This window comes from Aulostomus chinensis, chromosome 15 (assembly GCF_037954235.1).
Source record: "Aulostomus chinensis isolate RoL2024-O1b breed Wild chromosome 15, RoL_Achi_v1.0, whole genome shotgun sequence".
Lineage (NCBI taxonomy): Eukaryota > Metazoa > Chordata > Actinopteri > Syngnathiformes > Aulostomidae > Aulostomus > Aulostomus chinensis.
In genome coordinates this window covers 20,330,081-20,402,169 of record NC_141334.1, presented here as the reverse complement: position 1 = coordinate 20,402,169, position 72,089 = coordinate 20,330,081, and the positions used below count along the sequence as shown (strand labels likewise).

The 72,089-nt window shown below is 41.3% G+C and overlaps 4 protein-coding genes across 9 annotated transcripts in view; 1 reads left to right on the top strand and 3 right to left on the bottom strand.

Moving 5' to 3' along the window:
* Positions 1–7,179, bottom strand: part of slc8a2a (solute carrier family 8 member 2a) — a 27,395-nt gene extending 20,216 nt beyond the window's left edge. Inside the window, exon 1 of the mRNA XM_086179476.1 lies at positions 7,048–7,179. The gene's annotated coding sequence lies outside the window, so the exon portion shown is untranslated. The remainder of the gene's footprint in view (positions 1–7,047) is intronic.
* Positions 7,180–7,384: 205 nt separating this feature from the next.
* On the bottom strand, positions 7,385–11,192 carry nccrp1 (P1, F-box associated domain containing). Its single transcript, XM_086226114.1, has 6 exons — positions 10,989–11,192; positions 10,308–10,388; positions 10,116–10,212; positions 9,781–9,876; positions 8,814–8,952; positions 7,385–8,731 (listed from the first exon to the last, which is right to left on the bottom strand). The coding sequence occupies exons 1-6, from the start codon at positions 11,128–11,130 to the stop codon at positions 8,585–8,587; spliced, it is 702 nt and encodes a 233-aa protein (XP_086082240.1). The 5' UTR covers positions 11,131–11,192; the 3' UTR covers positions 7,385–8,584.
* Positions 11,193–26,673: 15,481 nt separating this feature from the next.
* On the top strand, positions 26,674–30,592 carry ckma (creatine kinase, muscle a). Its single transcript, XM_086179190.1, has 8 exons — positions 26,674–26,746; positions 27,701–27,908; positions 28,000–28,154; positions 28,317–28,449; positions 28,636–28,807; positions 29,615–29,738; positions 29,827–30,016; positions 30,128–30,592. The coding sequence occupies exons 2-8, from the start codon at positions 27,716–27,718 to the stop codon at positions 30,304–30,306; spliced, it is 1,146 nt and encodes a 381-aa protein (XP_086035316.1). The 5' UTR covers positions 26,674–26,746; positions 27,701–27,715; the 3' UTR covers positions 30,307–30,592.
* Positions 30,593–31,158: 566 nt separating this feature from the next.
* Positions 31,159–62,688, bottom strand: mark4a (MAP/microtubule affinity-regulating kinase 4a). Of its 6 annotated transcripts, none has more exons than XM_086225937.1 (18): positions 62,028–62,688; positions 59,391–59,588; positions 54,921–54,974; positions 50,345–50,393; positions 50,018–50,083; positions 47,501–47,571; positions 47,341–47,397; positions 46,632–46,868; positions 44,587–44,706; positions 44,403–44,502; positions 44,129–44,238; positions 43,194–43,380; positions 42,685–42,896; positions 41,792–41,895; positions 38,944–39,228; positions 37,075–37,157; positions 35,394–35,445; positions 31,159–35,322 (listed from the first exon to the last, which is right to left on the bottom strand). In XM_086225937.1, the coding sequence occupies exons 1-18, from the start codon at positions 62,079–62,081 to the stop codon at positions 34,971–34,973; spliced, it is 2,391 nt and encodes a 796-aa protein (XP_086082063.1). In that variant the 5' UTR covers positions 62,082–62,688; the 3' UTR covers positions 31,159–34,970. The 6 variants fall into 6 exon arrangements, with proteins under 6 accessions (XP_086082063.1, XP_086082058.1, XP_086082059.1 ...); XM_086225934.1 differs by having other exon boundaries at positions 35,111–35,307; positions 35,401–35,445; positions 42,685–42,911; XM_086225935.1 differs by having other exon boundaries at positions 35,111–35,307; positions 35,401–35,445.
* Between the last annotated feature and the right edge of the window lie 9,401 nt (positions 62,689–72,089).

Genomic DNA, 72,089 nt, shown 5'->3' with positions numbered 1-72,089 from the left:
TCAGCCTCGTCTCCTCTTGCATGTCTTTACCCAGAGAGAACTCATACAGGCACAGAGAGAACATGCAAACTCTACACAGAAAGGCCCAGTGCTTGAGATGGGGCTCCATTCTGAAACCTTCTTGCTGTGAGGTGACAGTGCTAACCACTGCACCACTGTGCCACCCATGGGTGAATTGTATTTACAAACTATATAAGATGATCTCAAGCAATACTGAAACACTGAATAGGTTCCAAATTGTGGATATTTTCATCCCTTCTCAATTGGTTTAAAAATGTTGAATTTTAGTTAACAGTAGACCTCAGTGTTCACCAATAAAAACCACTCACTTGGAAATGTTTGGGCTTTCATTACATCCCTATTGTGTTGTTAATTTAAATAAAAATAACTGCAACATACTTCAGTATCTAAATGCAACATTTCAATGAATGTTTTAAAAGAAAAGGCACATGCAAAGGAAAGCAGGATTTGTTAAAGTGTAATCTAGTTACACTGTTTTCACTACATGATGAAATGTTCCACAGAGTACATTCATTGCAAATGTTTAAACAGGATTCACACCCACTAGTTTAGTTATGTTAGTCAATGGATACATGACTAAATGGAAGAATGCTGGGTCCACCGGCAGGATGTGCACAGCAAGTTATAAATGAATTCCCAGTTAGAGCCTGGCTGCATTTTTGAAACTGAATTCTTTTCTTTGAAATAAATTTTTTATCACACCTGAACATTCAAGTCTTTGAATACTTACACATTCAGTTCTTAAAATGCAATTTCATACAATCTTACAATACTATATATTATTAATATTTATTATCAGTTTCATAATACTGAATTCAGTTTCAAGTTTATTGCAATGCAGTTCCATATTTTATATTCAATTTCAAATTAGGTTACTAAAATCCAGCTTTTTACTGCAATGATTCAAGCTGCCCAGTTCAAACTATCCATCCAGCCATCCATTTTTTATACCGCTTATCTGTTGATGGTTGTGGGGGGGGGCTGGAGCCTATCCCAGCTGACACTGGGCAAGAGGCAGAGTTCACCCTGGATGGGTTGCCAGTCTGTCACAGGGCCATCAGGAGCAATTAGGGACTCAGCATCTTGCTCAAGAATACCTCGACATGGTCACTGGGGGAAGTGAGAATCAAACCAGCGACCCTTCGGTTGCTAAACGGCCACTCTACCTCTGAGCCATGGGGATCGCTTGTTCAAACTAAGATAAATTTATATTGTAAATCATTCAAATTCAGTTTCGATTGGCACATTTTTCAGCCCATACAGATGAATTCAATTTTTTTTTTGGGGGGGGGGGGGGATACAGCTCATGTCTTGGCCAGTCTTTGTGTCCACTGGGTCAAAATTACCATCAATCTGGACAGCAACAGTGGATGCTTGGCTGAGTCCAAGGCTTAGTTTACAGTAGCAGGCATGCCGCCACGCTTTTCAGTTCGTCATGTGTAGTGATCTACTTTCAGCTGCCACAGTTAAACTCTGAGTCTCTGGCGTCCTTATGTTCAATCCAATGGAGAAATTTTAAGTGTAATTTATTTATGGAATTAAAATGTTTTTCTGTATATTCACAATTATTGTTTTCAGTGTCAGGCTGAGTCTGATGAGCTTGCTCGTCTATTTTCTTTTATCATCATCTGTTGAGAAGAGTAGTTGCTACATGATTAATGGGCATTTCAAAATATGTTGGATATACAGAAAATTGTTATTTTTTCAAATCCACATTGCTTTTGTATTGTGTTGATGTATTGCCACTGTGTCAATTTTGGTAACATGGACATGAAGATTCATGGAGATGGATGTTTCCTGATTGGGTGGGGAAGCAGAGCTCTTTATACTAGGCTGATTGATGAGTTATACCGGGCTGATTGAAGAGTCACACTCTGTCTTATCAATTAACATGGGCACTTAAACCTGACCCTTCTCTTTGTCCTCATGGGTAGAATGAGTCAAACGGGTTAAGATCAAGCCCTAAGTGAAAACTTAGCACTAACAATGTTGAATATTGAATGTGTTGAATGTTGAAAGATATTGTTGATGTTGAATAATTGGTTGTGGTCAGTTGTGGTCAGTTGTGGTTAGTTATATTACGGAAAAAAAAACTGGCACTTCTTCTGCCACTAGATCGCAGCACCTGTGGCCATTCAAAGAAGCACTGTTGTACTTAATAAGGCTTTCCCTCCGATATAAATTCTAGCTTGTGTTGTACGTCTCTTTGGACAAAAGCGTCTACCAAATAAGAGTGTAGAATTGTAGTAATAAAGAAAGGAAATCGTAAGAAGTGACAACTTGCTTATTCAGAGAGAACTGACAATGTGAGATAAAGAAGTTCGTGTAATCAAGCAAATGAGTATTGGAAACGGATGTGCAGTATAAGGCAAGGCAAGGCAAGGCAAGGCAATTTTATTTGTATAGCCCGTTTTCACAAACAGTTTGTCTCAAAGGGCTTCACATGGCATCATAACAACATCCTCTGCCCTTAGACCCTCACATCGACTGAGGAAAAACTCCATAGAAAACCCTTTTAACAGGGAAAAAGCTGAGAAACCTCAGGGTGAGCAACAGAGGAGGGATCCCTCACCCAGGACGGACAGACGTGCAGTAGATGTTGTTACAGACAAGAAAACAGTTTACAATGCAGAATGTGAGAAACATGGAAATGTTAATAACAGCTGAAGAAGGAAGCTTCTGGTAGGGGAGGCAGGGAGAGCAAGCCAGCTTGATGGTAGGTAAGGTAGAATATTGTGGGATTGTGGGTATTGCTGTTGGATTCTTGTTCATCCAGCCAACACAAAGATGACTGTAATACATTTTCACTAATAACAATAATCACTAAATAACCTACAGCCTACAGTAAATGACAATCTGATGTTTAAAGATGGACAATTTTTCACTGACTATAATAGCTTTCATGAGGACATCCATCCATCCAATTTCTACTGCTTATCCTGTTAATGGTCACAGGGGGGCTGGAGCCTATCCCAGCTGCCTACGGGCAAGAGGTGGGCCGCCAGTCCATCACAGGGCCAACACATAGAGACAGACAACCATTCACACTCACAGTCACACCTACGGTCAGTTTAGAGTATCAATCAGCCTCGTCCCCTCTTGCATGTCATTGGACTGTGGGAGGAAGCTGGAGTACCAGAGAGAACCCACACAGGAACAGGGAGAACATGCAGCCTCCACACAGAAAGATCTCAAGCCCGAGCTCAAACCCGGAACCTTCTTGTTGTGAGGCGACAGTGCAAACCACATCCATGAGGACGTCCATCCATCCATCCATCCATCCATCCATCCATTCATTTTCTACTGCTTATCCTGTTAGGGGTCGCAGGGTGGCTGGAGCTACAACAGTAAATGAAAAAATGTCCATCTTTAGGCAATAAATGTTGGTGAAAATGTATTCCAGTGGGGTCAGTGACGACAGAATTTGATTTTTTTTTTCAATTTATATTTTTGAGGAAAAAATTTGGTAATTTTCCACACTACTGTACATGTAAAATAAAATGAATATTAAAAATTGATAAAGCATATATTTGCAAAAGCTGTTCACAGTACTATTTGAGTACACTGTGAGCTAAATTTTGGGGGTGAAAAATCACAGCAAAAAAAAGGAAAATCGTTTATGAAGAATCAGCTACACAGTTTTGCAAATTTGGTATCATTTGAGCAAAGCGAGTTTGAAGGAGATATGTTGAATAGGTTTAATAATTTTTAAGACACACAAAATGATTGATGGCAAATTGCTGCCATCTCAAAGCATCGGAACATACCCTCCATTTTGATGGCAAAGTTGTTAAAAGAAAGGCAGATATATTGTAAGATTTCAAGATAATTACTGTTATGAATCACATGATAACTCACCATACCGTAATTACTTTGTCAATCATATCGATAGTACAATGATTCAATAATTTCAAAAACAGGGATTTAAATTATGTATCTGTTTACTACATTGTCATGTCAGATTCACAGAATCTGATAACTGAGATGAAACAATATACAATAAACTTTGGCAATCATGATATATCAGAGTATTTACATATTGTCTCACCTCTTTTTGCTGTTGCTGCTTTTGCAATTTGCTCACAAGAAGAAATTTTACAAAAAAGTTCAATAGTATACAAGAGTCTCTTGTACTGGAGCTCAAAAAATATATTTTTATGTTGGAAATTATATTCAAAATGGAGTGACCTTGTAGAACCCTACTCACAACTGATATAACGTGTTACACAATACACAATAGCAAACAGCCAGGGATCGTTTGATCATTTCAGGTTCGATACTATTAAAGTGCAGTAGACGTTTGAAACCTTAAGTTGGCCTCAGGTTTGGAGTTCAACTTTTCAACATCAGTTTGACTCGAGGTAAACTATCCATCTGATATCTCTAAGACATTCTGGTCTCTTGTTTCTTCAGAGTCATTCTGCCTCTGTTTAAAACATTACACACTTCCTTTCCCTATAAGATGTCACCAAGCGTGTATCTCAGACCGGCTTACTGAGACTTAAGGGACAGCTGGACAGAGAGGGGCAGCATGGGGCTGAAGCTGAGGTGAACAGAGAGGACTGAGTGACAGCCAGCAGACAGTGGCTCCTGAGGTTTCCATTACCTGAGGCACCCTGCTCGGCCACATGCAGCCCTGTCACCCTAGAAGGACCAACATTCTCCACTTCAGCATGAACCCAGACAAGGACACCAGTTATGCAATATTCAGAGTACTCTCTGAAACAGCAAGAACACACATATACACACATGTACTGCTGGAGCTGAGAAGTGACAATGTGATGGTTTCCACAGCACAAATTGTCACTGCTTAACCCCAATAAGGAATGACTAAGCCTTCAGAAGGAAGGAGGTATAAGATTTGTTTCTGATGTGACTCACTGAGTAGAATATCTCTACTTATTACCCAGTTGAAGGTAACATATTTCCTACCTAAAGAACAACACAAATTACAAAAACGGACAGTCAAACACAATAGTTGACTTCAACATTTCAGACGCACTTGTAGAGGTGCCTATTATTACTCACCATGAGTGCCTGAATTCAGGACAACACTCTGGAAAAACAAAAGGCAGCCAGCAGGCCTGAACACACAACAGAGTAGGGAGTCAATGAAAACAAAACAGACTCCCACAGCCACTGACTCTACTCGCCCAATACCTCATATGCACAAACACACACATGAACTTACAGGAAAACTGGTAAATATTGTACATTACACTGCTGTGACCTAAAGCTGCTCAATGACTTAAATTGAGTAAAATAAGATGAATTCTGACTATATGACTTCTCTGATTTAATAGAGGCTTTTGTCATTCAAACGTCATGAAAGTGGTATCATCCATTTATAAAGAAAATTAGGAACAGCAATTTTATTTAAGTTAAGGGACCCACACATGGGTTTTGGCTTCCTGAAATCAAGGAAATTAAAAGGTCTCTGGGGGGGTCGATCAACCCTACAGTTTTACTGATTGATCCAGGAGGTAACGTGAGAGAAATGAAAGGTGTAGTGTGGCCCTTTGTACAATGGCACCTGAAATGGTGCATGTATCATTGCCTGCATACAGTGCTAAAGCATTGGTTTACTTGAGCTGACACACACGTGGGGGAGAGGGGGGTTGCATTTCAGGATAAGTGACATTGAGCTTCAGTGGTGGACTTCTAGGATTTAGACTCTCAAACCCTACACATATTTTCCTTAGGCTTTAAATGTCACTAAAGACAAGGTGATCAGAAGCAAATACGCTAGTGACAGGTGGATTATAGATGTCGTAATTAATTGTTTTTGGAGGGATGTTATACCCACATCCCAGAGCTGCAAGACCGTCACATTATCTTGTTGGGGCGCAAAACTTTCTTGGACAAATTTTTGATCAATGGACCTTCATCACGTCAAAAACTGTTCTGACCTGATAAAGGTTCAGGACCATTTTTTTCTCTCTTTCTTTTAAAATGATTTTTGACAATTAAAAGTAATATGTGGAAATGCTCATTCCAAATTCCTACAGGCATATTCAACATATTTTATTACTTATATATAACAGTTAAAAACCTCATAATTTATGTATGCCAAAATAGAGAAGAGCACTAACAAAAAGAGATAATACATCTAATACACCTGTATCACCCATTGCAAATTATTTTTCAGTTTAACAATTGATTAAATCAATCAGCCATTTCAGAAAAAAAGAAAAGAGAAAGAGAGAGAGAGAGAGAGAGAGAGAGAGAGAATGCACAGTAACATTGAACTCTCCATGATGGTGACCTGTTGATAACATGTGGGGCATGTGTGATTTTAAAAAAGGAGCAAAAGCTTGAGTACGATGATACAATTTTTTTTTCCATACCAATTGAAAAATTATTTAAGCAATGTCATAAGTTATTCTTTAATGTAATGGATTCCCTCTATGGGTCGTTCTGCAGTCAACACCCGCTGTCCCATGCATCACCAACCCTTAACACACTTATCAGGTCCTAGGACTGCCAGTGGGACACTAAATGTGGTGCTGCCCACTTGCTAAATGAATGGGGTTTTTTTCTGTCAGTTGCATGTTACCTCTGGCATTCAGCCCTCATCATCAACTTTGCAGCCACAATGTCTCCTACCATGTCCTATTTTGCATGTTTTCCCAGTGAAGAATTAACGTTGACCCATAACATGTCAAGTGTAACAGGACCACCACATTTCCACTTTATATAGAAGTTTCTACTGTTACATTAGTTGTATTTAGTTTTTTTTTTTGTGCTCATAATCAAGACCCAGTATATCAAATTGAAGTCCCAGACAAGCATAACTTTCACAGATAAATGTTACACTAATTAAGAACCTATCATTTAAGACATCTAAGTCAATACACGTGCATTTATGAACTTGCGGATCCCAGCTGTGCAACTTCACATGGCATTTAACCCCAAATTCAAGTTATCAATCAGAACTAAAGAAGGGTAGCGAGGGCGTCGCCCCCATTTAGTCTATAAACACAAGCACTTGATGATCTGCTACCGTTAACGGAGTTCGCCTCTTACTCTTTTCCCTTATGGCCCAGCTCCACTGACGACTGGCATTCTTTCCCTTAGTCTGGAAACAGACGCCTGGAGTAGCTTTCCTCCTCTCCACACACAGCTGAACTCAAAGAGTGGACTTTCCCGTTAACTCACATCGCCGCTCAGTAGTGATGCTGGGATAGAAGCCCACGCGGCGGATGACGTGCTGCCTTCAAGTCCCCTCTCAAATGCTCCCACTTGTATGGTTGAGGTGGTTTGTGTGCTCCAAAATAAAGGAAATATAGGTCAAGTGATCCTTTTATCTGGATTGAAATATTATTCTGAAATAAATTCAAGCAACATGCTGTACACATTCTTTATATTTATTTTCTTTCACGTAAAAAAACCAAGCTCCCACTGTTTTCGACAGTAAGTGAAGGCAACATACACAAGGCAAACTGCGCAGTAGCAGAACAGGGATATTTCTACAACATAAGTGTCGTAATGAGGCACTTGAAAACCTTGCTTGTAACTGCTACCATTAATTTTCATTTTGTATGTTATTGTCTGATGAAATCAAGTTGAACTTTATGGCCACGATTCCAAAAGGTATATTTGGCACAAACACAACAACACTGCATATCACCAAGAGAACACTAAAGCTACGGTAAAGCATGGTGGTGGCACCATCATGCTTTTGGGACTGTTTTCTTCTGCTGGATCTGGGGCCTTAGTCAAGGTAGAGGGAATTATGAACGGTTCCAAATACCAGTCAGTGTTGTCACAAAACCTTCAGGCTTCTGCTTCAAAAAATGAAGTTTTTCTACATCTTTCTAGCAGAACAATGACCAACAATGACCCAGAGTATACATCCAATCAACAAAAAAATTGCTTCACCATATTAAAGTTTTGGAATGGCCCAACCACAGCACAGACCTGTATCCAATCGAAAATCTGTGGGTTGATCTCAAGAGGGCTGTGCACAGGAGATTTCCGTGCAATCTGACAGATTTGGAGCATTTTTGCAAAGAATAGTGGTCATATATCCAAGTCAAAATGTGGCATGCTGATAGACACCTACCAAAAAGGACTTGAGTGCTGTAATAAAAGCAAAAAAATGCTTCAACAAAGTATTCCTTTAAGGATGTGTATATTTATGCAACCAGGTACTTGTATACTTTTTTTAAATCTTCTCCCTAAAGCATTTGTTTGTTCTTCAATTAAATTGTACAGGTTTTGGGTCACATTAATGGTTGGAAAAAAATCTAAAATTATTTATCTTAGTCTCATTCATTTACATCCCAAAAACCTGCCATTTTAACAGGGGTGCGTAGTCTATTTATAGCCACTGAATATTCATTCAATTTATCAAAAAGACATTATAAAAATTCAAAAGCATTTTGCAAAACCATTTTTAATCAATATCTTTAATCAACATTAAAGGGGAAAAAAGTAAAGCATAATTCATGTTTCAGAAGTGCACTAAAACAGACTTTCAATAACCCCAAATAAAAACATTTATGTTGGAATTAAACTGAGTGTTTTAAAAGACTTTGTTCAAACGAAAGAAGAAGTCAGCCTATGAGTTGGTTCTGGTTGGTCTGACAATCACTGAGCTGCTGGTGAACAATGTGGGAAAGAAGTCCATCATGAACTTGTTCTTCAGCCGGTGAAGGAAGTGAACATATCTCACCCCCTGCCCATATCCAGAGAACACATGTGACACCTACAGGTGAAGAGAAGAGAAGCATAATAAAATCAAGAACTCCAACAGGTGGGTGGATGCGCCAGGGGAATGAGTCACTCACCTCCTTCCATGTGTGTGAGTAGACGCTGAGGTCCTCAGTGGGGCTGACAGAGTGCTCAGAGATCACTGTGGTTTTGTCTGCACCAAGTAACTGCACATGCAGCTGATAGATGGACTCATGTACCTGACTCTCCTCATACCTATGGAATACCATATAAGCTTCTATGAGAGAGAGGTTTTTATGGCAACTGCGTAACATAAATTACATGTGCATTTGTGATGTCAAGCAATCTTAATGGTCAGACAGAGTTACTACTTCCCAAATTTAGAACTGGGTGACACAAGACCTTGTAATACTTTTCCAACAGGTTTCCTGGGACAGACGGTGTAATCTCTTACTAATGTTAAAGGCAGTTTGGAATTGGTGCACTTCTTATGTGTAATGAGTTAATTCTGATAATCATTATCTATAGGGACCCTGCCTGACTAATACTGTTTCAACCACCGAGGACCACCTTTCTCCAGACAATGTGACAGTACAGTGCACACTTAAAGGACGGTGGGCTGGCTGGCAACACAAGTTGGCCATACCGCGCATGAAGTGGGCCGCGGCTGCAGCATGTGCTTGCTCATGGAGAATTTTTGGGTGTAAATTCATCAAGGGATTGAAGTGCTACACCTGCTCTACTTGTATAGTGTCATGGGATAACTTTTGTTGTGATTTGGCACTGTACATATGAAACTGACTTGACTTGAATTTTGTGGAGCAACAGGGTTGATGTATTGTCAAAAGAGATAAAGAAACTTTTTCACCATCAGCACTGTTTACTGAAAATTATCAACACAAACACAAGGGGAAAGGATCACGCGCTCTCATGCTCAATATTTTCTAGCACCATAAAATATTAACCTATTTGACACATGCACAAACATGTACTGTACATTGTGTCGTTATGTAGGTGGCAACCAAGCTGATAAGGCAACAGTGATAAGCGAGGACTGACACACAATTGTGCTCATTAACCCACCAGTCTTGGACGACTATTTCAGGTTGAAAATCATCTAGCAGCTCTTCCCACAATCCCTCTGCCTTCAGGTCCACGAGCTGCTTCATGGAAAACCAGCTGAGAACAGGAGAGTGGACTGAGGTCACATACATGATCATTATTAGTTATATTACACTATGAAACTGACCTAAGACCAGCCAGAAGAATGAAATAAAATTGCTGAAGGGAGCTATACTCATCAGCAGTTCAAATTTCAGTTTTTATAATGTATAGTCCGGCATTACAAGGGCTTCTTCACATAAAACCTACTGTTACTGATCTTCTCTGTTGTAACCAGTCGATCCACAGTCCCCCACCTGTATTGGGCCTGAAAACAGACCATCACCCCTGGTGGGACATCACTGCTTTCAAAAGGGAGGACATCTGTCTTCGTGGTCCAGCCGGTGAAGTCGCCTGCGTAACAGAAGTTCAAATATTTAACAACTATTTATTTTTTTTATATTTGCCTGCATGTCCTGCCAAATGCGCAGATCTCTCCTGGTTCTCACCATCTGGTTTGAAACGTGGAGGTCCATGTGTGGGAATTTCTGAAAGTGCAGGCTCAGGTGGAGGGGTGTCTTTGCTCAACCCTATGAGGAGAATGAGACGTAGCGACATGTATAAAAGGCACCACACCTTCTCATCCCATTGTAAATGTTACAGCTACAACAAATGTTGGTCTGACAATTTCACTGTATGTCTCTGTTTTAAAAATACATTCTCCAAATAATAGTAAGAAGCTCTTAAAGCAACTGCATTTTTGCCTTGACCTCCAGTAAATGTGTGTAAACAAGAAAGCCAGTTTTGCATGAAAAATCCACCAAATTTACTATTCAGTTTCCTCGTTTCATTTTCAGAAATACAGGAATTACACTAAAACATTAATAATAAATAATTAATAATTGATTAATAAATACTTATACTACCTCATTAAAGGACATTTTTTGGATCAAGTTAGGAACAAGATTACTTTTAAGATTAATTTTCAATCAAATCCCTGCAATTAAGGAGATTTAGGAGATATTGTTATAACTTTGAGAATTTTATATTTCCACATTGATTAAAGTGTTCTCTAAACAGATGTATCATTACTCCCAGTCAGTAGAAGCTCCCCTCTGGATCGCTTCCGTCAACACTAGTTCTGGATCTCTAGTGGTCACGATGAGAGGGTTTTAGCTGAAACAAAGTACCCAGAGGAGCGGGGTTCTTCAGGAGGTTTCTCCCGAGCGGCTTGGCTTCATACACAGTCTTCCAGTCCAGGTTGTCGGGCATCGGCACACCCTGCAGATTCCATTCAGCCTCACATTTCTTCTTCCATTCAGATGCGGACATGGTGCAGGCCGGTGAGTGTTTCAAACCAGGAAGAGAGTCCAACAGTCGGCACCACACCCGTGTGTTGCAATAGGAGAACGCTGCTGCCTGCTCTCTTAAAGTCACAGTAGTTTTTTTTAAAGTCACGGTAGTTTTATTTTTTTTTTATCTATTTATTTATTTATGAATGGTAGCATTCACTTTAGTAATTTGTGTTATATATGTTGACGTAACATAGTGTTTACTATCTGAAAACTAAAATCTTTAACTTGACGAGAAATACAACACAAAATACTGAATATAGCCTGAGGTTCATGGTCTGAATAAAAACCAAGGCCCTCATAATTTAAAACACTTAAGTAGGATGAGCATAAATATGTCTGGTTGATGTGTGCATACAGTTTAGAATATTTGCATTGATCCATTTAAGATATAAATATAAAGTAAATCATTACACCTGATATAAAAAGTAGATGCTAAAAGTCTCTGTGCATTTTAAAGTGTGGATGGTGGAAAGTTGAGAATAGCAGAAATGTATGGTTTTAAATTTTTAAATTGTTCAGTTCCTTTTCCAAAGACAGACCTCATGCCCACCACTCCATGTAATACTTTCTAGATGTTTTTTTTTTTCATTTTGAACAATTGAAAGGGTTTCAAACTTTTATTTTTTATTCTTTTGTTTTTTGGGATAAATTCAATCACGGAATTTTTTTTTTTAAGTTATCAATATTTCAGTTGTTGCCTCAGAATCAAAATGCAATTCTAGTTGTAGTCACTGCATGGTTCCCGTGCAGTCTTAAAAAGTCTTAAAAGACTAAAATTCAACAATATGAAATTTAAGGACCTTGAAAAGTCTTAAATTTTGGTAGCAGTTCTTAAAAATGAGGTGCCAAGTCATAAATTGACATTACGTTAGATCTATCGTGTTAAAAAAAATGTTCCCGCAGGACTGTCCAACAATGAAATCAGTTTGACCACATCAACAAAAAATCATTCAAGGTGGAACCAATAAAATGAGAAATCTGAACACTGCGTACCACATTCGTGTGGTCCGATTTCCGTGTTGCACAGAAACTAGATGGCAATGCTACTCAATTGGTAGCCTTTGCCATTGTCAATGGAAGTGCTAAATGGAGCCAATTATCTACCAAAATTAACAAGCAGACAAACAAGATGTGTTTTAACAATGATTCACAAAACGCAAATTAAAAACTGGGGGAACAACACGGCTCCTACATAAAGCATGTGACTAGGACCGCCTTCTTCCATCTGCGAAGTATCGCTAAGATTAGGAATATCCTTTCCCAGAGTGATGCTGAAAAACTGGTGCATGCATTTATCACTTCTCGGCTGGACTACTGCAACTCTCTCCTGTCAGGATGTCCTAAATACTCCCTAAAGAGTCTCCAGCTGGTCCAGAACGCTGCAGCGAGGGTTTCGACGGGAGTTAAGAAGAGAGAACACATCTCTCCCACTTTAGCTTCTCTCCACTGGCTTCCTGTAGGATCTAGAATCGACTTCAAAGTCCTTCTGCTGACTTATAAGGCTCTCAATGATAAAGCTCCATCCTATTTGAAAGAGCCCATTAGTCCCTACTGTCCGACCAGAGCACTCCGCTCCCAGAATGCAGGTCTTTTAGCGATTCCCAGTATCAATAAAAACAGACTGGGAGGTAGAGCTTTAGTTACCGGGCTCCTCTACAGTGGAACCAGCTCTCTCCATGGGTCAGAGAGGCAGACACTTTAACTACGTTTAAGTCCAGGCTTAAGACCTTCCTCTATGACAGAGCCTTCAGTTAGGACTGGTTCAGGTAGCTCTGAACCATTGATAGCTATGCTGCTATAGGCTTAGACTGCTGGGGGACACATCAGGTTACATGGAGCCCTTCACTTCTCTCCTCTCCTCTCTTCTCCTCTCCTCTCCCCCTCTCCTCTCTGCACATTTTTGGAACTGTCACTACCACTACTTGTTGCACTTTGTAGTTTGGCCTTGGTGTCTCGCAGTCTCTCTGTGTTTCCACAGATCCACCAGAGCCCCAACCGCCACCTGCATCGCCCCCCCCCCCCTTATTCCCTACTGTTACACCGGCCTGCGCTCCCCTTCCATGAACCAGTCTGCCATCCAGTCCCCCATCAAGCTGGCTTGCTTTCCCTGCCTCCCCTAACAGAAGCTTCCTTCTTCAGCTGTTATTAACATTTCCGTGTTTCTCACATTCTGCATTGTAAACTGTTTTCTTGTCTGTGACAACATCTACTGCACGTCTGTCCGTCCTGGGTGAGGGATCCCTCCTCTGTTGCTCACCCTGAGGTTTCTCAGATTTTTCCCTGTTAAAAGGGTTTTCTATGGAGTTTTTCCTCAGTCGATGTGAGGGTCTAAGGGCAGAGGATGTTGTTATGATGCCATGTGAAGCCCTTTGAGACAAACTGTTTGTGAAAACGGGCTATACAAATAAAATTGCCTTGCCTTGCCTTGCCTTGCCTAATAATATCAAATACACCTAATATGGGGCAAATCCAAAACTAGGCATACAATAGGCATCTGGCGCCTACACCATGTGTTGGCCCTGCCATGGATTGGCAACCTGTCCAGGGTGAACGTGCAGAAGATCATCCAGACTGCTGATCATCAGCCTATCACATTCACGTTAAGCGTAGTTCTCCACCAATCACGGTCCCGTTCTCCTGACTCATCGATCTAATGGCGTACGTTCGCAGTCACAGGCTAACCGAGTGAGCGAGAAAAAAAATTACAGCGAGAGTCGGAGGAAGAGAGTTGTCGTCGGGATTTAGCGCGTCCAGCTCTTGTTTGGTGTTGCATGTGCGTCCATGAGAATGCGAGTATTTGAGTTCGATCATTATTGAGGCCGTGCGCCGATATTTTCAGTTGTTCAGTTCCCGACGGACTGACTTGCACATGTATATGAGTGATGCCGTCGCCGAAGCTAATAGTTACTCGTGTTGCATAGTCATAATTAAGGGACCGTCTAGCATGTGCTGCGCTTTGTTAGCGAGTATTGTTCTTTAGAAGTGAGAGTGAGTGTTTGGGAAGCATATTATTTCATTTGCACATGGAAAACCTGTCATTGTTATTACAATTGTTCCGGCACAGTTGCTGGGGCGTTTTCATTTGTAATGTATATTGTGTGGTTATGCTATACGTGTATGTTTGGCACGTGCAGTCACATGACTAATTCAGCATCATTTATGTTTCTTGTGTAGAAACCACATTCACATGTACCTTCACTGAACTTATTCGAGGAATAAAAGAGTGGCTTGGACTTGATCGGGGCATCATTATTGGATTATTATCAGACATGTAACCAGTGTTCTAGCCACACACCCTGTGGAGATTGTGGATATAGAATAGTCAGCTTCACCTTCATTCAGAGGTCTACAGTTATCACCTTTTCTACAGTGAACCCTGCCTCTCACCTGAAAGCAGCTGGTTTACGATCCAGCCCCCCCACAACCCTTAACAGGATAAGCCAAAGAAAATGGATGGATGGCCTCTATGTGGAATGATATTTGGACACATTTTGACTCTCACAAATCTCACCTCCTGTTATTTTGATATTATACTTGTTATTTTGGCAAAAATTTTTAATAAATTGCAGATTCAAAGTTTATATGGCACACAAATGTGCACCCTACAAAATCAAGCAGACATAAAAAAAATTCCACGATGACTTTATTAAGGATTTTCTCAAAAATGTCCTTCATAAACCATCTTTAACAGCATGCAGACGAAAGTGAATAGATGCTGTGGATTTGAAGATAATAATTCCTTTAAACTATTACATTAAATCCAGCATCTGTGCCTTGCTGGGGAAGCTCAATAATATCAATCAAATACAGTGTGTGTTGTATTCCAGAGGAACACTGTCAATTGTACACTATTACCTCTCAAAAAGAGTGTAAACAAGCATGATCATCACCACAACAATAATCTGTCACAATATTGTTAGTCTCATAGCATAATTACCTAAGTCATATTTTGGCCAAATTGAACCAGTAAGGCACAGTGACTCAGCAGCTTTAGGAGAGAAGAGTAGCCAGGTATCTCAGTTCGATATGAATATGACTTAGGCAATTATGCTGTGAGGCTAACGAATGCAAATTAAGGCTGTGATAACTGAAGGCACAAAACTCCCCTCACAGATTTGGTGCTGAGTGTCTCTATCTGTGTTCAAGTGTACAGGGGAAGCATGGACTGAGGGGAAGCAGAGGTTATGGTTAGTGATCTGTGAATTGTCAGTGTGTCTTTGAGAACCGGTGGCTTGAAAGAGGGCAGGAGTTGGTGTTTGAGCAATCATAAGTGGGCCATCCATCCATTCTCCATACCACTTATCCGTTAGCCTATCCCAGCTAACACTGGGTGAGAGGTGGGGTACACACTGGACAGGTCACAAGTCTGTCGCAGGCAAGGCAAGGCAATTTTATTTGTATAGCCTGTTTTCACCAACAGCTTGTCTCAAAGGGCTTCACATGGCATCATAACAACATCCTCTGCCCTTAGACCCTCACATCGACTGAGGAAAAACTCCATAGAAAACCCTTTTAACAGGGAAAAATCTGAGAGGGTGAGGGGGTGAGCAACAGAGGAGGGGTACCTCACGCAGGATGGACAGACATGCAGTAGATGTTACAGACAAGAAAACAGTTTACAATACAAAATGTGGGAAACATGGAAATGATAATAACAGCTGAGGAAGGATGCTTCTGGTAGGCAAGGGAGGCAGGGAGAGCAAGCCAGCTTGACGGGGGACTGGATGGCAGACTGGTTCATGGGAGGGGAGCGCAGGCCGGTGTAACAGCAGGGAAAAGGGGGGGGGGGGTAGGGGGGAGATGCAGATGGCAGTTGGTGCAGAGAGATGGAGCTCTGGTGGATTTGTGGAAATACAGAAAGACTGCAAGACACCAAGACCAAACTCCAAAGTGCAACAGGTAATGATAATGACAGTTCCAAAATGTGCATAGAGGAGAGAGAGAGGAGGGGAGGGGAAGAGAGAGGAGAGAGAGAGGAGGGGAGGGGAGGAGAGAGGAGAGAGAGAGGAGGGGAGGGGAGGAGAGAGGAGAGGGCTCCATGTAACCAGATGTGTCCCCCAGCAGTCTAAACCTATAGCAGCATAGCTATCAATGGTTCAGAGCTACCTGAACTAGCTGAAAGCTCAGTCATAGAGGAAAGTCTTATGCCTCGACTTAAATGTAGTTTGTGTGTCTGCCTCTCTGACCCATGGAGAGAGCTGGTTCCATAGTAGAGGAGCCCGGTAACTGAAGGCTCTACCCCTCAGTCTTTTTTCAGAGATACTGGGAATCGCTATCAGACTTGTTTTTGTAGTGGTGAATATTTTTGGTGTTATTAATATCATCCATGGAGTTTATGTGAGGTGAAGAGTAGACTGTGCTGGGCAATATCACCACTTAACTTTGACCGGTTCACCCAAATAGCTGAGATTTAACTGGTGATACATTAAAGGACTACATAAATATTTTAGGACATATGATGAATTGCCATCTTGCCCAAAGCCAAACCAGAGGATAGGTACCGTTCTGTCCTCTGTGCTGCACTGAGGAGCTGAGACCCAGAGAGACCAGCTGACTTCTAGTTAGCTTTGCAAAATGAATGGTGGTGAACAGACTGCATAGCATCAAATCAAATTATACTTTAACATTCATTAAATAAACTGTTCTCCACACTGACTTTGTCTTCATTAATGGAACTAGGCTTATAAAATAACAATTGAAAAATAGGATATGTTGTTATTGGTATCTCATACATAGATGGAGTTATTTGCCAGACTGAGTGCAGTGACTTGATGCAGCACCTCAAAACGTGTCGACAACAAGAAGAGATACCGCTACAATTAATGATGGTTATCTTTGTCAAGAGAAGATGGGGAGGATTACTGCTGGACAAGCCAACATCCAGGTCTGAATGAATTAGAACAGAATACACAGAGGAAGAACTAGAGGTTTTGTAAACCCTTAGAGATAGGTGAGAAACTCAGTCATTTGGGAGGTGCTCAGAGTAAAGTTGCTGCTCCGCCATGTTGAGAGGAATCAGTTGAGGTGGTTCAGGCATCTGGTGAGGATGCCTCCTGGACACCTCCCTCAGGAGGTGATCCAGGCATGCCCAACCGGGAGGAGGCCTCGAGGCCAATCCAGGACATGCTGGAGGGATTATTCTCTCTGCTGGCCTGGGAAAGCCTCAGGATTCCCCCATACGAGCTGGTGGACGTGGCTGGGGAGAGGACAGTCTGGGCTTCCTCGCTGAGGCTGCTGCCCCCTCCGATCCGAACCAACCGGATAAACAGAGGACTACGACGATGATGAGGATGATGGTGATGATGATGAGGATGATGATGAGGATGATTATTATCATTTGTAATGCACTTTATATTACAACAATCTCAAAGTGCTACAGAGTAAATTTAGCATAATTAAAAGCAAAGACTTTAAAAAGACCAAGATCAATAATAGTTAAAAGAAGGGGAACAAAAAACAACTAGAAAAAAATCAACTGTTTCTCTGCCGTAAAACATGACGTAAAATATGTTAATTGCGTCACATATCATTTTGATTGAGCAATAAAATGCATCATTGCCTCCTGTCAAACATGTCATTACTGTTACTGTTGTTCTTATGTTGTCATAACTAAGAACAGTGCATGCAGCAAACACTAAATACTTCATAAATGTCTCCACCTAGTGGATTCTAGCTGTATGTGCAAATAGAAACTCAATGTTGCATCAAAGCTTTTCTTGCTGCAGCTGTAACAAATGCAAAATCATACTTTGTGTTTTCGATATAAATGTTTTAGACACAGTGTATAGTAATAATGCCATACAAATATACAAATAGTTGAGTGAGTTGAACTCTGTCAGCAAAGCCTTGGAGAACATTTTGCCCTATAAAAGTGAATCACCTTACAACCATTCAGTATTATGCTCTATAACAGTCTAGGGCCCCCATTAGTTACAAGCCCTTGAATCAAGGGAGGCATTTAAATTCTGTAACAACAGTGCAAATATCAAAGGGTTTACCCTGAAACAAATCAAGAGGCAGGCAAATTGGAGCCAGAAATTGTAATCTTGAAATCCTTGTCTAAGCTTGTCCAGACTTTGTTTGTTGCAAACCCGCTGTCATCCCTCTCCATATGCGACTCTCTGACCTCTAATTAGATCTGATATTGCCAAGTGAAGTCTGAGGCTAAGTTAACCCTGAAGAAACCTTGAATGTAGAATGGACAGACATCTACTGAGGCCCAGTATGATTATAGGCCTCTGTAGAGGTCCATTCTACAGGAAGCTTTTCAGTTGGTCTGCTGTTAAGCTGTTGTCATGATCAGTGTGATATCCTGCTTAAAAAGCAATTCTAAATAAAAAATCCTCAAAATTTTACAGAGTCATTCCAGTCCCGTGCTCATACCATGCAGGGTAAATACAACTGGATGTCTTGTTTCACTCTCGAATAGTTCAGCTTCTGATGGCATAAGAAGAGTCAGAGTTCAGGAGGTTTATGGTTGGTTGCCTCCCAGTTGCTAGCAGACACTAAATACAAACTGCTTCATAGAACCCCCAATGTAATGTAGTATTGTTTCCAGTGTAGTTCAAATACACTGCCCAGTTTTGATGGTCTGTGTTTCTGACTCTTTGCTCTGAGGATATGAAAGACATAATTCCATCAATCCAGCCATCCATTTTCTACTGCTTATCCTGTTAAGGGTTGTGGGGGGCTGGAGCAGCCTTCTGGCGAGATGCAGGGTTCACCCTGGATGGGTTGCCAGTCCATCACAGGGCCAACACAAATAGACGGACAATAATTCACACTCACAGCCACGCCTACAGTCAGTTTAGTGTATCAATTAGCCTAGTCCCCTCTTGCATGTTTGTCTTTGGACTGTGGAAGGCAGCGGAGTACTTGGAGAGACCTATGCAGGCAAAGGAAGAACATGCAAACTCCACACCAAAAGACTCTGGGCTCGAGCTGGGGCAGGAACCCAGAACCTTCTTTCTGTGTGGCAACAGTGCACCCACTGCACCATCATGCCGCTCCAGACATAATTCATAAAATCTATTTATGTGTCTGTGTTTGTCTTTGCTCAAAGTAATTTTAAGAAGCCTTTAATTCTTTGATGTCATTGACCAGACAAAATAAACTGCTGGATGCAATATTTCCCTTCACTGTCATGAGAGACATGTTGATGCAATTACATCCCCACCACGCTATGTCTATAAGGACTGTGGACACCTGTCACCCAGTCAAACTAATGTGCACTGAGGGTGTTACATGAGTGACCGCTGTGTATTCTGGGTGAGACCTAGCTGCCTGATATTTCATGAGTTAATCCACTCCAGGCAGTTGAACAAACAGTTTTACTCTGTCAGGAAGGATACAAACATTAGCTCTTCTCTCAGTGGATAAAAAAGAATCCCCTGCTAACAATATAACTCCTTCAACACCAGTTATAGGGGCATGCCTCCAGTTTGCACATTAAGGAATAATGTGCAGTGCAGTATTTGTGAAGATTTCATATATATACATATATATATATATATATATATATATATATATATATATATATATATATATATACTAATTAAATATCACTATTAACTATATTAAATAATTTATACTAATCTCACTATACATAGATACATAGAGCTTTCCTTATTGAATTAAGTGTGCCTGTGATTAACTCAGATACAAGACTCCTTCAAATTTATAGTCAACTGTGAACTTTTTTCCATCACCCTGGACAAAAATGAATGTCCTCGTGCAACAGAGAATATTCTAAATGTATTTATTGTGGATCTTTACAACATCTTCACTAAAAGAACCAAAACCAAACTTTGTCCAAACTTTCCATTTTCAGCATGTAGTTTGCCACTAGCCTGCTACGTAGCTCTAAGGTTATTATTGCTTCATGAAACAAGAGGGACTTTGTAAACAGCCGCACACAAAAAACGAAAGGGGTTGAAAATGCTGACTGACATATTCGCCAAATGTCAAGCTCATACATGCATTGTTGTTTTTGTGGGAAACCAGACAGCTCAATTGGTGTTAGAAGTGAAAATTACCTTCCCTGCCCCTGGTTCAGTCTTTTGCATTCTCATGCTAAAAGGAGCCCTCCATCATTCCTGTGCACAACATAAGAAGTCCAACTTAACAAAATTAATATCTCAAAGCAGAGTGGTTTGAACTGGTCATGGATTGCACCTGTGTCTCACTACTCAGCACACTGATAGGGTTAGGATGAGTGTTAAACAGAAGATGCTATAGCTCACAACACATCTGTCACACCAATCTATCTCATCCAGACAAGAGAGGACACTATGGGATTATGGCAGTTCAGTGTTTGACACCATCGTTCCCACCAAGCATGCCACAAATCTCCAGGACGTTGTCTTAAACACTACATGTGCATCTGGTTCCTTGACTCTGTGATGAGTAGGCCCAATGGAGTGGGGGCAGGAGGACACACCTCCTCTACCTTCAGCCTCAACAAAGGGATATCTAAGGGTTGTGTTTTTAAGGTCTTGATTTACTCCTTGTACACACGTACCGGTCTTGATTGCAACATCTTTTTAGGTGACATTTCAATCGGATTAATATGTAAAAGGCCTTCTCAAATGACATATAGGACTCAAGACATCAACATATTCCTGTACATCAATAATACTCAGGAGCAGGGAAGGAATAACTGACACATCAGATAGTCTGTTACACAGAACCATCTTGAAGGTCCTCTGTAGAAACTTTTTGAAAAGGAGGCTTTACAGAAATACTCTGCAGGTGACTGAATGAACAATCTGTCTATCAGGGTTAACCATGCTAAATTCGACCAATCAGATCAACAAAATTCTTCTAAAAAGACAAAGGCAGTGACAGAAGAGTAAAATCATCTTTTTCATGGAGAAAAGTCTTCAGTGGTGTACTTTGCTCTTTCCTGAAGGAAATTTAAAAAAAGCCCAGTTGTGAAATACCTGATTCTGTAGCAGCATCTTAACTGACCTCCTCAGGAATCTCCATGGATCTTTTGAATGGTAAGTTATGCTGCTGCACACCTAAACCCTGCCCATCTCCCCAAACAAAGCTTATTTGTCCAAACCGCTTTTGGTGCAGACAAAAGCACATGATTTGAAGCCTGGTGTAGGCTTGCTATTCAGTGAGTCTTACTGATTTTCAAGAAAAGAGAAGGAACGACTGTATGTCCTCCTTAATCAGAGCCTGTCAGATATATCATTTTGCAGAAGTTATTGGCTGATATTGACTTTTCCCAGAACATACGTTCGAAAAAATCTTCCAAGGGGAAAACTTTTCAGATCTTTTGGATTTTGCATATACAGTAAATTACATGATCATTTTTTTAATATATGCATTGACTGCATAAATTAATTAAAACACATGTACTACTACTACTACTACTACTACTACTACTACTAATAATAATAATAATATAAATATAAAAATTTAAAGTGGGCTACTTTGTATCATCAGTGCTTTAACATTTGACTCTTTATGTACATTTGTTATCAGTTTCTGCAAGAATAAGTTTATTATTGTCGTTGAGTAAAGGGTACAGGATAAACCAGGCCTGCAGGAAGAGCTTTCTCCTAGAAAGTAGGTGGCTGCCTATTTAAACTCTTTACATGTGGTAAATAATCCTCATTGATTGGAGATGGGTTAGGATGTAATAGGAGTCAGGTTATCCCTTTTTCAAGGGTTAAGCGAAAGCAAGATGTTTTCTGGTCAAGTCTGCGCACTGAGTCGACGAAACTGAATCAGGGTCCTGGGTAGGCAAGAGCTCTTGTTTGACAAGGATGAAGATGGACCAGCAACTTCAGTTTAATTATAGCCTCCCCTAACCACACTATGTACATGTGACCCTAGTGGTTTTAGTTTCAATGGAGGAAGAACAAGCACTAACACTCCAACATACACTCAAACCAGTATAACATCACAGCAGGTCTACAAACAACATTCAGCCTGTTAAATATGCAGTCAAAAAGATTTTGCGGATGAGTTTCAAGATGTGCTTCAGTATATTTTTTTTGTTTTGTTTTTTTTGTTTATCAGTGGAAATTAAGTCCAAATTCTTTATATCTTTTGTTGTGTGCATTTCTGGCTATTTCTTACCAAAAACAGGTGTTACATTTTATGTAGGAGGTACTATTAAATTTAGTTTCACATAAAGGTCTTATTTATAGAAGCCTCCCGTGCCATTACATTTGTGTACAAAGTACGTTATTTTACTTTTCCCCTCAAGATTCAATGAAATGAATCCATAATGAAAAGCCTGCTTCGAAGTATTACTTCGGTTAGACTTTCAATCATGACCAATGTGACATAATTTGCTCTCACCTAATAGTCTTGCAGGGGACGCAGCTGCAGCTTGACACTGAGCTATTCTGACAGGGGTCAGTGCAGTTGGTATGGATTCCTTTCTGAGGGTCTGTGTATATTTCAAGAAAGTGTCCTACAAGAATCCTGGCTATAGTGGGTGAATATTTCTGTTTGTTGATAGCAATTTCAGCTTCCTGTGAAACTCGAAGAACTCAGCCACATGATTCATCTCAACGCCCTGTTGCATAACTGTTCTCAGCTAACTTTATTAAGTTGCAGCAGATAAAAGGTCAGCAGCTAGTCACTGTATCAGGTGTATTGTTTGCAGGTGATACTACTTCCTTCTCTCAGCTAATGCCATTAAGGATTAAGATTAGCAGAGTTGTACTTAGTTATATAGAAGTTAGATGTTGTAAATCTCATCTACAACATACTTCTAGACAAAATGAAGGTCTATGCTGCATGAAGAAAAGGGAAAGACTAGAGCGAGGGTGAGCTGCACAGAGGCTAATTTGGTATAGCCTTCCATTTGAGGGAGGACAGGCAACAGCTGTGTAACTGGAGATGTGGTTTCATTTCAGGGCAAGGGCACAGTGACCACCCCAGACTCCACTTGCCTACGTTTCTGAAATTGCCTGAGCCCGAATCAGATAAAGACAAAATACAACAGAAGAAAAGTTGAGTATATGTGCGGACATGGCAGAAGGTCTGGAGGCAGAAATGTGGGATAGGGTTGGGTTGAATATTTGGCAGAGCTGCTTGTTCAGACTGGGGTAATGGTATGAAGGGAGGGAGCAGGTGTGAGCTAGTCAAATGCTATTCAGAGTCAACTGAGGTGTCCCACACAGATGGGGCAGCACACTGGGATGTCCCCCGCATGGAACAGTGCTGGCATAATGCTTATATGAGCCCTGGTTTGAATTGTTGAAGCCACCTTAAGTATTTCAGCTCACTTCATCTTACTACTACAACACCAGAGATGTCACAAACTTTTGGTGCATTTTAGTTTGATAGGATAACTGATTGTATCCACTTTGCAGGTGTGGTGTGATGATAAAAAAAGATGGGGTAATGTAGCCTGTTTAGAATATTCAACAGTCATGGCCTCACTACAAGTCAATAGATGGCCCTATAATCTACAGAGAAATGAGTGCTTCTGATTAATTAAAGGGTCAGCCGATCATTTTTTAAATAACCACACACGTCACCTGTTTGAATGATCCATCTATCAATCCATTTTCTACCGCTTATCCTGAGCCCATCCCAGCAGCCTTCAGGTTAGAGCCGGGGTTCACCTTGGACGGGTCGCCAGTCCATCCAGGGCCAACACATATAGACAAACAACCATTCACTCTCACAACCACACCTACAGTCAACGTGTGTCTACAGTCTCAGATTAACCAAGTCCCCCCCTTTCTTTGGACTGTGGGAGGAAGCTGGAGTACTCATGCAGGCACAGGGAGAACATCCACACAGAAAGACCCTGTGCTCGACCTGGGGCTCAAACCCGGAACCTTCTTGCAGTGAGGCGACAGTGCTAACCACTGCACCACTTCACCGCCATGCTGCCCTGTTTATATATGTATGTATACATACACACACACACACACATACACACATACATATATATATATATATATATATATATATATATATATATATGATTGTAGATGTTTTCTTGCATTGTTTACTTTTGTAATCCAACCACTGAATATTAAAATCTTGAGCTACTTTTAAACAGAGACTCCGCAGTAACACCCTTAAAATAACTTCACTATTATGATGCTTTGCTTGTTTACACAGAACCAAACAACAGCATAGTAATGCACATGAATTCATCCAGCATCCTGAAACTGGCAGGCAGTGTTTTGAATGATCTATTATGGCTATTGTCACAGATGCTGCTTTGGCCCCATTACAATTTCTGCTAGTTGAACAGAGGTACTATGATCTGTTTCCCCATTCCGTTTCCATGCACTTTTATACAGATATTGAGGCCTAACTGCAACAAAATATACCTGTATTAAAAGCAATGTGTAAAAGTGGCCATTACTTCACCCTAAACCCTAACCCAGTTTTTGTTCTGAGCTCAATTGATTACAAATAAGCATGATTACATGTACGAAGCACTGAGCAGCGAAGGAGCATAAACATTGCTAGAATAGTGTGAAGCATTTAAGAATGCACTCTAGATGTAGGGAGCTAATGAAGCTAATGTCAAACATGGCATCATCTTTCATGCTTGACGTGCCATTGGCTACTCAAATCAGTTTCATTCAATTGAGTGTGGGATGATTATGGGGAATTATTACTATATGAATATAGGTAGGCTAATGATCTGAGTCATGGTTGTTTTGAGAAAGTTCCTCCCAACTCAACGGGAGTTAATACAGTATCAGCCCTGAAAAGTCAAATGCACTTCTATACCAACACTATACCATAGCCTGTATGACCATCAAGGTTGGACATTCAGCTTTTACAGCATCTCCTTTGTAATTGTAAATGTGAAAGGATGAAAGGAAATGTGAAAGGGTTGAAGCATATTGATGACGCTGATTTCCAGTTGGTTTATATGCTTTTGTACTACCTTTATAATCCCCCTGCCACACAGAAAAGGGTTGCAGTCTTACTAAGGTGGCCATATACTTTTGAAAACATGGAGCTGGATTGGGGCATGATGTGGTAATCATGTCTTTCCTCACAAAGCAGTCATTCTTTAAAGCAATACTTGACCCAAATAAGTGTGCTCACAAATATGTTTCTCACTGCTGCATCTCTTCTTTGTGACTCCACAATGCAGAATGAGCACAGACACTATATTTAGCCTGAAGCCAATGGTGCCTCATAGCCACCAACTACCAACAACACAAAAAAAAACCCTGTCAAAAACATATTTTAGGTTTTGAAGTTTCACTTGTATTGACTAGTATAACCATATCTTCTTTCTACAGCGATATGCTCAGTAATTGATGATTTGAGCAAAAAACACTCAAACTATAACCCTTCCAATTTGGTGCTTGTCACAGCAACACCAGACTTTTGGGGTTATAGTTAGTTTGGATGGGTGGATCATTCTAAGCAATGTGTCTGAGAGCCTGTAAATGAATATTATTGGACAGTTTTGTCTATATTAGTCACCATTCAGCATCAGCTTCAGGCTAAATATACATGACTAGCTCTTTCTTGAGTCAATGATGCAGAAAAGACACTTGACACATATCTGTTAGTACTTCAAAGGGAAAATATAATTTTGGGGTGAAATATTGCATTAAGTTGCACACATACCAGGATTTGTGGCATAGTATGAAGCAATCATTTCAGTTTACTCTCGTGTGACATGCACATTAGGTAAAGAAACATGGGAACTTACTTCACAATGAAGAACACATCTCTTAAACTAATAAACAGTTTTTAGGTTTATGAGAGCGAGGAGGTAGTTTTTCAATTTCTACTTTTAGAGAGACATTTTAAATTGTAAATCAAAGTGGGGAAACTTGTGTGTTTGGAGCATTTTTTAACCAACTTAAAAGTACTCATGTCATAATTTGAAGTTAATATTGAAAAACCATGAAAATAATCTATGTCGACATCACTCATTTTCTTTTGTTTTATCAGAGCCTTATATGTGCTTGAGCAAGTTTCTTACAGCCTGTTGCTGTTGAATATAGCATGACCATTTTTTCCCCCAAAGAATAAAATTCATCAACCCATCCTCAAATGTTGCAATCTACATACTGCATATTTCCCCTGTCTGCACTGCAGTCAGAGAAAACTCTACTCAGTGTCTTTGCTCACTATGTACAAGTGACAGCTATTAAAAAAGAAAGGAAAACAAACCCCTTGCAACCGTCACACCTGACACAAGGGCCCCTGGTCTCTGTAGCATGATCTACAAAAGTAAAGCTCAGCTTTTTTCACTTGATTCCATGTCCCCACTCTCCACCATATCTCCACCCTTGTGACCCCCCTACTCCCATCGTCCATTGGTGCTATGTATGGGCCAATGGTGGATAAGGGGCGGTGAGAGGCATGTGTGGGGGTGTTAGGGTGAAGTTGTACCACCCGTCTTAGAAACGTAAATGTGTCCCTTTCATAAACTGTCCAGAACATCAGGGCCTAATGTCTGGCCAATGAGGGTGCAGCAGGCACTAAAATGGCCAGGCCAATGGCTGTGTCTGCCTGGTATATAAACCAGGAGCGCAGACCTCCAGACTTGGGTGACCCCTATTTTGGCTGTGGTGAACAGGATCTGATCCCAAGGACTGTTACCTCTGTTCTTGTCTGGTGTGCAGGTAAATAATTATATTTGCAGAGTTTGTTAGAAGGTGACATTAAAGCAGGATAAGCAGAAATTTGGAGGTATTTTAAGATTCTGACAAGCAACCAAACATTTAGCTTTTTTACTTCTTATTGACACTGTGACAAATTTTTGACATGATTTGATCAGAACAGTCCAGGGATACTTCTATTAATGTAGAGCATTTAAAAAAAAAATCTTGAAGAAGCAACATTTCAGCTGAATTCTTAACTTTGGATCACCTATTTGGACAGTAATTTATGTGGACAGGTGCATGTAAGAAAGAGAAACCGAAGGCCATGAATGAAAAAAAAAGTGGATTTTGCCATTTATGGTAGTTATTTATGTCATTATTTGCAGCATGATTGCTGGATCAAAATGGTTAATTTCAAAATCGTGTAGATAAAATGTCATGCAGCAGTTGTATAGATCATATTTCATGTGATGTAACAACATGTGTCATTGCATGCGTCAGAGTTTTATCATACATGTGGTCAGCCCATCAAGGTAAGATGAGTACAAAAAGGCAAAATGAATGTGTCTACAGGGGATGGATCCTCAAGGGGGAGCTACCAAACATTTGTCCCTGTGTATTTAAATGCTAGCATATAAAGTGAAGAACTGGGAGAGTGCCAAGAGAATTAAAATACTACGCGTATATATGCCTGGGACATGTTAAAGAAAGGGTATACAGGCAGACTTGCTGATTCTAAAAATACCCAATCCATGCATGCTCCTCCCCTTACTCTATTTCAGCCAGACATATGATCTGTTGGAAATTGAGTGACACTTGTTACTAGGATTCCTCTGCCAGCACCACTTAAACACTTTGCAGCTGTCCTGCACAAGATCCCGTATCTCCATATGCTGAGGGGTTTTGTGGGTATCAGTGTGATCATCCTGAGCCTCACCTGCAGTCTTCTCACCCTGTGTTTGCCTCTCTTCGCAGTGTTAGAAAGCAATCATGCCTTTCGGAAACACCCACAACAACTTCAAACTCAACTACAAAGTTGAGGAGGAGTTCCCTAATTTGAGCAAGCACAACAACCACATGGCCAAGGTCCTCACCAAGGAAATCTATGGCAAGCTGAGGGACAAGCAGACAAGCAGTGGTTACACCGTGGATGATGTCATCCAGACTGGTGTTGACAACCCTGGTGAGACTTGAATCAGAAATCCATTGAACCCAAAATAAACTTAATTTGTACCTCTATAATTCCAGTTCTCCTCTTTGTCCTCAATCTTCAGGTCACCCCTTCATCATGACTGTTGGCTGTGTCGCTGGTGATGAGGAGTCCTACGAGGTCTTCAAGGATCTGCTGGACCCCATTATCTCTGACCGTCATGGTGGATACAAGGCCACCGACAAGCACAAGACCGACCTGAACTTTGAGAACTTGAAGGTACCCCTCTTTCCCTTAAGCTCCTACTAATCCTACTTATAAAACTAAAAAATTATGATGATCTCATTGATTTAGCGAAGACAAATTTATCATGACCTATCAAGTCTATGTAATCTTTTTAATCTATGATCCAACCTGATCACTCGTGATTATTGTTATTAGGGTGGTGATGACCTGGACCCCAACTATGTTCTGTCCAGCCGTGTTCGTACTGGCCGTAGCATCAAGGGATTCACCCTGCCCCCCCACAACAGCCGTGGCGAGCGCAGGCTTATTGAGAAGCTGTCTGTTGAAGGTAAGATGTTTTAGTGACTACATGCAAATAGGTGGCACAGCACACTTTGGTTTTTACCAACAGACTGTCCTGGAGAATTGTAGCATATTTTCATGTACAACAAGGAAGCACTGCTTATTGAGGTCTCAGCTGAATGTTATGCTTTCAAGAATGTGCTATCTCTTAATAATACATCTGCCTCACCAGCACTGACCAGCCTGGACGGTGAGTTCAAGGGAAAGTACTACCCCCTGAAGTCCATGACTGATGCTGAGCAGGAGCAGCTGATCAATGATCACTTCCTCTTTGACAAGCCTGTCTCTCCCCTGTTGACCTGCGCTGGTATGGCCCGTGATTGGCCTGACGCCAGGGGCATCTGGTGAGTATTATCTTTAACAGCCAGATGTGAAAACTTTGTTTTTGTAGCACCTGAAGCATGGGAAGAGCTCTTTATAGCTTTTATTTAGGCCAAAGTATCATAAAACATCATAAAAATACTACAGTACGATAAAATTTTCTGCATTCATAATCTGACCCTAAGTAAAATGAATGTATTGCTATCAAATTCTTAATTTCATGGAAACTGCCAAACTTTTTAGAAAATACACTTATCTGCCATCCTTCCAAGAAGCAGTCGAGAGGATAGATATTCTGTCTGTGAGCATAAGGGAGTTGAGACCCACAGACTGTGGATAGAGCTGACTAGTTAGCTTAGCACAATGACTGTCAGTAAGCAAACTTTCTTTAAAAGTCATCAAGTACATCCGGTTCAGTACCTTGGTTTGTAATTTTAAATTGTTGAAAAAAATGAAGGCAAAATTTTTTATTTTTTTTTTAAAAAGGTTCATTTTAGGAGTTTTGACAGAGGTCTTCTAATATTTTGTCAAATTACAAATAGATAGGGTGGACAAAATATGAGAAACAGTATAACCTCCTACAGTTCTATAGACCCACAAATCAGAGGTCTATGTTGTGACCTTTAAAATAAATCAACACTTCTGACAAATTCATTGAAAACTGATCATTACTATCTTATTGAATGGAGGATTGATTTCAGGTTTGATTTTACTGTTTCAGTACTGGGGACAAAAATTGTTAAGTAGCAGGATTACCTCAAGTACTTGTTTAAACTACAGGATGCAGGATGAGTCTCTTTAAGGTGATTCTTTGGATCATTTCTATCAAGGCACAACGACAACAAGACCTTCCTGGTCTGGGTGAATGAGGAGGATCACCTTCGTGTCATCTCTATGCAGCTGGGTGGCAACATGAGGGAAGTCTTCAGGCGTTTCTGCGTTGGCCTGCAGAAGGTACAGAATGATAGAATCAAGACTCTCTGATTGTTCTCAGGATGGATATTTCCTTTGACCCTCCTACACCTTCTTTCTTACCCACCAGATTGAAGCGATCTTCAAGAAGCACAACCATGGCTTCATGTGGAACGAGCATCTTGGCTACATCCTGACATGCCCCTCCAACCTGGGCACTGGTCTCCGTGGTGGCGTCCATGTCAAGCTACCCAAGCTCAGCACACACCCCAAGTTTGACGAGATCCTCACTAGGCTGCGTCTGCAGAAGCGTGGCACAGGTACACATGCTGTACACTTTCATGTCAGCCTGACAGGTCGAAAGATCTCTGCAGGGAACTTTGAGATGTTAAGTGTCTAATGTGCCCCATTATCCTCTTCGCCCTCTGTAGGTGGTGTGGATACTGCCTCTGTGGGTGGTGTGTTTGACATCTCCAACGCTGACCGTCTGGGCTCCTCTGAGGTGGAACAAGTCCAGCTGGTGGTTGATGGTGTCAAGCTGATGGTGGAGATGGAGAAGAAGCTGGAGAAAGGAGAGGCTATTGACAGCATGATCCCCGCCCAGAAATAAAAAGCTACAATCTTGTCTTTTTCTCCTGACCATTTCATGTGCAATGAGCCAGCAGAAGGCGTGCAGAGGAAACAGCAGCTCATCTAGAGACTCTACACTCTGTACACCTCTTTCTTCCTTCCAGCTTTGTTCCCCTGTCCCTGTTCTTTTTTCAAGTTCCCTGTGTTGGTTGGTAACATCCTGGGATCAACCTCCACTGATCTGGGCTTGCCCAGCACACGTGGCATCACCCACTTTTTCTTATATTGAAGCTGTTCATTCTGCTCAATAAAAAAGTGCCCCATGAAACAAGTACATGAATCCATTTTGTGTTCTATGTTGCAGCATGCAAAATCCTAAAAGCAGAAACTATCTTACTTCGACACACTGACAGTCAACTTGTCAGATTAGGGAAAGTTAATTAAGGTTCTTTAAGTGCTGTGTTGTTGGAAACTGGACTGTTTCTGTTTTCTTGAAGAAGTCCTCTCATCCAAGAGACATCTTCAGTTCTAAGTCACTGTTGGGGAGTTGCAGGCTTTTAAGACTGCGTGGATGTGACTCAATAACAGAATCACTGTCACATGTGAACTCTTGGTTTCAGAGTCGCCAAGGTCATGAGAGTCATTGTCTCAACTGGTATTTATGTGGGTTCTTCAATGGTCATTGATCCAACTGGTATCTATGTAGGTCGTTAGGGCCAGGGGGGATTCAAGTGTGAACGGGTGTTGACTTTCCTAGAGAGGACTCTCTGGACCATATTATAGGTGGGAGACAGGTAATGACAAGGGCCACCTCCTCTGTACAGGGATGCTTGTTAATTAGGAATATTTCAATTTGTATATCAAAGACACAAAAGTGAAGGAAAAATGCCAACATCAGTGATTTTTATTAATCTTCAGCTCCATGTTCTCCTTGTATACCACAAATGCGCAAGCTCAGTTTATACAGTTACTTGTTTCTTTATTGTGCAATCAAACAGAGACATCAAGTTTGAGTCTAGCAGGTGAGTCTTGCACTGAACAATGTGGGTTTGCCCTGAACAAGACCTCCAAGATGTCAAGCTCACTGAGACTGGCCATCAAATATTGAATCTTCAGTGTAACAGCTATTAAGAACTGAATGTGATGCGATGGGCAAACATCAGATTCTTTGACCTCTTACCCAAAGAAGACATCCAGCTCCATGTATCAGCATGCAGACTTAACGATGTGTCACTGGCTCAATTTTGTTAAAGATGTGTGCTCCACTTTCAAAATATTTTGAACTTGTCTTGATTTCCCTACAGTAGTCAATCCAAAAAAGATCCAGAAAGCAGAGATGATCTAGTCCAAACAATAATTAATTCACTCAGTGCAGTGATCAAGGATGATGAGTTAGATCTGAGAATTAAAATTTACAATTGGAGTAAATAACTACAAATGTCACAAAATATTATTCACATCCTTACGTTGCAATATTGCTTATTGCACATCAGGACAATTAATCATGGTCTGGTCAGCAGAGTTCACAAAACCTTTGGATTGGCAGAGAAAATCTTGGGATTTATACATTTTAATCAAAAGTCTACAGTTTCGCCCTCAATTTTTTTAATTGCAAACCCATTCTTTTTGATTGCACAATAACAACACAAAAGTAACTCTGTAGTAGTTTATGGTTGGTTTCTGAGGGGAGGAATTCAAGAGTAGACCAGTGAAAAATTACTCATACAGGTCAAACTGTGTATGTCTTTTAGCATCCTTAAGTCTCATTGGTATATAACATCAATGTTTTCCAAAATCCGTTTTAAAACAACAAAGTTAAACACTCATACCTCTGGGGTTGTAATACTGTACCATCCTCCATCTCAACCATACCAGTCCCCTTCTGCTTCTCAGCAGGTTTGACTCCACACACAAGTCAACAAAAAAAGGATAAATAAATTCACCTTGTGAGTGTTACACTACGTCATTTGCCTTTGCGCTTGTTTCATTTCAAAGTTCAGCAGTTTCACATTTGACAATGACACAATATTTCTATGGCTTGAATGCAAAGAAGGGATTTAATCACCTAAGGAATCTGCGTCCATTTGTAAAATGGAATCCTCATTAAAAAAGTTGTATTTTTTTTCTCAATAGATCTAAAACTGTTGTCTTTCTAGCTTTTGCCGTTTAAACCAATAAATGTACTGAACTTCTCATCTAGCAAACAAGGTGGTGTGAAATCACTGACTGTCTAAGTTTGCGGAAGGGGAATTTCTTCTTAGTTTTGATCTATGCCTTAAAAACTGCCATTTCTTCCAGTACTAGATGTGCATCACATTTTAATTTCCCCCTGAAACCCAAACTCTGAAGTCATGCAGGATTGCAGGTTGGTTTTGTTCCCCGTTGTCACTGTCAGAAACTGCTTTAAATTAGATTGACTTCCCTTGCTCTAGCTATAAATAAACCTCGAGCTCTAAGATATATATTATACTCATATATTTTATATACAGCCAACAACTGACTGATATAAATCCTGTTTTTTAATGATATTATTCTAAAAAATAAATAAAGTACCTGTGCAAATATCCACAAATTGAAGTGTTTCACATTTAAGACATTGGCACCCTCCAGTGGCTATTTCTGGGTATTACCTATACAGGTACACTGGAAGGAGCTGATTCAAGTCAAAGCGAAGTGCATTGAGGTCTATATTACCTAATGCTAATATACACCACAATGAGTGACGTCCAGGGAAAGAACTGACTCCCCGTGTCCATATTGGCTTCTCCCCCTGAGGAGGAGGAGGTCCCCCCCCAGTCAGGCTCCATGAAGCACCATACAGGACTGAGAAGATGTGGATGGTCTACAACATGAGTGTAGATGATGGCTGAGTGTTTCCCCGCCCAAAACAGGGTGTAAAATGAAGGTACTAGGAAAGCCAGATGCTCGTTTTGACAACTGTTGGTGGACAGTGAAGGTTGGCATCCCTGTTAGATGTAGGGAGTTGGGTGGAAAAGAGAATGGGGGTGGGAAATGGTCAGGGTTTAGGGGTGTTGGTTTTGGGTCACCATGAGCAAAGCCACAACTGAGAGATAGTATTAACAGTAAATCAGCAGCCAAACAACATGATCTCTGTAGCCTACGTAAATATCACAGTACGTTATTCACTAAAAACAGGGAGGGAGAATAGAAAGCTTTCTCCGCTTTTTTCTCTCTCTTTTTTTAACATTAAATATGCACTGTATGAAGGCGCTGGGGAAGTTCACTTTAAAGGCAACTGGACAAACGAGAAGAAAACAAAAACGTCCACACTGCCTTCATTGTCCCTTTCCGGAACACTCATCCCCTTTGATCCCCGACCGCCCTCGGCCATATACAGACAAGTTTATATAGGGTGCCACAAGAAGAAGAGGGTGATGTTTCTCTCGCTCTGCTTTTGTGTGTGAAGGTGAATGTGATAGCTTTCACTGGCTGATCCACTTTTGGTGTTTCCCACTGACATACTAAGATGGCAACCAAGGTGAGATCACGCGGTGTGAAGTATAACCGAAGAACTGCATTGCACTGAAAATAAACCAGATTCTTTTTTGGCGGGATGACATTTGTAGCTGCACAAGGGACATCCTCCTTTCATCAAGAATTTAGGGGTTTCAGTATGGCTGCTGTGTCTTCAGTACAATGCATGTGAAGATTGAAAAGTGGCAAAACAAGGGGTTGAGGGGGGATGGTTCAGGTGTTTGGAAAATCCAGATGAAAAAGTTAGGAGCCATGACAATAAATCAATCCAGACAATCAGGAAATGGAGTGTGTTTTTGAAAAGATTATCTGTTGTGTGCATGTGAGGATATTTTAAGTTCAAACTCACCTGTATGAACACTTTCCTCATTGAGGAATTTGTTTCTATTTGAATATCCTTGTTATTTTCAATTTCTGCTCACCAGCTACAGCTCATGCAGCTACTGATGTCATCGGATCATTGGTGCCTCAGTCTGCTCATGACTGGCTGCCTCAACGCCCTGTTAACGCTGCTCCTGCTGACCTTAATCCAGTACGGTCATCACTGCTGTATGAATACAAATGAAAGCAGCACACCCATGCTGCTCATCTGACCACTGCATGTTTTTGTCCCAAGGTGACAACAAATCAGCTTATGATAATGTCACTGGTAGATCATAAAAAAAATGTATGGCATACATTAAGGTGACATACCAAATAATGTTTTTTTTTCTCTTTTTTTAAATGACTGCCTGGTAAATGATACACAATAAATGGTGTTTTTTCTGTAGTGGTAAAAATGGGTATAAACAATAATCAGAGCATTAAATAACAAAATATTATCCTTATGGCTAGTAGCATTAAAAAATTTCAACTAGGTTCCATTTGATCCAGCTCCAGTGGGTGCACTTGCTCGGTGAAGACTGAGCTGGATGGGATGACCGGTAGAGGAGGAGGGGCTCAGTCTGTGTCTTTTACAAGGCAGTTGTATGTATCCGTGTGTGTGAGCGTGAGCGTGTGTGTGTATGTGTGTGTGTGTGTGTAGGTGGATGGGAGTAGTCATGAAAGAGACAGAAAAATAAGTCTTTTCTCACGGGTCCAGCCCCTCATTCCTTCTCTGCTCCTTTTTTCCTTAACATATTACCACTCCCCCACCCCCTCCCTTTACACCCAAACATAAATGCTCACCCGCACAAATTAACACATCCAAGATCCAAGCACACCCTCCACTCAAAGTTCAAGGTCCTTGGAGATTTGGGTGGCAATGTCCCGAAATGCTAGTGGTGCCCCCCAGAGTCGTGTGTAGCGCACCCCGTTAGAAGTCTCAGAGGCGCCTGTGGAAAGATGGCACACCTCGGCCTCAAAAGCCACACGGCCCCCTGCCACGCCGTAGGTGCAGGAAAGCAAAAAGGGGCCGGCATAGTGGACCTGGCAGCCACATCCGAGCGCTGCCTCCCGCAGAGCCAGTACTACCTCCGCAGGGTCCCGCCGTCCGCCGCCACTCAGATCCCAGCCACGTCCGATGGACCGGGGCTCGGACGCTTTTTGATACCCAGGTAGATGGCAACTGGCGAAAGATGACAGGAGTGGTCAGACATTGCAGTGTAGCTTTTACTATTATAACATCTATCCATTAAGCTGTAACGTAATGTATGCTGACCTTGTGACCGCAAATCTCCTGATTCCCTCAGATTCATTTGTGACCCTAGAGGACAAATACACAGTGTCAGAGGGAATGGACAGGAGGAGCACAGGAACCCACCCAGGACTTGGCAGATGAGATGGCATATTCTAGAGTTGAACTGAGCAAGCATCATCGACCACAAGCACATATTTTGCAAAACAGTACTGACTAAAGGGACACTCATTATAAAAAAGCATGCGGATATAACAGCAGCCTGTTGATTTTTGATCACTGTGAATGATACTCCACAGCTCCAAATAATGGAACAAACATTCAGGGAGTTTCAACCCATCAACCACAAACTGAAATCCCTGTTGCTACTAGAACACATATGTGGACTGTTTGCAGAGAAGCTGATGCACAATTACACAACTTCGACCATAAGCAAGGATTTCACTACACCAGGAATGAGAGCTGCATGTTGGCTGTATGTATGCACCTCAACAAACACACAAAATGCCTCTCTTCTATATTTTAAACACTGTTAAGATTCCATCCATCCATCCATTTTCGACTGCTTATCCTGTTAAGGGTCACGGGAGGGACTGGAACCTATACCAGCAGCCTTCGCGTGAGAGGCGGGGTTCACCCTGGACAGGTCACCAGTCCATCACAGGGCCAACACATAGAGACAGACAACCATTCACACTCACAGCCACACCTACAGTCAATTTAGAGTATCAATCAGCCTCGTCCCCTCTTGATGTCTTTGGACTGTGGAAGGAAGCTGGAGTACCAGAGAGAACCCACACAGGAAAAGGGAGAACATGCAAACTCCACACAGAAAGATCCAGGCAGGAGCCGGGACTCGAACCCAGAACCTTCTTGCTGTGAGGCAACAGTGCTAACCACTGCACCACCGTGCCTCCTGCTGTCAAGATTCCATTATTGTATTCCTTAACTATCTATCCATCCATCCATTCATCCATCCATCCATCCATCCATCCATCCATCCATTTTCTTCCGCTTATTCCTGTTAAGGGTTGCGGGGGGGCTGGAGCCTATCCCAGCGTCTACGGGCGAGAGGCGGGGTTCACCCTGGACAGGTCGGTATTCCTTAACTAAATATACAAAAAGACTGTGGCTTTTTGGCATCTGCTTTTAAATGTTTGCGTTTCTGGCTTCTTTTTTCTTATGTCTTTCATAATAGTTGACACAAGGGATTGACACAAAATAACAGGAAGTGACAGAAGTAAACAAGACACCAACTCTGTGAAAAAACTTGGTGTCACAGAGCTCTGCTGGGTCAAAAAACTGAAACAGAAACCCAAACTGAACGTCTGATTTTGACGATCCTATGTCATATGTGCACTGCAGGAGTAGCCAGAAGACTGATTATGTTCTCTGCAAGCAGTCCTCTTATGCTGTGTTCTATGTAGCCAGAACGTAAGGGGTGCTTTATGCACTTGATGGAAAAGGAGTTAAGACCAACAAACCTGCAAAAGACAACAAATGAAAGTAAAAACAAAAAAATCTTCCTAGATAGCAATCATGCTTGGACACTCCACTGACACGATGGAGATGATGAACGAATCATGCAGACGAGCAGTTATTTGTTGATCGAGGAATGAAAGAGTCGTCAGGAATTCATGTTGGACAGACAGGGCAGCAAAGGCAGACGAGAAAAAAGCGAGAGACATGGGAACTTACTAACTGTTTTTGATCCTTGTGGAAGAGTGCAACCCGAGACTGATTTGTTTGAACCCTGGCGCTTGGATGGGTCAAGGTTGACCCTGATGGCATGACAGGTGGAAAGCAGATAAAGATGGAGAAAAGGGGGAATACAGGGTAAGAGCAGGGGGTTGGAGGGGGGGAGTAAGAGAGAATATAATTGAATCACGGGAGAGCAAGTAGTGGAAAAGAGTGCAGCGCAGGAGCTGATTGGCAAGGATAAAGCTGAGGTCTGATAAGATTAGACATGTGATTATGACATCTGGGAGGGTGAGGGGAGCAGAGGATAATCCAGGGCCACAGAAGGACTTGCTAAGCAGCCAGCATGAATAAAATGTTCAGATAGGAATGGGTCTGTACCGAATTCTGCACAAGAGAGAAACTTCACCACCATGATCCTGCATGATTCTAAAACAGATCACCTCATTGGGATGTCTGCCGATGCAAATTCAACGATTTACACTCATGTCAGCAGAACAAGCTTCATATTAAATTGCAAAAATTTGACAGAGTCAGAAACAAGGACTAAAATTCAGGGTTTTGGTGCCCTTTTCCATGATGAGAACACATAGTCAATAGAAATAAAAAAAATACAGCCACACTAAGCGCCACATAGATAATGTGCTTTTGGAGGTCAACCCTGAAGATCAGATCACCATGGGTTCCCTCTCAACCAAAAGCCATTGGGATTCTTACACTAGACTTCTAATTATTGCAGAAAAATAGCTATGTGGTAAGCAAAGGTTTAACAGACTTACACAGTATGTTGTGCACTATAATCTTCACAAACGAACACCACTTTTACAATTTCTGAGACATAAATGCAATTGTTTGAAGTAGAACGCTAATGCCAGGCCAACTTAGCTACTTGTTAGCAACCCCCATTTCTAAACACATAAATGGTTTTAAATTAATAAGTGCTGTTTTTGCTGGCATGTTTTATTTCATAGAACAAATGTTACAATATATCATTTAATTATTTTTTACCAAAAATGCATTGAAAATCTCAAAAGACACGATGGTGATGGACCTTGTTTTTCAACAATGCTAAATTACTTCCAGGTTTTAGGACTTATTCCTATGCCAATCTTCAGAGGCTAGACTAGATTATTCTTTACAGCTATTTATTTATTACATCTTATATGATTAAGATGAATTCACTCTAAAAATACATTTGCTAGCCAACTTGTTGATATTATCAAGTGGTAGTAGCTCCAGTGTTAACTAAAAACAATTATATTCGAGCATGAACATACATTTAGTTCAATTTTCAACATCAGCAGTTAAAAAGAATAGTTTGATATTTCATCTTCACTTACTGGTGAAGGGTTGGAGAACCAGTGACACCACTTTCAGGTCTGTTAAATCTGAGGCAGGAAAAACAGCTACCCTGACGCTGTCACAGTTCTAAAACACACCAACTGGGATGTCCAGAGTTGCATCTTCATTGTTTAATGTCACAAAATCAAAAGTGTACAAAAGTATATTTAGCTTTCAAGGTGCAGGTTGGCAGGTTTTGTTTTTAACTTTGAACAGAGCAAGGCCAGATGTTTTCTCCAGCAGTTTTGAAGCTACACCAATAAGCTAAGCTCACCAGTTGCTAGTTGTTGTTTTGTATTGGACATCAAAGAAAGTACGCTGGTTTTCATAAATTTCATATTATTCCTTCAAACATTGGCCAAATTAGAATAATCATCATTGTCCTAATGAGATGTAATATTCCAATATATTTGCAATGCGTTTATCCCAGTATTATCTACTGGAGGATTCCAACAGGCCATCATCAGTGGAGGAATGACATCTTTCAGCCAGGGTACTTGAAAGACAGTCTATGACCACGCAAGCTACCTGCGAGTGAGTTTGGAGGTCAGCTTGGTGAAGAGGTTGGAGGTCGCCCTGGTCCGAGCGTGGGGTAGTGGGCTTGCATCATGGTGGGACAGAGTGGGTGAGGTTGGTGGGGCAGAGTAAACTGGTGGGCCACGGTCCCTCAGCTGCCCCCCATGAAAGGTGCTGCGGATTGTGGAGCCTCGGGTCAGGCGGCATCGGTCTGATGAGGAGGAGGAGGAGGCAGCTCCAGCCCCAGAAATGCTGAGCGTGGAGGGAGACGCTGCAGGCATACGGTGGCCCAGAGAGCTGTGAAGAGTTTAAATTTAAAAAACAAAACAAAAACAAAAACAAAGAAGGTTATTTAATTATCACTAAGGTATCAGGTACTTCTTGTACACCGTACAACATATTTTTCAGGTAAATCCCATCATTCCAAATCGTTTTTCTAAAAGAAATAGGCATTAAATTATGTTTTTGATGTCTGAGTTCATCCATACTAGTCCAATCCAAAAACCCTGGACACCAATCTTCTCTAGTCCTGGAAATGAAAACATCTACCCCAACCCTACAATAGATCTGACATCCATCAGCACTACTTGCATGGCCTCTGGCTCTATGTTTATTACATAGCTACATCAAACCATCACTTAACTACCTCAGGTGCATTGTAGACACTGGGGGGACCTCGGCAGCACTAAAAAGTACACTTAGAACTCGAGTTGTATCCCTGACATCTAACCTCCTAAATAAATAGGGATTGTCGTCCAATTTTAGCCACAAGTTACTGCCATTTTGAATGTGGTAATAGCTGGATATGGTATTGAGGACCAGGATATTGCACATGATGTTTCACTACGAGCAAATCCTCCCTTCCTCAGTGAATTGAAATAGTTATCAATTGATGACAGGACCGAAAAACTTCAAATTTGTAGGGTCGACTGAGTTCCTTCACCTTCACTAATTGTTTTGACCACCTCTTACCATATTTTTTCCAGTTTTAATCACATTCTGAAACATATCTGCTGATACCCAAGTTTTTTTCTTCTTGAATATCATCATTATGATTGCCGTTGTTCCCATTACATTTAAAAGAGCAGGACAACTTTTTTGGGAAAGACACTTATTTTCCTTCATTTTAGGACCAGGCAAGAACAGATTCTCTGTATGAGTTTTATTGAACTCAAGACCCCTATGAAAACGGTGCCTTGTTGTCATTACAGTAGGAGGGACAATTGTGCAAGTGTGTAACGGAATACAATCACTACAGCAATGTTAACCTTCCACTAGAATGGCACATGAGTAATTCTGTGCCTATCCTGTGCCATAAGGAAATGGGGTCCTCTTTGTTCTATTCTGCAGGAGTGGAGTGGAAATAAAGTTAAAAATCCAACAAGCTAATTACCACAACCTAAAATCATGAATGTGACCAACTGTTGTTTGTTTGTAGGAGGTCCCTAAAGACTCTCCAGCTGGTCCAAAATGCTGCTGCCCGCGTGTTGACGAGAACTAGTAGAAGAGACCATGTCTCTCCTATACTGGCTTCTCTGCATGGCTCCCTGTCAAATTTAGAATAGAATTCAAAATTCTCCTTGTAACATGCAAAGTCCTCAACAGTCAGGCTCATTCATACCTAACAGAGCTCATTGTCCCCTATTATCCAGCGAGAACCCTTCGCTCCCAGGATGCAGGGTTACTGGTGGTTCCTAGAGTTTCTAAAAGTAGAATGGGAGCCAGAGCCTTCAGCTATCAGGCTCCCCTCCTGTGGAACCGTCTCCCAGTTTCGGTCTGGGATGCAGACACCCTCTCTACCTTTAAGAGCAGACTTAAGACCTTCCTTTTTGATCAGACTGCTTAGGCTGGCCCTTAGATATGCTGCTATAGGCTTAGACTGCCGGGGGATCTCCCATGGTGCACTGGGCTTCTCTCTGTCTCTTCTCTCTTCTACTCCTCTCTGTCCTCCTATATGTGTCATACATAAATCATACTCATACATCTTACTAACTCGTCTTCTTCTCCGGAGCCTTCGGGCTCCCCTCATCCCAGATCCCGGGTGCTGCTGGAGGCTGCAGACCTGAAGAGGCTCAAGCTCCCACCCATAGCACCACCTGCTCATGTCCCCATCTGTCCATCAGTGTCTTCCCTTTCTCTCTCTCTTTATCTCTGTCCCCTCTTTCCTTCTGTATATCTGTCTTCCTCCATTATCTGTCTTTGTCTCTGCCCCGCTCTCCTGCTCTCTTTCCCCCCAACCGGTCAAAGCAGAAGGCCGTCCCCATTGAGCCTGGATCTGCTCGACGTTCCTGTCTGTTAAAAGGAAGGTTTTCGTCGCCGCTGTTGCAGGATGTGCTTGCTCATGGAGAAATGTTGGGTGTAAATTCATTGAAGGAGTGTGGTACTAGACCTGTTCTACTTGTAAAGTGTCATGAGATAACTTTTGTTGTGATTTGGTGTTATACAAATAAAAGTGACTTGACTTGACTTGACTTTGTTCATTTATATATTCCTGTTTCTTATGCTTGCATAGAATTACTTTTACTTTAATTCTTAGATTTTATAACTAACAAGATGGAAGAAATGTTTCTACCTTTGATTCTATAAAATGTGAGTAGAGCTGTTCAAACAGAAGCAGCATGCCAAGACACTCCTTGGTTTCTATTTCAGATCTTCACGCATCCTTTTAACAACTGAAGGCGCCACCTCTTAAAGAACATATTATTATGGAGAACTGTGAAAGCTTTGCAGAATCGTACAGTTTTAATTATATGATTAGATCCACAGGATATGTGCTGAGAGCAAGAACATGCTTACTGGAAGCATCACATGCTTCTGTATATCAAAGATCTGTACAGACAGATTGAAAACTAAGTCGTACCTGTTGTCTTTGCCATTCTGCAGAAGAGAGTGTCTGTCAGCACCTGAGCGGTCCGTGCACACATAAGTATTCCGGCGTGTCATTGCACTTCCAGGGATGTTATTCTACAAAGTGAGTTGAGAGAGTGGAAAACAAAATATTAGGTATATAAACTCTATGTTTATGCAATACAGACATTGACAAGACAGTTTCCTGTGTTGAATATATATATATATATATTTCTTATTAACTCCCATACCGAAGCACCTTATGGAGATTTTTTTTCTTAATCTATCTGTAAATTTTTATTTATTTCAATTTATTATGTAAAATGTATATTCAGCACAATAGGATATAACTGAAAAAACATTCACTATATGTTGTTTGGAGTATGGCTGTGCAAAATAAAACGTATGAATTTTACCAAATCAAGATTCTTTTTTATTTGTCTTACATTATTCCAATGAAATAACATTGTGTTTATTTATTTTTCTCCAAAACAGTATGTTGTCTTTTCTTGGTTGTTGCTCTATCTCCTGTGCCACACTGTGAACTACATATGATTCCCGCATTATATGCAAAGTATGTGAATTTGTCTGCCGTGTCTTTTCACTGGATGTTAGGCAGTATCACCACGGACACGTAGTGGATGCACCCCCCCTCCCACCCTGGCCGCTGCAAACTGGAAACCTGAACAATTAGAAGAGGCGCTCGAGTGAGCAGTAAAGTACTGGTAAGTAAGTGTCAATAAAACAGGAGGTTAAAAATCAGAAATAACTTTCTTTTCATGAAAAACTCTTATAATTAATCACTGGGTCATATTGCATAGTCTAAAAATAAGAGCCGGTGTTTCAAGGAACATCATATCAGGGGCAGTGCCCCTTCAATACTTGAGCAGGAACTTTAACGCTAACCGTGGTGGCGGTCATGTCCTTGCGGCGGTCTGGAATCTCAGACTTGTTGGGGTTGTTGGCACTGCTGACCATTGGACTAGAGGGGGGGAGGCTGTGGCTTCCCATCACACTGCAACTGGCCTTACGAGAAGGCATTCGACCCTCCCGCAGTTCCCTGTCGCCCGTGCTGGTTGGGCTCCGCTTGGGGTGCATGACGGGCATGGAGGGCCCACCTTTGTTGTGGAGGACAGCAGAGCAGAGACACACAGGGACTCATATAAGGAATATTCTGCTTAAGGAATGTACAGGGGATATGAAAGCCTTGGTGGATCCACACAGTTTTTCATGAGCAGGAAATAAGATCTTCCTGTCCCAGGAAGGAGAATCATAAAATATCTAAATACATTAACACATGAGCAGTGACATTATCAGTTGGCAGACTAAATAAGGCTGAAAATATTCTGAAATATGAAATCAAAACAATAAGATGATGTACAGATGCGCTCCTAGAAGTCAGTAAAGACACTCACAGAAGTCACTGTGTCTTCGTTGCCTGTGGTAGGTGGAGGCACTGCGCTGGGTCTTGCTATGAGAGGAAGAGGTTGAGGAGGAGGAGGAGCCAGTGGCCGAAGAGTGCTTATTGGTCCCGTTAGTGATGGGGCTGGGTCGTACCCTTGCCAGGGACAGGGTACTAGCTGTGCGAGCGTCACTGCCCTCCTGTTAGAGATGTTAGCAAAGAGCCAATATTGAAGGTGGATGTGTGACTGAAGAACTCAGGATTTTAATTCTCCTCCTAACAAGTCTCCAGGCATAAAACTGGCTCACTGCTGATGCTCAGCACTTTAGGACACTGACTGACCATGGTATAGAGAACAGAAAAAAGACTTGAAATGCAAATGAAAAAAGAGCCAAGATTCTTGTATAGTCCCAGAATAAAACAAAAGAACTGGAAATTAGCAAAATAGGGCCACTTACAAAAAGCTACATTGTAATTCTGACTGGTATCAAGTTATTTTGCTCATAAATATCCATCCATCCATCCATCCATTTTCTTCCACTTATCCTGTTAAGGCTCGCAGGGGGGCTGAAGCCTATCCCAGCAGCTTTCGGGCATGAGGCAGAGTTCACCCTGGACAGGTCGCCAGTCCATCGCAGGGCCAACACATATAGACAGACAACCATACACACTCACATTCATACCTACGGTCAATTTAAAGTATCAATCAGCATAGTCGCCATTTGCCTGTCTTTGGACTGTGGGAGGAAGCCGGAGTACCAGAGAGAACCCACGCAGACACAGGGAGAACATGCAGACTCCACACAGAAAGATCCCACGCTCTAGCCAGGGTTCAAACCCGGAAGCTTCTTGCTGTGAGGCGACAGTGCTAACCACTGCACCACCGTTCCACTCGCTCATAAATATATGATCTGCATATAAAATATTAGGTAGATCTACAGAACTCACATCGCCTTTCCGGCCCAGCAGTAAGTAGGTTGCAGTGACTTCATTGTATTTCTGATTGAGCAGAGAGTCCTTGATTTCTTCTGGAGTGAAGCCCATCCCAACCATCACCTCTGGGGAAAGAACAAGCAAATCATATTCATCATGTAGTGTTTTGACCAATGATTTTTTTTTTCATAGGAAAGACCACTCAGTGCCTTCTCTGAACCAGAGCTGCCAGCAGAAAAAAAGATGTGAGAGGATGTATGCAGCAGTAGCATTTGCCCAGCATACACACCTATGCGAGCAGGATCACTGTAGTCTTCAACAGGCTCTATATGGGGCTTCAGATCATCACCCTCATACCCTGAATTTATCCATTTGTCCTTCATGACTTGCTGTTAAAACAGAAACAAAGAAACATTTCAGCTGTGATTGAACAGTACAAATTTCTGCTGTTTGTGCTGTTTGGCTGATACTACCTCTAGGGTGCACCGTTTGGAGGGATTGAGCACCAGGAATCGGCGAAGGATCCCCTCACAGTCAGTGGACATGTAGAAGGGCACACGGTACTTTCCCCTTAGCACACGCTCCCTCAGTTCCTGGTGGCCAGACCCATCACACGTTACCCAGGCTGGACTTTCAAAACTCAGTGAAGAACAACATGCAAAATACAAAGTGCCCGCTGCAAAATACACAAACAACTAATCACAAGTCCTTGTTTCACATCCGTGATTACAGGAAAATGTAACATATTTTTGCATGCGTGTATCCAGTTACACCACATCTGTAAGTCAAAGGAGGAATCAAACCTCCACCAACACAAAGAAGTACTTCACAATGGGAGTTTGTACTCTGATAAGTCATGCTGATCTAATAGTGTCTTGCTGTTCAAAAAAGAAGCCTAAGTTGAACTGAAGCCAGTATGATAATTGCCATCTGTTGGTAACTGCATCCAACATCACATAAAAATATGACAGTATATAATTTTTTAGCACACACACACTACAACAAAGTGCATCAGAGGTTTTTCCTCGGGTTTCTACATGAAGATGCTGAGGCTGTGGCGGAGGGTCATGCAGTCCTGTTGAATTAGTTTGAGTAGAAATTGTTTTTTCCACATGGTTTTACAATGCGTCTTCAGAATACACATTTCAGTTTTCGCATGGATGGCACTCACATGTGCAAGGATGGGTAAAGAAGCTTACCATCTTCTTCACTCTGAAAACCTCTGGTATACAACCATTATATCGATACATATGAGTCGATATAAAGCAGATATAAAAACTTGTTGAGGCAAACTGAGACCTAATATTGACTTTTGTAAATGAAGTTAGTTATTTTCAATTCTTTCCTTGGTGGATGAAAACTCCAGTTTCCGTCAACAGATGCAGATCATCAGGTTATTAAAACTCTCAAATACATTGCTGGGTGGAGAACAGTTTCTCTCTTTGGTGGGTCTGTTTGCGCCTGAATTCCTGAACTGACTACGTTTACATGGACTATCCATCCATTGTGTTTGTTCATGTACACCCAATCATGCAGGCTGCAGTACTAAAAAAAATGGCAGAAACACCAACAATATTGCACCAATGAGAGTCTTTCACTCTTCCCAGTCGCATGACTAACTTTCCTCAGGTCTAATGAATGTTTCAACTGTGTCATGTGTATGATAAAAGTACACCTTACTCAGATGGAAATTTTCCCCTCACTCTGAATGACTGAACTCCATCACGACGAGCCTATCCCACAGGTCATGGCTCCGTCGTCACATGTGGTGGCAGTCAGTACATTTAAATTACATTAGAAAAAGTTAATTTACTGTGGTACTCCTCAAAAGTGGGCTGTTAAAGTACATGTAATCATGTTAGGCCAACTGAGATTTCCTTTCAGTGTCAGACAAACACACCTATATAATGTGACTGGGAACAGAATTTCTCTTGAATGTATAATTTGCCCCAATAAGCTTTCTATTTATATTCCATAGATCCCACTGAAGTATTCAAGCAATTCTTCCCTGTTCATGTATACTGAGATGACAACAATAGTCCAGTTAAATCACTTAATCGAGCTACAAATATTAGTTTGGCTGCAATTAAATAAATAAATTAAATAAACCCACTGAGTGACAGACTGACATTGTTGAATTATTATCTCCATTCATTGCTGAAAATAAAGTGGAATAAACAAAATTTGTACTGTGATGTTAGCCTTTAGCTTTGCTAAGAGTACTAGACAGTTGCTATGTCTATAGAGTGAGCTCTTTTAGCCACACTTACAACATAACATAACATGCAGTAATGAGAGACCAGGATACTGCTATATATTCAGGGATATCAATAACCAAATTTTCTCCCACATTCCTCTATTCGAAAGCAATATCAATATGATAAAAAAACAGGATAAGCCACAAAATGAGGACACTTAAGTCCATGTAAATGCTCCAACTGATTTGTTTCATTTGAACAAGCATTAAGCATATATCATCCATCTGAGTGTCAATCTAAGTCCCTTTCTATCCACTTGCCTTCAGGTTCTGCCCATCAAACGGCAACGAGCCGCTGACCAGTGTGTAGAGGATGACTCCCAGACTCCAGACGTCCACCTCAGGCCCATCATATTTCTTGCCCTGGAAAAGCTCAGGGGCGGCATATGGCGGCGAGCCACAGAACGTGTCCAGCTTGTTGCCCAGCGTGAACTCATTGCTGAAGCCAAAGTCGGCGATCTTGATGTTGGCGTCGGCATCCAGCAGAAGATTCTCCGCCTGAGTCACACACACATCAAATAAAAAAAGAAGAGGTGGTGGTGTGGGGGATAATCAGATGGGGGAGGAGAGAGTGGAATGCGATAAAGTGGAAGGATAGAGGAAAAAAGTGAGAACAAATGAGACAGATGGGAGGGGTGCTTGTTCGTGGTCTAACAACATAGATCCTGGATGTGACTCATACTCTACATATGTGTGTGTTCAGGAGTATATGAATCTAGTAGAAGAGGAGACAGGCTCCTACCCATCTTGGTAGATAAAAGAGACTCTTCATGCATCAGTGCTTAACTGGGCGATTAAGATGCTAAAGGGCCCTTTTCACAGACAAAGATTAAGACTAGCCCCAGATTATAACCTCCGGTCCAGTGTAATCTGTCAGTGAAAGAAATTTCCTAGTCCTGGCCTTAATACCCCATTTTTGAAAGTAGCCAAAACCTCTTCTGAATGTTCAACCTCTTCTGAATGTTCTTACCTTCAAATCTCTGTGGACAATATTCTTGGTGTGGCAGTAGTGGACAGCAGAAACTATCTGTGAGCAAGAGGACAAAGATTAACATATATATATATATAATACTGAGAATTACATGTGAGGATTGGTGCACTGTGGCTAGCAAGATGTGATGAATTCGTACCTGTCGAAATTTGGCTCTTGCTTCGACCTCCTTCATTCTTCCATGAGACACGAGGTAGTCAAACACTTCACCTGTGAAATAGGTAAATCAGTTTAAAAAAACACAGATATAGCCACATACTCATTTGTTTATACAGTTATAATCACAGCAATTCATGTGTTTCTAGTCATACAGCGTGTTCTGTCAAACTGCAAATGTGCAGTCAAAGGGCTCTTAGAGACACACACTAGTTCTACAATTTGGTAAATATACTAATTCATTTCTGAGATTTACAGAAGAAGCTTCATACCCCACTTTCCTATCTGTCCACTTAAATTTGACGCTAGTAATTGCAGCTAGTTAGCCTGTTTTAGCATAAAGGAGAAAATTGCACACATTACTTGAAAAGTTATACTCATAAGCAAAAGAGCATGTTTTCTCAGTTCAGTTTTGAGGAGGTTTGCTGCTACAGATCAATTTAGTCGGGAATGACAGGGCTATGCTGAGCTAATAATGTCAGCAAAAGTAAGGTAGATAATCCTGCGGTCAAAGTAACTGTTTTCACCACAGATAACAAGGACATAGTCATGCAAAAATATGGCAGACTAACAAAAAACATATATGACATTACTGATAATGTTTTGTTCACTTTGGAAAGAGCTGGGCCAGAGCAAACCCTCTTCAATAAATACTAAGCTAAGCTTTTCATGTGATATCAATGTTCTCATCAGACTCAGTTTTTACACAAAAAAGTAAAAGCATAAAATGATGAGATACACAAGCATAAAAAACAAACAAAAAACAAACAATAACTTTTTAAAATGTATACTAAAACTCAAACATCATCGAAGCTAGTCAGGATAGCTGCATGTTCCATGTTTTAATGTTAATATAATCTTAAATGCTGTGCTGGACAATATTAAAATGGTAAAAGGGAATTAACACATCATAAGCAATAACAACTTGTGTGTGTGAGAGATGTGAAGTGTCTGTCCTGCTTTAGCCTGGAATGTGATATGTAAAGAGTCTAAATCTTGTATTTTCTGTTAATGAAAATGTGGCGTTAAATCATTCTTAATTATAGTAAAATCAGCCTCCTAAATACATCATTCTCAATATTGGATTCAAAGTAAAAACAAAATATGGCATTTAAAATAAAATCAAACACAATATTACTATGGAAAAGAGAAGGATTAAATTCCCTGCTTTCCTGAACATTTTTGAAGACAAAGTTTTTATATCAGAGAAGAACCTAATAGCCCACCTCTATGTCTGAAATCTATAACTTTGGTACAGTCAATAAGATTTTCTTCAAATTCCAATATATTTATGACATACAGTACATAGAAAGTATATTTTTACTGGGATTCAAGCACCATTACAACTCCAAACTACCTCCCTATTATGTGTGTGAATCCCTCATTGTAGGCCTGACAATTGTGCCACTGATATTCTGCAAGGTCATGGAGAGCAAACGACATGGTTTGGGAGAGAGCATGAAAAAAAATCAAACAGGTGACAAAAAAAAATCAAACTAAACAAATCGGGGCAAAAAAAAAGGCAAAGCAGTCAGTTTACCTGCAGCACCATGACTGTTGTTTATGTGACAGTACCAGATTTGAACTTAAATGTAGATCTGTGGTCTCTAAGAGGCGTGGTTCGCCCCACTGTAAATTCTCTATCATCAATTATTTTTGTCTCAAGAGCACTAATGAATTAACAAAAAAAAGTTAGGTACTAACAGCTGACATACAGTGCAAGTGATTCAGTTCAGAAATAGTTTGACATTTTGGCAACTATACTTTCTTCCGAGTTAGATGATAATTTTGAGTCATATCCCATCTAAAATTAGATATGAACCTCTAGCCAGGAGAAAGTGCTTAGCTGAGCTTACCTTATGTCCAGGGGATGAAAAAGTTAATCAATCTAGCTGGTTCTAAAAACTAAAACATGCTGGACTGTGACTGGAGAACTCATTTTTACAATGCCCAGTCACAATGACACAATGAAAACAAGAATGTGGAAGGCAGATTTGTGGACGGAGCCTCTTAAAAATGTCTTTGCATTATCTTTTATTAAGTACGAACAGTTGTTCACAATTCTCGGGGTTACTGGCAAAATATAGCATGCTCATCCTCACACAATCATTCAACCATCCTGACCAGCTCCCCAGTGAAACAATAAATGTCGTCGTTCTAGGATTCAGTTACCATGTGGATATCTGTCTATATGTTGTACGTGCATTTTATTCTCCTTATGAAGTGAAACATAAAGTGCACATTTGAGGGTGCTGTCTCCACTCTTCATGCTAAGCCATGCTAACTGTCACCTGGCTGTAACGTCATTATCATATACTCATGACAGTAGAATCACTTTTCTCCGCAGGAAAGCAAATTAGTTTCCCACATTATACTTTTTCGCATGACCTATTGTTTCACTGCACATCCAATTAAAGACATGAAACTGAATCATTATCCAAATACATGTATTTGGATTTACATGTGTATATTTCCTGGACATGATGACTGGGTTACCCACCTCCACTGGCGTACTCCATGATTAGGTAAAGGGTTTTATCCGTCTCAATCACCTCGAACAGCTTCACTGTAGCCCAAAAGAAAGTCAGATTAAAAGCAATAAAAACAAATCCTGCTCAACTGCCTGTCTGTCATAGGGATTTTAAACCCCCGCTCGCAGTTGATCCAACCTTATGACTTCTGCCATGAGGCCCAGAACGTTGCTCACTACTAGCTCAACGTCTGCTCTAAATCTTATTCAACGGATTCTACCTCCTTGAAGTCACTCATGATGTCAAATTTTTTTTTTTTTAAATAGACGCAGCTCAGATTAATTTATCTTTCTTACCTATGTTAGGATGATTCAAGCCTTTCATTATTCGTACCTCCCGAAAGAGCTGGGAAGAAGAAACAGAATTTAAATGTCATGATTATCTTGAGAATCACTGTCTCTGGTTGTCTAACACTGCCCATTCACATTATAGTAAATCCACAGTCAAATCTACTTTAAGCCTGGCAACAAGGTAATATTTTTTCAAAATTTCAATCCAAGGAAATATGAACTATTTAAAAAAAGTCTTCTTTTGAGTTTACATAGGGTTTACATGGGCCTATGACCCAAGTAAAATTGTGTACATACCACTCAGTAGACTTCATAGCACAGGTGTGTGCAGTTGAGTCTACTGGTGAACTCAAACACAAGGTGTTTTCACACATATAGGTTGTCTGATCTGGTCTAAATCAATTGACGGGTCTGTCAGTTTGGTGTGTATCCATATGTGTACCATTTCACACACAGAAACATCTAAGCAAACCACTGGGTTTGACCACTAAACCACATCATATGGCAGTAATGAACCTACAAGGTGATTTGCAAGCAGCTACTGAACCCAAAAGACAGAATGTGGGTTCACTGTGTTTAGCGGTCTGATGCGTGTGGGACAGGCTAAAAGAGTAAATCAAGAAAACTTCTGTATTCAGTGTGAAAACAGCGATCACACTTGGGTCCACACCAAAAGCAGGCCAACATCTTGTTGAAGAAGTGGTCTTGCTATGCTTCCAAAGAACTTGGATGTCAGACGTTCGAAACTGTAGATGTTTGCATTGAGAGAAATAGCACAGCTGTCTATTGCGTCGCATATCAGCACAGGGGCTGCTGGTACAGTTCCCCTGTGTTACCTCCAGTTTGGACTATTGCATTACTGCCACTAAATAGTGGTGCCTTTTAGTTTGCTTAAATTCTTTTCTGTTTGAAAATAAAGCACAGCAAGGGGGAACACTTTAAGTTTGCAGACTCATTAAATGATTTGTTGATGATTTGTCAGAGCTAAAATAAAAAAAAAAACATACGCGTGAAAGCATCATAAGAAACCCCAAACAAATAACACAAGTAAATTCCTGCTTTTGTCCCAAAAATAGCACCGTTAATTGAACAATGCTCTCTGTGTCTGCCCTCCATGCAAATTAAAAAAACGCGGGAGGGTTACAAAAACCAAAAATTGTCCTTCCCATTAAAAACAAGACAAATGGCCCACAAACAAATGCTATGAATGTGAAGCCAAAGAGAGCGGGAGCATCTCTCCCTGCATGTGCTATGTCTATTCCGGGGGATATATTTGTACACTTTGTCAGAGCACAGTGGGGGGTTAAATTTGAGCCAGATTTCTTGGTTTTCTACCCTCTTTTCCACAATTCCCCCCTCCTTTCTTGCTTAACGATGTTATCTCCCTCCATCCCCTCCTCCTTTATTTAGCTCCTCTAGTCATCTTCTCCTCTAGCCATGGCCAACGTCATTGTTGCCATAACAACCCAGGTATTAAGACCAGGCTCTTTCTCTGCCTTTCCAGCTGTGCTAGAGTGAATCTTGGGATATGTAGTGCTGAGCCATCATGTTACTTCCCTGCCTGTCACAGCAGGGCTGAGTGATCCCACCCAACAATAAAAACAATCCCCCAGCAACATGTTCAACCCCCGTCATTGCAGATGACCCCACATAAAGAGCAAACAGGGATGAACAAATACACAATAGCACTCCTATTCCTGGCTGTAAGTGAAAGCAAACAGCTAAAACAACTCAAAGTTTCAGCTCAAATTTTTTGTGTCGTTAAAATACTTTTTAATTATACTCCAGTCTCTTCCAGCATCGCAGGACAGTATAAAAACCACGGCCTCCTCCTGTGGTCTGCCATTTCCTCTCACCAGAACCCCCTCTTCGTGGATGTTTGATTTACTCATGCGTGATTTCACGTCACTCTCACCCACCCCGTACAATAATCTCCCTTCTTCCCTCTCCCCTCCACATATATTACTGTCTAGATTATGTTAATATAGGCTCTTTCATCTCTTTAGTACTAAGGATTTTTTTTATAGCCGAGGGGTGTGTAAAGCGACCCGCTCTTGTCACTGCCAAATCGTAGACTATTCTCTCGACTCAATGGCCAATCCTTTGCCTTTCGCTTCTGTTCTGTCCTGAACGTTGCCCTGATGTCTCTCATAGCAGTCGGTTAGGCATTAAAAAAACAAACAAACAAACAAACAGGAAGACGGGAGCTGTACAAATTGGGGTTACAGTTCAAAGCTTCTAATATTCATTCCAGGTAAGGAAAAAAAATTGGGATGTAAACATCAGAAATATCAGGATTATAGCAGCCAGTCATCAAAAGGGCAATGATTCACTTTGGGAAACGGAAATTGCATTTAAAGCCTTGATGAAAACAACCAAGGTCACTGCTATTGTACTGTAAATACCAAGACTGAGAAAAAGATTAGTGTTGTAAAAAACAACAGATAAATAAATATAGTCAAAGGATAATCTTCTGTAATCACCATGCATTCTGGGCCGATCTTCAAACACAATGTTGTTGTTATTACTAGCAATATAGTGAAAGACAGAATTTAAAGGAACACTGCACCTCTTAAGGATATATGCTTACATGTCAGACAAGATGATAGATACCCTTCTCTACCTCAGTATTGCATTAGGGAACTGAGACCTGCTGACTGCAAATTACATGTCACTTAGCACAATGAATGGTATTGGATGGGCAAATTAGCATAACTCCAACTTGCCTGCTCAGCTTCCTCCTCTGCGTACTCTAGTTCTATTAGATCAGGGTCTTGGTTTGACCATAAGTAAACCTCATCATCCTCTCTTACAAATCTTTCATGATGAGTAGTAGCAGTCACTTTTCTAGTTGGAAAGTAGCTCCAGCTATGTATGTATCATGTAAAAGCTTTTAAAGTGTCATTTCAAAGTGAATGTTATACACAACCCCAGTTCCCATAATACAATAAATGACCGTATTCAGAGAAAAGTGAATAAATATGACTTTTGACAGAGCAATGCTAACCTTCCTATCACTATCATTCATTATGCTAACTTCAACAGCGGTTGATAGGTCTCTGTGGGTCTCAGCTCCTTAGTACAACAAAGACAGTAGGATATCCATCTTCTTGTCTGTGAAGAGAGGATGAACAATTAGCCTCTTTGCCCAAAAATTTGCCTTTACTGTCAGGACACCATGAGGTTGAGGACCCAGAACATTGCTTGAAGGATTTAGGGTGGGTAGGCCATTTTGATTTGACCAGATGCTGATCGAAACATGTTAGCATTGTTCATCATGAATTATGATGAGAGCCAAGTTTGAGTACATGCTTTTACGTATTATTCCTTCCCTTGACTGCTTAGACTGCCCGGATCAACCTATCACTCCTGAATTGAGTACTCCCAGAGTGTGAGGAATATTGTGTTCTGTTAGATGAAACAACCAAGATGAAACAGTATTTTCACTAACTGTAGCAAGACATCTTTCAGTCAAATAATTGCACACACATTACACACACACACAAGAGCAATTATTTCATCCCTGATTTGATCCTTGTGGCCTGTTCACGTCTTACCCATAGGCAGAACAACTCATGCAGACCGAGGGGGAAGGTATAATAAGAGGAGGGGATGTGGTTCACTGAGGGAGACACTTTGGCCCATATGTGCATGAAAGCAGGCAAATAAGGGTTGGATGAATGGCCAACTGGATACGTTGTATCTCTATGTTTTCATTTGCTGTATGGTAGGTCTCTATGTTACCTCACTGATCCAGCTGAAACAGGCATGCAGGACAGGGCGGAATAGTTATGGCTGATATGAATGCATGATGGAGCATTAGTGCATGTGATCAACCGATGACCAGATGGCCTTTGTGTCAGCCATATTGTCTCAGAGAATCCTGCTCTAAATGTCTACATTGGAAATCCATTTCCTGAGTAAAATGTGTGCGCACCACACTGAGGTTGCCCTTGATAACTGGTGCAAAAGTGTTCACTGTTCCGCCTCTGACCTTCATGCACAACAAACCTTAAGTGTGCACCACTGCTGACCGGCAGGAAAAAGAGAAGCCCGCCCTTAGCTATTCTACAGACATCAATCAAAAAAGAGCACCAAACCAGACATCAGCGACAAACACAGTGTAAATTTTTGTTATCCACATCAATTTGCTTTTGGGTTCGACAAATTAAGAAGACAAAACAAGAAAAGGGTGGGTTGGTTGACCACTGTTTCCGAGATGAGTCACCCCCCTCTATCAGGGCAGCGATTAGCCTAGAGAGAGAAGAGAGATGATCTCTGGAACAGAGGTCTTCTCTCGCTCCGATCCAGGCCTTAGCACCTGCCAAACAGCATCACATCCCATGAGCCCTCTCTCTATCAGCTGCTCTCTCTTTCTGAGAGGGAAACAGCTGAGGACAAACCTGGACCTCTCAAAGTCTTTGATGGCATCTCGCCATTATGTGAAAGAACATCAATGTGACTGCTATTTGAATCCACGCTGCTACTACATAAGGCAGATGATTGGCACTGATAGGTGTAGCTGGAATCAGAATATTCTTCAAGACACAAATCTTTATCATTATAAAGAGGAGACACTCACCTTTTGTAGGCTGGTAGGATTCAACTGAGTTTTGTCAATGATTTTTATTGCAACCTGGAAGAAACAACAAGGAATTTGTGATGACGGAATGCAAAACAGATAACGTTATAATATGCAATTTGTTCTGTAATGTTCAGGAGTCTCTCCTACAGATGTCATTCATCCATATCTTTGCCTTCTTAAAATAATCGCCTGTCATTTTTTCAAGTTTTTCAGAAAACACAAAAAACTGGAGACAAAACATCATAAGGAGTTGTTTTAGGCAAAAAAAAATTGTCCAAAAATGACTCAGGCAATTATTTGAAGAAGGTGACGAGGTCCGAAAATCCTTCTCAACATCCAGCAATTAAGAAAAACCTGATCATTAGGTGAAAGTAAGATGAGGCTACTGTGAATATTCAAATACTTTGAAACCCTACTGTCTTGCTTTGGGATGGTTAAGAGCCAAACATGATAGTTTATGACCAATTTCTAAAATAAATACAATTTGAAGACAATAATAATTAGATAAAAAATTGTTTTCAAGATGAAAAAAATGATCCTAAAAATGATTATTATTGACTAGTCTCATTTTAATCCAACAGAAATAAAATGAAGACATTTTCATCAGGGTGTTTTCACCCATAGCCCTTTATAAGCAAACTGAACTCAGTACAGTTTAAAGTGAACCAACAGGAAAGGGTCAAGGTTCCCTTTGCCATCCACACGGCAGTCCTAGATGCAGCAAACATGGTATGTCATTGAAGGGGAACTTTGAGTGCTTTGTGTTTACTTCTCATGTTAAAGCTATGCTTCATGCAAAAATGTGTTTTGTTCTTCATTAAACACATATAGGTCATATGTCTTGAGCTCAGGATGGTTTTTTTACATCAACATCCATCCATCCATTGTCTTCCACTTATTCCAGTTAAGGGTCGCGGGGGGGCTGAAGCCTGTCCTAGTGGCTACGGGCAAGAGGCGGGGTTCACCTTGGACAGGTCGCCAGTCCATTGCAGGGCCAACATATACAGACTAATAACCATTCATACTTACCGTCAATTTAGAGTGTCCAATTAGCCTTGCATGTCTTTGGACTGTGGGAAGAAGCCGGAGCACCTGGAGAGAACCCACGCAGGCACGGGGAGAACATGCAGACTCCACACAGAAAGATCCCGTGCCTGAGCCGGGACTCGAACCCGGAACCTTCTTGCTGTGAGGCGACAGTGCTAACTACTGCACCACTGTGCTGCCTTTTTTACATAACTTATATGTGAATCCAAAATGCAGAAAGACACATCACCCTTTATAAAAATATTTCTAAAGGTGCTATTGACATGGAATTTTCACCATATGTCGGTAACAACCAATGCAACCCACAAATGCTAAGAAATCAAACTTTTGGTGTCCACAAATTAAGTTATGAGTCAAAAATGGAATGACACAGGGAAAATGTATTTAACACATGAAAAAATGGCGGTGCAAAAAAAGACATGGAAAGCCAAGTCACCAGCTGAAATCTATCAGTAATTAGAGAGCAATTCTGCCCCTTGTCAGTGCAAATTAATATCAGCTGGTTCAGTTCCAACTGATGGCCTATAAAAAGGTGTCTCATTGGCAATGTGTCACACAAGAAACATCTCATGGGTAAAAGCAAAGAGGTACTGATGGCACAGGTTACCGAAGGATTGCTAAACTTGTGAATGACTGGCACTGTTGGGTCCATAATAAAATAGTATAATAAACTAGCTATGACCAGGTGCTTTGTGAAGATTTCTGACGGAGGAGTTAAAAGAATTATCAGAAGCGTTGTAAAAAAGCCAAGGGCCACTTGTGGAGAGCTTAAGAAAGACCTTAAATTAGCAGGTACAATTGTTTATAAGAAAATAGGTAACGCATTCAGCAGCCATGGCCTTCATGTATGTTCACCACAAAATATTCCATTGCTGAAGACAAAACATCTTGAAGCTTGTTTAAAGTTTGTTAGACAACATTTAGACAAGCCTGGGAAATACTGGGAGAACATAGTCTGGACAGATGGGACTAAAATTGAACTCTTTGGATGTCATAATACACACCATGTTTGGAGGTCAAATGGCAGTGCGCATCATCCCAAAAACATCATACCAACAGTGAAGTTTGGACATGGGAACATCATGGTGTGAGGCTGTTTTCAGAACATGGCACTGGCAAAGTTGTTATAATTGAAGGAAGGGTGAATGGAAAAATGTACCGAGACATTCTTGATTGCAAATCTGCTGCTATCTACCAGGATGCTGAAGACGAAATGATGGTGGACATTTCAGCAAGACAATGATCCCAAACACACGACCAAGGAAACTCTCACTTGGCTTCAGAGAAAGAAAATAAAGCTGTGTTCAAAACTTTTCCCCTTGTCATTCCACTTTATGACACATAACTTATTTTATGGACATCTAAGGTTTGACTTCTTTGCATGTGTGGGTTGCATGGGTTGTTACCGACATGAGGTGAAAATTTTAGTCAATAGCACCTTAATAAATATATATTTACAGGGAAAAATGGTGATGTGTTCAATATTTATTTTACCCGCTGTATTCAGCTTGAAACTAATGGTGTCTGACAGCTTGTTTTTAGCTCAAACTTGTGTTTATGGATTACTGAGCACACAGCTGGATAAAGAATGTGGGTTATACCACAAAATGTGCTTGAACGTTCGTAAACTGTTTTTTGGTACTATGGTGTTTTTTTGGAGCTGTCGCTGTGGTGAGCCATCAGTTATCATTGGCTTAGAGCTAATATAGCTAGCTCCGTCTGCATTCCGGAGTCACAGAGAAGTGGTGCAGAAGGGAGAAACATCTTCATGAGCTCAAGACATCTATTTGAGAGTACTTGAACGAAAAAAAATTGCTTTAAATGAACCGCAACTAAGGGAAGTGAACCAAACTGAGACTCCATCCCTAGGTTAGTTCGGTTGGCTTCAGTGGGGTCTGAGTTCCTTTGGAGTGTTCATATACTGTTTGCTGACTCACTGGTCTTGCGGGCTGAAGGGACAAAGTGTTCAGCGTTTAAATCTAAAAATACTTGATGAGGCAGAAGTGTGCCCAAAGTTCAGTTCTACGCAAAGTTTCTTATTGTATAAAGGGATTTTTTTTTTCCTGGTCACTGTTGCAAAGTGGTTATTCACAAAGTATTGTAGGGTGTGAAAGTATAAAGAGAAAAGTTTGGACCTGCTATATACGAAAAGTACACTGATAGCTTCTGTTGTGAACTGGTGCGATATAAACTAGAAAGTGCTCGGAGAGTACGTCCCTCTGCCAGGGAGGCTACAAGGACAAAGTATGATCAAAATCCTTTCATTCATTTTTTTTCCACCGACTACCAAATGTCAGTGACCATCCAAAGCATGATCCATAACATCTCAGAGGCTTAATACTTATCTCTCTCATTAAAAGACATGGACTTCACAAATGTCTTTAAAATATGTTCAAATCTTTTAGAAATTGGCCATTGCTGATCCAGAACAGATGATTTCCTGGAGCCCAAATGTTCTTTCAACCATTGTATATGGACTCAAGTAACTGGATGGAAATTCGTCATGTCTAGAAATACTGCTAGTAGCTGTATCCTGCCACCTCGGAAAGTTCATCACTTCTTCCTTATAATATTATCTATCTTTCTACCAATTTCATCAAAATCTGTCCAGTAGTCCTTGAGATATCCTGCCAAAAGAACAACCAATAAATGAACAGACATGTGGGTGATTACTTTACTTTGATGCCTGGGGTATAAAATTGAACTGAATATTACCATTCATCAAAATGTAGAGGGGATCATTCCACTACAGAAAAATGTGCAACCAGGAGAAAAATTGAGAGAGAACCTGAATAAATGGACGGAGGGTGTGTAAATGATGTGTGAATCATATGCTTTGGCCTCTAAGGTCATCATATATAAGTTCAAATGTTTGTGCTTCCTCTTTGTTGAGGGAAGCTCAGGAGGATGTCCCTTTATTGATGGATGTCGAAGGCTGTATGGACAAATCATTAAATATAGGTCGGATCACCATCTTCTCTTTGGCTGTTGGAAACGTACAAAATTTCAAAACTGTTTATATGTAGCTGTATATATTACGCTGCAGACTCCATATAATACTAAAGAGGAAGTTTGAAAAACAAAACTCTGGGGGTATGAAAGAAAGAAGTGAGGCTACCAGACCTCTGCTCATCCATGCTCAAAGCTAACAGTTCCAGGCTGCATAAACCACTCCTAGCATCCAATGCAAAGTTGATACTAAATCAAGTTAAGATGCATTGTGGCTAATGTAGGCACCTTGTTCTGATGAGAAGAAAAAAGAGAGAAGAAAATATGGATTTTTCCTTTTTAAACCGTCAATGTGCTGACATTCTAACAGGATCCTAATATTAAACCAGTGAAATACTACTTTACTATTCACTGATTACTCAACCAGCTCACATGTTTCTCTCATTCATCCTCCAGGGCACCATGTATTACCTCCCTGCCTGTCAGGATGTGGCGGGCCAGCTTGACTTTGGCAAAGTTTCCTTTGCCGATGGTCTTCAGTAGACGGTAATTGCCTATGTGCGGCTGTTCATCGGAGCAGGAGGCAATGGAGTTCCTGCACCGGGCCCCAAGCGAACGGCTGGACTGGCTGGTAGCCTTGTCTGAACGGCTGGCCCCCAGTGACACATGCTGGAAGAAAACCGGGGAGAATGTTTAAAGAAAAGAGAGCAGCAGGTCACTCACTGAGCAGCAGGCTGGCACAGGACTTCCAGGACCGCCTGCACCAAGGGAGCACTAATGGTCTCCAGAAGCAAAATGATGTGGGTGAGACCTTTCTACTGCCACACCCTGAAACACTCCGTCCAAATAAATCTGGCAACAGTAACCTGAATTTAAGTAGAAATTCAAACCTTTTTGAGCAAACATCAAGGAAACTCACTCACATTAGACTCTGTTGTGTTTGTGAGCATCACCGTCATTAACTCATAAATATATCTTATATTCAGAGATTTATACAATACATAAAAGATATCCAGTATACAGTAAAATCTACTGTTACACTGAGAAAAAGTCAGAGACAAATTACCAGAATACACCAGGCATTGTGTTACATGTTGTTTGTGTGTGTGTGTGTGGGGGGGGGGGGGGGGGGGCTGTTGGAAGTTAATAAGTCTTTATTTTAATTGTACAAGTACAACAAAATTGAAATGTACTACTTAAGGGGAAAAAAATTACAAAATGAAATAAACGAATAAGAGAGACTAGAATCATTAAATCAAGCATCATTCACATTTTGCTGGTTATTGTACAATCCACAGAAATGAATTCCCATGTGAACATTCAAATTTTGTCAGTGTTAAGCGTTCAAATGTCTGGCATAATAAGAGTTCTTTAATTTGAAAAACTGTTCTTTAATCTCAAACTGTTCTTTAATCTTATAATCTTAACTATTTTGTGAAGCAGTTGGTGTTGCATTTTATTTGCATGCTAAGTGCTATGTAAATGTAGTCTGATTGATTGACAACTCTAACTACATTAATGCAACCTTTTAGCTGAGGCTTGCTAACACTTACCATCCACAACCATTCATTTTGCTAAGCTAACAAGCATTCAGCTACTTTATGGGGGTTAGCGTCCTCATGAAGAGAAGAGGAGAGAAGGGCTTGTCTGGCTCTAGGAGGATGGACAACAAGTATATTTTCCAAAAAGTTGGTATACTCTTTTAACATAGAGGGAAAGAGAGTGAGGCTATGGGGGGAGGAAAACAGAAGCCAATAGCAAGAGGCAAAAACCAGGAAGGTGAGGTGCAGAGGAAAAAATAATGGATATAGTGAAAAAAGGGAGCAGATGCCAGCACAGTGGTCTCTGGCTTGTCCCAGGCCCTGAAGCATTACACTTCCATTCCCCCAGCATGTCATCCTGCTCTCAGCTTCACAATCACATACACAACTATACACACACATCTACAAACACAACAGCCTCTAGCTCAACCCTCAGACACACCCTCTCTCCCATGATTCCATTACTGCTGTCATGCCCCACCTAGAGCCAATGTGGACCCTCTCCCTACAACCATGACACCCACAAGTCACAACCAACAGGACTGGAGGCTGTCCAAGCACTTTCATACACTGACTGTATATACACACACACACACACACACACACACACAAGCAGAGCACATCAGGCCTCACCTCTACCACAACACAACATTCACTAATGTGTCACCACCAGGGTTTAGTTGTGTGGAGAGATGACAGCAGTCATTCGGATTTAAGATCTGCATTCACAATCAATCATGCACCTCATAAACTAACATTTATACATACACAAGTACACACACAAACACACACATCGGCTTAACCATCCTTCTGTGCTGAAAGCTCTACTAATGAACAGATGGGAAAGTCTTGCCAGAAGTGTTTCGGGGCAGAGAAATGACATGATACATTGTCAATCAGCCATGCCACCATTTTTAGATAGATTGATTGATAGATAGATGGATGTGGCTTTCCTTCCATGAATAAAGCCACTGCTGTTGTGTGTTCCACTGTAGTGGATGTATGGCGCTGTCTGACACCCACTGGCTCTGGGGTTGGGCGCTTTGTAGGCTGCGCAGCAACGGACTGCACATCATTTTACGCAGTAATCTCCTCACTTCATACCCTCATATTGCCCTGTTTTGGCCCTCTGTGCACTCGTCCCACCCATCTAATTTCTGGAGCGCGCGCGTGCGCACACACACGCGCACACACACAGGTCAGCAGCAGCAACGAAGAGGATGTAGTGACATCACTATCTCTCCACAGCCTTATAATAAGAGGTGACGGCTGGCTTGAAGGCTCTCTGCGCATATCCGCTGAGTGTTCTTGTATGCGGATGGACTCATCCCGGGCTGTTTGCCTGCGCAGACACTTTCAAGGTTAGCCCATTTCGAAAGAGTCTGTTCTGCAACCACATCCATCTATGAGCATCACAAGATCTACAGAGGACAAACAGATCTGCCCCCCCCCCCCCCCCCCCATCTGCACTGTGAACATGGCACCGTCGGCCCCAAACATGCTCAAATCTTTGTTTAAGGACGTGCATGCACCCTACACAAGCTATAGAGGCTGCAGCTGCACTTACATGGTCTCCGGTGCTCCTGTCGTTCCCAGACGGTAATGCAGACCGAGAAGACATGTTGTTTTCTTCCGTTTCCCTGAGTAAAAATCGCGATGCGTGGACACTATTCACGGGGTCCACATGCACAATTACACATGTAGACGCGACCCACCGTCCCAAATCACTGTGTCTTTGATCCAGCCGGCCGAGCCGCGGTCGAGGACAGGAGACCTCTGCCTATCATGGCAGCAACGGATAGCGGGGAGGGGGGGGGGGGGGGCGTCCGTCCTCACACCAGCTGCATCTTTCACCACCATGCACTTTGCAACAACACAAAGACGGCCGAGAAGCGTCGCAGTGAATGCAGAGCGATGCGACCCCCAAACATCGAAGACAACGAGATGCTAAAATGTGGTGATGTTTGGCCAGAGCCCAGCGTCTCTGTTGCGACTGTCCACCCCCTGCTTCTTCATTTTGCCCAAGCAAGCAAACATCACTCGGTCTGGATGGGTGTCATCCCCGCCGCTCATAATACCGACGGTTGTGCAAGAGTTGTCCCTGTAACACCTCGGTCCGGTCTGGTCCGGTCTGCTCCCTTTGAAAGAACTCCCCGTATGAAAGACAGTTAGGGGTGCAGCGGAGAAAAGGCCGATATGTTCAGAAATCGGTATTCCGGGTCGGTGAGTTGCGCAGCACCGTCAAGTCCGGAAGAACATACAGAGATGCTTCCGGCTTTTGTTTCGACATAAAAGCCTAAATGACGACGGCATGTCAGAACCCCCTTCCAACAATCATTTATTAACACCAACCATCCATCCATTTTCTTCCGCTTATCCTGTTAAAGGTCATGGGGGGCTGGAGCCTATCCCATCAGCTGTCAGGCCAGAGGCGGGGTTCACCCTGGACAGATCGCCAGTCTATCGCAGGACCAACACATATAGACAGACAACCATTCACACTCACAGCCACGCCTACGGTCAATTTAGAGTATCAATTAGCTTATAGTCCACATTTATTAATACTCCCCGGAAAATATCTAAATTCATCCCTGAATTCTGTGTTCCATCAGAAACATAATAAAATAGTAAGAACATAATCAAGACATGTATAACAGCAAATTTTTTGGTGACTAAAGAATTTAACTTGGCAAGCAGATGCATGGTCATCTGACAGTTCAATTCAGTGCTGTTCACAATTTTGACAAAATTATATTATGATCGTTTTCATTGAAATTGCAATTGCAACAAGATTTGTGATATGAGTTGTGATATGAGTTGGAAGTGTAATTTTTACATCAATATTCTCGTTTTCATAAAACACTTTATTTAGATAATAATCGTGTCATTCTTGTAGGAATCTAAATTAGGTTTTTTTTCTTATGTCTGTAGAGGATGTGTAGGCAGGACATCTCTGCAGCAGCACAATATTGGACTTGACACATGATCATCCTTTCACAAATATTGGGCCTTCCTCAGTGTAAAAATTGCATGAAGGCATATTGTTATAGGCGGCATGGTGGTGCAGTGGTTAGCACTGTCGCCGCACAGCAAGAAGGTTCCAGGTTTGAGTCCCGGCTGGAACATGGGATCTTTCTGTGTGGAGTCTGCATGTTCTCCCTGTTCCTGTGTGGGTTCTCTCTGGTACTCCAGCTTCCTCCCACAGTCCAAAGACATCAAGAGGGGACGAGGCTGATTGATACTCTAAATTGACCGTAGGCGTGACTGTGAGTGTGAATGGTTGTTTGTCTATATGTGTTGGCCCTGTGATGGACTGGTGACCCGTCCAGGCTGAACCCCATCTCTTTCTGGTGCATGCATTTATCACCTCTCGGCTGGACTACTGCAACTCTCTCTTGTCAGGATGTCCTAAATACTCTCTAAAGAGTCTCCAGCTGGTCCAGAACGCTGCAGCGAGGGTTTCGACGGGAGTTAAGAAGAGAGAACACATCTCTCCCACTTTAGCTTCTCTCCACTGGCTTCCTGTAGGATCTAGAATCGACTTCAAAGTCCTTCTGCTAACTTATAAGGCTCTCAATGATAAAGCTCCATCCTATTTGAAAGAGCTCATTAGTCCCTACTGTCCGACCAGAGCACTCCGCTCCCAGAATGCAGGTCTTTTAGTGATTCCCAGTATCAATAAAAACAGACTGGGAGGTAGAGCCTTTAGTTACCGGGCTCCTTTACTGTGGAACCAGCTCTCTCCGTGGGTCAGAGAGGCAGACACTTTAACTACGTTTAAGTCCAGGCTTAAGACCTTCCTCTATGACAGAGCCTTCAGTTAGGACTGGTTCAGGTAGCTCTGAACCATTGATAGCTATGCTGCTATAGGCTTAGACTGCTGGGGGACACATCAGGTTACATGGAGCCCTTCCCTCCTCTCCTCTCCTCTCCCCCTCTCTCCTCCTCTCCTCCCTGCACATTTTTGGAACTGTCACTACCACTACTTGTTGCACTTTGTAGTTTGGCCTTGGTGTCTCGCAGTCTCTCTGTGTTTCCACAGATCCACCAGAGCCCCAACCGCCGCCTGCATCGCCCCCCCCCCCCCTTATTCCCTACTGTTACACCGGCCTGCGCTCCCCTTCCATGAACCAGTCTGCCATCCAGTCCCCCATCAAGCTGGCTTGCTCTCCCTGCCTCCCCTACCAGAAGCTTCCTTCTTCAGCTGTTATTAACATTTCCGTGTTTCCCACATTTTGTATTGTAAACTGTTTTCTTGTCTGTAACAACATCTACTGCACGTCTGTCCGTCCTGGGTGAGGGATCCCTCCTCTGTTGCTCACCCTGAGGTTTCTCAGATTTTTCCCTGTTAAAAGGGTTTTCTATGGAGTTTTTCCTCAGTCGATGTGAGGGTCTAAGGGCAGAGGATGTTGTTATGATGCCATGTGAAGCCCTTTGAGACAAACTGTTTGTGAAAACGGGCTCTACAAATAAAATTGCCTTGCCTTGCCTTGCCTTGCCTTTCCTGAAAGCTGCTGTTATTATTTTGTTAAAAATAATAACAGTCAATATTTTTTCTCAAAAATAATAATAATAATTTGTTATTATTAAGCATAGATGTGGACTAAATGAATAAGAGAAATGTAACAAACATTTAAAAGTGAATCAACCAAACTGCCTCAAGGGTAGCCACAACATAATCCTAAAAAGAAGCTTGAGTGAGAGAAAAGCAATTACAAGTTCTAAATGCTCCAAATACTTAGACACATGCATTTAACTATTTACCAGTGTTTTCTTATTTCCTCATTGTAATTTATTTTTATGATCTGTATTTCTGTTTGGTTTTCTGACCCAGTATTACCATAGTTTGATTTCCTTTCTGTAGTAACATTAAAAATTTATAATTCAAAATGCCATTTCTGGGGCAACCTCAAATACACAACATATCCCATGAGAGCTTTCATGCAGAGGGTCCATATTAAGCTGCCTTTTCCCTCCTGCTTTCTGGAAGGAGCATCTGCATCCTTTGATGCCGAGAAGGGGTAGATAAGCAGGCACCCAGAGGGAGGATAGATCAATTTTCCACTTCTCCAAATTTGGTCCTCTTATTTTGGAAACTGAACCTCTTCACTTCTTGTCTGATCCCTCTAACCACGTTGACATTGATGCAGCCGAGATGCGCCACATTAGAGATGCTGACAGGTCCAACACAACACAAGCAACCCGGTGTACAGGATTACAGACACACTTCATGCAAAACTCTCATTTTTGTTGGCTATATGATCTGCTGCCAGTGATGGTGAAGAAAGGAGAGGAGTCTTTACATAAAACTGACTGAAATTTTACAGAATATATTCAAAAATCCTGAAATAATATCTCACTGGCATAAAATTTATGTAAAATATTATTTTGAGGTTGGCAGCATGGTGGTGCAGTGGTTGGCACTGCCAGGTTTGAGTCCCGGCTCGGGTACAGGATCTTTCTGTGTGGAGTCTGCATGTTCTCCCTGTTCCTGTGTGGGTTCTCTCTGGTACTCCAGCTTCCTCCCACAGTCCAAAGACAAGCAAATGGGGACGAGGCTGATTGACACTCTGAACTGACTGTAGGTGTGAATGGTTGTCTGTCTATATGTGTTGGCCCTGTGATGGACTGGCGACCTGTCCAGGGTGAACCCTGCCTCACGCCCAAAAGCCGCTGGGATAGGCTCCAGCCCCTCCACGACCCTGAACAGGATAAGCGGAAGAAAATGGATGGATCTGATCTTGGGACCAGATTCAGTGAAGCATTGGTGAGCGTGGAGAGTCTGGAAAGAGAGATTGGTTGAGATGATGTATTCTTCTCAAAGAAGACATTCAGGAAAAACCGCTGGGATAGGCTTTAGCCCCCTCCCCCTCCCGTGACCCTTAAAAGGATACGTGCAAGAAAATGGATGGATGGATGGATGGACGGATGGATGGATGGATAGATGGATGGACGGATTATTTTCAGGTTGGTGTTAGTTACGCAACAAATTTTCAGAACTTCACAAAACATCAATTGAGCTTCAGCCCTCTCAAAGGGTTTGAATTTGTGTATCCTATATCTCTGTGGTCCATGGATCATATTTCTGCTTGACAACACTTTATTTTGGTATATATTTTTGGGCAGTTGTAGAGTCCTCTAATGTCTCTGCTCTGTAAGGGCCACATTTGTTATTTCCATCTGAACTCAGTTCCTACCTTCACCAGGACCTGACAGCCTGAGGGGGTCCTCCTGGACTTACCCTGACCCTTCATAGAATTCTACCTCACCTTCAACATTGTCCCCTTGGCTCCACATGCAGCACTTGGCTAGTCTAAAGCCTTCTGCTGAAGGTGACAACCAGACTTGAGTTGCTGCTCAGCCTACTTTTACACAATGTAGGTCATCTTGAACAGCTGTGCATAAGTCAAACACCTCCTCCTCACCCTTACCCATCTATCAGTTCTATGGAGCTGTGTAATGTCTCTTCGGTGATCTCTGTAATGGCTGGCTTTTCAAGTCTGCAACCATCATCACCTCCTCCACACTTCCTATAGTCTAGCAGGCAGCAGTCATACAGGGTGATTGTAAGTATAGTAGGCCAGATGAAGGGCTTTTGTTTCCTCCTGTCTGCTTCTATTCGTAAAAACTACCCTCCAACAGTCTGAGTACCTCAATGGTGACCTGAAGCTGTAACTCCATAAGATGTTGGATGAAAAGCTCTTGATGGCTGTTCGACTCTGCAAAAAACTCTTGTTTGGCCTGCAAAATTCTGGGAATGTCTAAAGTTGTAAACTCACCATGGAAATTATAAGAACGTATGGATATTAATGGAAATACACTGTAAATTACACCCAAAAGTGGTTTGTACTATCTGTATTTACCTTGTCACATTCAGACATAAACATTTATTATTCTCATGTGCAATATGTGGTGTCACCATCTATACTGCACACTTTGAAAATTACATTTTTGACTTAATCTGTTCATGAGTATGACTTGAACAGATCCTTTCTTTGAGACCAACACCCAAAAAAAGCCTACAAAAAATTTACAAAAAGCAACTGCTCCATTTGCTAGGTAACTGAAAATCATGGGTAAATTGTATTAAGCCCAAAACTTACCTGACTGGATGTAGTCCTTGGAATCCAATACAGTAATGTGGCCTCATAAGCCCTTTAGTACTGTGCAAACTGTGTATAATCTCTGTATGCGCTGGAAGAATGCACAACGCACTGTTAAATACTTTTTCAAGTGCCTTGCACGTGGCACACTTGGGCAATTGTAACTTCCCTCATTGAAGGTTCCCCTGCAACATCAATGATGTCTTTTACTCTTCGGCCTGTTGGTAGTTTTATATCATTCATACATTTTCTTTTTCTTCCTCCTCCAAGTTTCGGGGGAGGAACGGCCCTGTACTCAAAGGCCTCTGTTTCTCCCTCCCTGTGACTTGTATTTAAGTTTTCTCTCATGTAGTACTCCCATTCATAACCTTTTTGTGTGGACATCTTTGAGGACTACCTCATTGTACCCTTTCTTAATATGATCATTTCAGCATTCTTCTAAGGGTTGCCCCTAAATTTCTGATCTTACAGTGCATGTTTTTGAAGCGTTTAAGACTGACCATGCAACATTTCTTGCAGAAGTTTGCTTTGGTGATGCCATTTTTCCTCTTCATATCTATAGAAACGCTCTCTCTCCTGTGATATGAAACTGCTGAGGTAATTAAAGCTTGTCTTTTATTCAATCAAATGTTAACTGATCTGAAATCAGCAGTTCGGAGCAGCTGGATGCTTAATGTGACCACACATTACGTTTTGTGGCATTTGTGGTTTAATCTGGTTAAAATTGTGTCCTAAACTGAAAGTATAATTTCATGGAAATACAAGATGAAACCTCTGCATGTGTGTTTTTAGCTATTCCACTGAATAGAATACAACAAGACAGAGGGTCAACACCCTGCTTGCACCTCTGTATAATATCAATATTCTTAGTTAAATGTTCATATCAGCTTGCTAAGCTGGTCACAGTAACCACCATGGTCACCATCTTAGTGGTTCACATTTGCATGTGTTTTGGAAGAGCTAGAAATCATTCTTATAGGCTAAGTAGTCATCGGAGGCACAATCAAGGACTATCCATTTTTAAAATGTACACACTTTCCTCCCAAACCTGACGTATGCTGCTAGACAAAGCAGCTCTCTGTCCTTTTCATTTACAGTATTTACCAAATGGTTGTCCTTTGAGTCACTTGTGATATATGTTTATCTTTGCAAAAAAGAAAAAAATTGGGCTGATTTTTTTCAGGTTTTGCCTCTATGGGTGGTCACCACAGTTACAAGCGCAAGTTACAACAGTCGATCTCTCAATCCGTAATAGACTAAGAGAATAGAGGATCTGATTGTTGACATCTGTGACAGTTGTCACATGTTACAGCACACTGTTACATGTGTGCTGTGATTCTACAATAACATGTTACTTCACTTGTTTAGCAATGTATGAGAAATTCTGTTTGAATTTTTGCATTTCATTTGAATTTATTTTGATGCTCATACTGTTTATTACTACAACTCTAAGAACAAAAGTTCTGTTCAGTTTGGTCATGTAATGCTGCTCAGCAGCCACTAGAGAACAGCAATGTGTTACTTTAGTCAATTTTTGTTTAACTGACACAAGGATCAGTATATTCCATGCTATTGTTAATAATATATCTAGGGCTGTTAATTTATCAAGAGAAAATAATTGTATTAAATTCATGTTTGATATTGCTTTCAAATAATTCAGTTCAATAGATTTTTGTAAATGTGTGGATCAATGAAAAGAATGAAAATCCATCCATCCATTTTCTTCTGCTTATCCTGTTAAGGGTCGTCGGCGGGGGGGGGGGGGCTGGAGCCTATCCCAGCGGCTTTTGGACGAGAGGCAGGGTTCACCCTGGACAGGTCAGAGTGTTGCTGCCCTCCACTGCTTAGCTCTCTATTTACAAGCAAAATCCACATGGGGTCGATGAGCACCAGCATGATCAATAAATTAATTTCTTTTGATATCAGTTAATTCAGGATAAGTTGCTTTTTTAGCCCTAAATGTATCATATTGTTTAAAAAAATGATATTTTTAACAAAAATACTCGCCACCTTCATGAATTAGGTTCCTTTTTACCTCATGTATATGCAAAATACATGTGGATATATATGTGTGTGTATATATGTCTGTATATATGTATATTTGTGTATATACGTGTATATGTATGCATATATATGTATGTGCATCTATATGTAAATGTGTGTATGTGTGTGTGTGTGTGTGTATACACATGAAGATGTGCTCTTCTTTTTAGATTCAGAATATTTTTATGATGACAGTGACTGTAAACTGACTGAATAGTTTGTTACCAATCCTGCTTCAACCTGAAGATGTCAATTCTGAGCAGCTCTTAACCTGATTGGGCCCTGGTTGCTTTCTGAAAGGCAGATGCCATCAGCTGTCTGTCATGTTTGACAGCATTAGTTGTTCGACACTGACAGGACACAGTGTGGGGAGCTCATATAAATTGCACTTGTGAGTGTGAAAAGGATGAAGGGGTTCATGTGTTGAAGGTCAAAGGGAACAATTGTTAAGTATAAAAGGGCAGGTCTGCAGCGCACAGTCAGCAGGAGAGAAGAGAGGATGTGGAGTCTTTCCTGATGAAAGAGGTATGGGGTTAAGGGAGGGCTGACTGAGGTGTAGTATCTATAACTCTTTCAGCTGCTCTCAAACCATTTGAATCCACCCGGAATACAAGAAGAATGTTGACTCTCTTTTATCTACCTGATGAAGATGAAACAAAGGAAGTTTAATCTTTATTTCATTCTTAACTAAGTCCCTAAGGGGACATGAGCAAAAAATGAAATAGAAAAACTTTCTTGTGCTCACCAGATATTTTGTGTTGGGCATGAAAAACTTAATTATTGTAATTTTTTATCCAAATCTTCTCAGGGGCTCCATAATTCTTCACAAAAATTATTTGCCAGATGGTAGAAAAGCAAATAAGAAAAGTCTGCATGAATTACTTTGGGACTCCATTATATTTGCATTCTTCACGTTATGTCGATCAGTTGTACATGTCTACAGAGGCCTGGAAAGAACACGGAGAGGTATAAAACATTCTAAGGATGAAAAGAAAAGTGTAAAGAGTAAAAAGTGTAAAAAGTTGTAGTGTATCTGCATCCAGGCGGGATCAGAGCGGCAGCCAACTATAATACTCTTGACAGGTTTGGAAAACTGTGGAAGACATCATGAAAATGCGTCCTAGGTGGGAGACCAGCAACAGCAATGGTTATATACTCATGCTTGTTACAAGAATTATATGTTTGTTATTGGATTAGAGCTGTTTGTAATGTGGCTGACCCCTGTAGCCTACTGGTATTCACTATACACAATATACAACAGAGTATTCGTCTGTTCTTTCTGTTCATTTATTGGATTTTTTTTGGCTGGTTGATAATTAGTATTGTTGGAATGTAAGACAATAGACAGGTTGTGGTACAGGTCAGCACAACCTCCCTGCAATGTGGAAATGACAGCCTGTAATCAGATCCAGGAGTAAGTCTCTGGGCTCCTGTGGCTTCTGGTGCACAGGTCACGCTTGTGTTTACCCTTTTATTCACCTGCTTGATTGGATTAGATAAGCACTCTTTTGGGGTCTTATGTTGTCAGTTTAGTCTAAATCCTACCTCTCAGATTTGGGTTTCCTGCAACACCTCTTCCTGATGGGGTACAGAACGTAACCTGCTTACGTAAATAAGCTGAGGGAGAAGGCACAAGGAGCCAAAGGTGAGTCCCTGTTGCCATATTTCACAAGAGGAACCATTGTTTAGCTCCAGACTTATTCCTTGCCATGCAAAGTAGTTTCCGCTCTTGCAAATGGCCCGAGCCAATAAATTTGTTGTTAACGGTCAGAACGGACAACTTACTGGCAGGTAGCAGAGCTCCTGACAAAGCAAAGTGGGGGAGGCTTCTTTACAAATACTGCAGCTGCTTTTCCATCGCACAAACACCTTTGTCCACAGGCAGACGCAAATGTGTTGTCATCTTGTGTAAGCAAGAATTTGACTGATACACATGCCATACATTCTTGTATTAATTGTTCTGTGCTTGTGATGTAACTGCATGCTGGTGGAAAGCATATTTTGTTCCAGATACATCACCCAAAGGTTTTATTTTCCAATGTTTTCTGATGTAAATAAGTGTGCATATAAAGAGCACATTAAAACTTCACATTCAGCCTCTTTTCCTCAAGCTCTGCTATGATCATGTTTGTGTTTGGTCTTACAATAACAGAAATTCCTAGCAGAGTGTAAAGGTGAGGCGCGAGGCCTCTAGGACAGGCCATCAACTTCCCTCACAAATACACAGCCTTTAAGGATGTCCGTTTGTCCACCCTGTTTTCCATGAAAAGACCTGACCTCGCACTCACTCACTGTCATCCCCACTCTCTCCTGATTCTTTTGTCTTTCACCTATTTTAAACCTCTTGTTTTTTTGGCATTTGAGTCACCAGTCTCATCACACCGTCACTCTGCAAAGCAATCCTGTGTTTCATTCCTCTTTTTGGCATTGAAAATCATATTTCTTTCAACATTGCTGCACACAATCTCACCAAGTAAAACTGA

Coding starts and splice junctions, on each gene's coding strand:
- nccrp1 (XM_086226114.1), bottom strand. CDS start 11,130: ATGTCCGCATCTGAATGGAAGAAGAAATGTGAGGCTGAATGGAATCTG. Junction 10,389..10,988: donor GAAGAACCCCGCTCCTCTGG/GTACTTTGTTTC, acceptor TTCTCCTCATAG/GGTTGAGCAAAGACACCCCT. Junction 8,732..8,813: donor ACTCACACACATGGAAGGAG/GTGAGTGACTCA, acceptor CTTCACCTGTAG/GTGTCACATGTGTTCTCTGG.
- ckma (XM_086179190.1), top strand. CDS start 27,716: ATGCCTTTCGGAAACACCCACAACAACTTCAAACTCAACTACAAAGTT. Junction 28,808..29,614: donor CCTGACGCCAGGGGCATCTG/GTGAGTATTATC, acceptor ATTTCTATCAAG/GCACAACGACAACAAGACCT. Junction 29,739..29,826: donor TCTGCGTTGGCCTGCAGAAG/GTACAGAATGAT, acceptor CTTACCCACCAG/ATTGAAGCGATCTTCAAGAA.
- mark4a (XM_086225937.1), bottom strand. CDS start 62,081: ATGTCTTCTCGGTCTGCATTACCGTCTGGGAACGACAGGAGCACCGGA. Junction 47,398..47,500: donor CAAGAGCCAAATTTCGACAG/GTACGAATTCAT, acceptor TCTTGCTCACAG/ATAGTTTCTGCTGTCCACTA. Junction 35,446..37,074: donor ACAAGGATCAAAAACAGTTA/GTAAGTTCCCAT, acceptor TTTGTCCTCTAG/GGTCACAAATGAATCTGAGG.